Source organism: Euphorbia lathyris, chromosome 2 (assembly GCF_963576675.1).
Source record: "Euphorbia lathyris chromosome 2, ddEupLath1.1, whole genome shotgun sequence".
Taxonomy (NCBI): domain Eukaryota; kingdom Viridiplantae; phylum Streptophyta; class Magnoliopsida; order Malpighiales; family Euphorbiaceae; genus Euphorbia; species Euphorbia lathyris.
In genome coordinates, this window is record NC_088911.1 from 56,881,604 (window position 1) to 56,953,692 (window position 72,089).

General features: G+C 37.6%; 4 protein-coding genes and 1 pseudogene across 10 annotated transcripts; 2 read left to right on the forward strand and 3 right to left on the reverse strand.

Annotated features, from left to right (window-relative positions):
- Window positions 1-16,643: 16,643 nt before the first annotated feature.
- LOC136218299 (probable aspartic proteinase GIP1) lies at window positions 16,644-18,603 on the forward strand. Its single transcript, XM_066005096.1, has one exon. The coding sequence runs from the start codon at window positions 16,875-16,877 to the stop codon at window positions 18,138-18,140; it is 1,266 nt and encodes a 421-aa protein (XP_065861168.1). The 5' UTR covers window positions 16,644-16,874; the 3' UTR covers window positions 18,141-18,603.
- A 506-nt stretch (window positions 18,604-19,109) lies between these two features.
- LOC136218300 (uncharacterized) lies at window positions 19,110-23,369 on the reverse strand (annotated as a pseudogene).
- Window positions 23,370-24,695: 1,326 nt separating this feature from the next.
- Window positions 24,696-29,260, reverse strand: LOC136218302 (uncharacterized). Of its 2 annotated transcripts, XR_010683719.1 has the most exons (7): window positions 29,098-29,260; window positions 28,802-29,005; window positions 27,813-28,121; window positions 27,455-27,616; window positions 25,487-25,562; window positions 25,021-25,104; window positions 24,886-24,938 (listed from the first exon to the last, which is right to left on the reverse strand). XR_010683719.1 is itself a non-coding variant. In XM_066005098.1 (6 exons), exons 1-6 carry the CDS (start codon window positions 29,125-29,127, stop codon window positions 24,831-24,833), a joined length of 897 nt encoding a protein of 298 aa, XP_065861170.1. In that variant the 5' UTR covers window positions 29,128-29,258; the 3' UTR covers window positions 24,696-24,830. The 2 variants fall into 2 exon arrangements, 1 of the variants encoding a protein (XP_065861170.1); XM_066005098.1 differs by lacking the exon at window positions 25,487-25,562 and having other exon boundaries at window positions 24,696-24,938; window positions 29,098-29,258.
- Window positions 29,261-29,568: 308 nt separating this feature from the next.
- LOC136218303 (uncharacterized) lies at window positions 29,569-32,911 on the reverse strand. 2 transcript variants are annotated; one of them, XM_066005099.1, is made up of 7 exons: window positions 32,627-32,909; window positions 32,255-32,325; window positions 32,009-32,117; window positions 31,373-31,455; window positions 30,702-30,860; window positions 30,111-30,209; window positions 29,569-29,919 (listed from the first exon to the last, which is right to left on the reverse strand). In XM_066005099.1, exons 1-7 carry the CDS (start codon window positions 32,697-32,699, stop codon window positions 29,767-29,769), a joined length of 747 nt encoding a protein of 248 aa, XP_065861171.1. In that variant the 5' UTR covers window positions 32,700-32,909; the 3' UTR covers window positions 29,569-29,766. The 2 variants fall into 2 exon arrangements, with proteins under 2 accessions (XP_065861171.1, XP_065861172.1); XM_066005100.1 differs by lacking the exon at window positions 32,255-32,325 and having other exon boundaries at window positions 32,627-32,911.
- A 256-nt stretch (window positions 32,912-33,167) lies between these two features.
- LOC136220482 (transcription factor LRL2-like) lies at window positions 33,168-35,233 on the forward strand. 5 transcript variants are annotated; one of them, XM_066008294.1, is made up of 8 exons: window positions 33,168-33,257; window positions 33,581-33,956; window positions 34,041-34,121; window positions 34,234-34,350; window positions 34,435-34,503; window positions 34,589-34,654; window positions 34,729-34,788; window positions 34,874-35,233. In XM_066008294.1, exons 2-8 carry the CDS (start codon window positions 33,600-33,602, stop codon window positions 35,000-35,002), a joined length of 879 nt encoding a protein of 292 aa, XP_065864366.1. In that variant the 5' UTR covers window positions 33,168-33,257; window positions 33,581-33,599; the 3' UTR covers window positions 35,003-35,233. The 5 variants fall into 5 exon arrangements, with proteins under 5 accessions (XP_065864366.1, XP_065864368.1, XP_065864365.1 ...); XM_066008296.1 differs by having other exon boundaries at window positions 33,179-33,257; window positions 33,584-33,956; XM_066008293.1 differs by having other exon boundaries at window positions 33,184-33,339.
- The last annotated feature ends 36,856 nt before the right edge of the window (window positions 35,234-72,089 follow it).

The following is a 72,089-nucleotide window of genomic DNA, read 5'->3' on the forward strand; positions in this document are numbered from 1 at the left end:
ATTTGTTGTAGGCAAGACTTGGATTGAATCTCCAAAATCCCGTCAACATTATCCAGATATCTGTAGAAGTCAAATCGCTTCCAGGACGGTGCGAAGTGGTGTCCCGTGGTGGAAAACCAAACCAATTATGAAGTTCAGGGTATCCAAAAGTGAATATCGTCCCTTCACATCGAAAACTGAGACGAACACGCCTCTTGTTGACGAACCGAACGGTAGATAGAAACTCTAGAACCCAATTCCCAATTATAGGAAACTTCATGGAAGCAAACTTGGTTCATCCCAAATTTGTTAGATAGCGATTCATATCATCGCTTATCCCGAGTTCTTCGTTCAGGAACTCGTCCAGATATAGCATGCCACAAAATTGTGCATATCTAAACTGCAAATATCGTTTCCCCTCATCATGATTGTAGATTGGAAACCATGCTCATTAGCGCCAGTCAGAAGCGAAGAGATATCAACTCTCTTGCTTCGAGCAGAAGCGTTCTTCCTAGCATTTTCTAGAGATTTGGCATGTTTGTGAATAAGATTGTGTCTGTAGGATTTTAGAATTGAAGAAAGAAATTCAGAAATCTGAAAGATGAAATGAAATGGAATAATTCTGAACCTACAGGAGTATATAGGTTTCATAAGTGAAAGGTTGTGTCTGTAAAAAATAAAAGATGTCAAACTGATACCTTTTGGATTTAACTGACTGAATTTTTGAAATGAGATGTCTGTAATCTCTTACAGTTATTTCAAAATGTTAAAATACTGAAAATCTTAACTGAGATTTCTGAAATCTTCTACTGAGAATTCCCTAGTTCTAAAACATGGACAATCGCAATTGAGATTACGGGAATCTCAACAGAGATTTCTAAATACATATTTTTCAAAAAAAAAACACTTAACACTTTATGAATATAGATTTCAAAACATGACTAAATTTGATTTTTATTTTACAAAACTTATTTGTACACAAAAATCAGAAGTAAAAAAATTAAAAAAAAATGAAAATAAAAATAAAAATAAATTAAACTAAAAATAAATAAAAATTATGAACGAAAGATAAAAAAAACTAAAAATTAAACACATGAAAACTAAATAAATTAATTTTCATAGAACAAAAGATATCTTATTGAAAATTATGCGTGTCATGGTCGAGAAATTGGAATATCGATCGCGACACATCTTGCCCATTGGCAAGGAATGCTTTGCATTGGTCCTCTCTAGTTATATAGAGAACTTTAAAATCTCAGTTGAGAATTAAAAATTCTCAGTAAGTTCAGAAATTTATAAAACGTCAAATAGAAATCACTGTAGAGATTTGTTTAAAAATCTCTATACAATCAGAAACTTAAATTATGTGTGATTTTAATTCAATTGAGATTTCTTTAAATCTAAAGACACTTTCCTCATTAAATACAAATATTTAAGATACATAGCATATTTTCAATATCTTTCAATGAATTTTTTTTTTATTTCTAATCTAATCATCATTTCTAAACTAAAGATGAATATAAAAATTAAACTAAAATAAAAATGTAAAAATTAGAATATGAAATATTAAAAACTAAAAATGTGATAAACCTTAAGAATTCTCAAGGAGAATCAAAATTATGGACAGAGTCAATTACCTAGACCGGTTCTAAATAATGGTTCTGTTTACTTACCTGAGAATGATTTCAAGCAGGAATAAAAGAAAGTAGAAATGTACCCCCAACTTGAAATTATTATTATATTTTTTTTTCTTTTTTTAGCATTTTTTTAAGCGCTTTTTTTAGCGTTTTCTCAATTTAAGGATCTAATGATTTCGGTTGAATGTCCGAACTTCTGGTTCTGGCCTCGAACAAAAAACTACGCACATGAACTGAAACTTTCAAAACTATTGTAAAAATCAACAATTCCTTCCTGGGGGATAAGATAATTTCAAGGACTGTATTCCTCACTCCACGTTCTGATGTATCCGTCTGAGAAAAATTTCCATGGTGATTGCTTAGAGAGATAAATGTAGGTGTTTAAGAAAATGGTATAATAAAAGAAGAAATTATTTGGATGTAATGTAGGATTTGAATAATTTTTTACAAAGAGATGTGATATTTTGGTGAAGGGTTAGTGTATAGAAAAGAGGTAAATGTGTTTGGAAAGAGGTAAATTTTCTGGAAAAATCATTTGTCACGTCTGACATCCTGTTTCATAAAATTTTCTTTCCCTTCTGATGTATCTGCGAGCCGAATTTCTTTTCTGTAGACTCCTTTTGTGAATTTCATTGATAATCAAATCTCCAGGTTATCTTTGAAAAAAACTTGAATTTTTTTTATCTGCAAACATCTAATTGCAAACGTTAAATAACAACGAGGATTTAGTCCTAGTGACCATCCTCAAAAAAAAAACAAAAAAAACTATAAAATAAATAAATACATATACTATAAACCAAGGTTCAGAATAAAACACGAAAAATATAAATTTTTGTTAAAAATTTGGCGTTCCCCGGCAACGGCGCCAAAAACTTGTTGAGCGATTTCCGCAAATGCACGGTATTCGCTTGTAGTAATAAAAGATATCGAACCCACAGGGAACGCTTTTTAACTAAAAACTTATTTAATTCAGTTTTATTCGCGTCTTTAGGTTTAACAAAAGAAAATCGTTTAATTGATTGTATTGGTTCGGATAAATTAGGATTAGATAAGAATATTATATTGAACTTAGAGAACAATTCCGTCTTGAGATTTTGATTACAAGACAGATACTTCCGTAATTGGAATAAATAGAAGGTATAAAACTTATTTTCATTAAGCGAAGCAAACAACTATAACTTTGGTAAGATTATAGACATGTAATAATATAGGAATTTATTCAATTAAATGGCTTTGAACCGTAGAAATCTCTCTGGATCGGAGCAGATTTCTACCTTAATCAAATTAGTATTTTATATCCGATAAGCCGCGCTAGCGATCATATCATCCGTAAAATCTAATTCTTTCAAGTGTTCAACAAAGTTTCTATATGAATAAGATAGTATAAAACGTTTTAATAAAAACACCAATTTATCACTTTGAAAATCATTTTGTCAGAACAATATCAAAATAATCAACAGGAAGAATGTATTGAATAAAATAAATATATCATTAATGAAATGTGAATCTTCACAAGTTAACAGAGAAGTAGAAACATGGATAGCATTTTAACGAAAACTTTGAGATCCGGGTTGTCAATCTTTCCCTCAAACTCCGTAGGCTTGTCAGACCTCTTTGCGCTTCAGCCGTTAGTTCTTCTCGCTGAATCTTCGGAATAGAGGCTGGTCAGTCCACTACCAGAATGAAAACTTATCTCTGATCAACCTTTGAAACTAAACTAATATTACTATGTTTATAACTAATCTAATAACGACTTGTGTACAACAAGTTTGTTTACACAAAAATGTAATCTAACTTTCTGACTCATTTCTGAGTCAGAGTTTCTTCAACATAACAACTCTCATAACCCTTAATCCATCTAATCCAACATTGATTTCTTGAAATGGATCACTTATTTATAGTTGGTGAAAGGTTGTAATTGAAGGGTCGTGTCCGCTGGTGAAGGGTCGCTTTTATCCAAACGAACAGACGCGTTTCTTGGATTTAAACATGTGAAAACTGTGCAGAATTCTTCGCTATCTCATATGAGATTCTAAAAATCTCAGTCACGATAGGGGGTGAAAGGGCGAGCTGAAAACTTTGAATTTCGACGACTGGTGTTCGTATGTCGCGACTGAGATTCTGAAAATCTCAGTCGCGACAGGGGCTTTCTTCCCCGTCTTTCGGCTGCTTCTTGGCTCCTCGTATCGGTGTGCTGATTTCTTCGTCTTTTGGCTCCTAACTTAGGGTTTTTCCTTTGTTTTTGACCTGTTTTCGTTCCTATTTAGATTTTACCAAATATTTAGGTACCTTGATAAAAGAAACATATTCGGACGTAAAAGTACTCTAAATAGATATAAACAGCACGATTTCAATGTAAATTTAACGTATTTATATATGATATTTTAGGTATATTTTGGGCTTAACAGATGCAAACAAGGTTTGCAAACTACAGAGATCCATTTATGGACTCAAGCAAGCATCTAGAAGCTGGAACAAGCATTTTGACGAAACCATAAAACAATTTGGTTTCGAACAAAATTGCGAAGAAGCTTGCATTTACAAGAAAGCAAGTGGGAGCTCAGTTGCATTTCTAATATTATATGTGGACGATATATTATTAATGGGAAATGATATAGCTCTGCTACATTCGGTAAAAGTATGGTTATCACGTAACTTCTTCATGAAAGACCTTGGTGAAGCAGCTTATATACTTGGTATAAAGATCTACAGAGATAGATCGAGAAGACTGTTTGGTCTTTCATAGGCTACATACATTGAAAAGGTGCTAAAGCAGTTTAGCATGCTTGAATCGAAATGAGGTAACTTACCCATGGTACATGGAGTAAAGTTAAGCAATCATCAATGTCCTAAAACCGAAGATGATAAGAAACGCATGGCTGTAATCCCGTACGCTAGCGCAATCGGTTCGATTATGTATGCTATGCTATGCACTAGACCTGACGTAGCGTTCGCGTTAAGTATAATGAGTCGTTATCAAGGTAATCCGGGAGACGAGCATTCGAATGCCGTCAAGAACATTCTTAAGTACTTGAGAAGGACTAAAGACATGTTCCTAGTGTACGGAGAAGGGGATCTGAAAATAGAAGGATTTTCAGACACCAGTCATCTCACAGATGAGAATGATTTTAGATCCCAATCAGGATACCTGTTTATCTTGAATGGGGGCGCGCTCAGTTGGAAGAGTTCCAAAAAGGGAAGCGTAGCTTTCTCTACGACCGAGTCAGAGTACATCACTGCTGCGGAAGCAGCAAAGGAAGCGGTTTGGATTAAGAAGTTCATTACTGAACTTGGTATGGTGCCTGACATTGTAAATCCCATTACACTGTACTGTGATAACAAAGGAGCCATTGCACAAGCAAAGGAACCACGGTCTCATAATGCATCCAAGCATTACCTAAAACGATACCACATTGTAAGAGAGATTGTGGCAAGAGGAGATGTGAGAATAGAAAGAGTACCTACTGAGGACAACGTTGCAGATCCGTTGACAAAGCCCTTAGCCCACAAAGTACATGATCGTCATCTAACTTCTACTGGAATAAGTTGTATAAACAATTGGCTTTAGTCCAAGTGGGAGTATGTTGGGGTTTAGTGTCCTATAGACAATTGTTCTAGGATATGAACTAAATATAAATGAAGTGTTCTTTATGTCATTTGTTTTAATAAGATATGGTTTCATAACTATATAAAGGCAACCTCTTTTAAAGAACTAAATAAGTCTAATAAAAGGAAATCCCTAAGTTTGTTTAAAGTGATTATAAAGTGTTCATACAAGCATGAAGTGAGACGAAACTTTATAATAAACTAATAAACTTAAAACCACCCCAAGTCAAGTAATATGTTTAGGATTGACATATCACTGTTGAGACTTGCATGTAACAATGTCTTCTGTCAAGACAGAGAGCTGATCTCACAAGCTTCAGATATACAGATAATCTGGACAGTTGCATGGATCCAATGAAAGGGAGTTCATTAGGATTGGGGACCCGACTTGAGATAACAGGATGGGTAGATTCATCCTTGTCACCTGTTCATCTCATTGGTATTAATAGGTATAAGTAATCCTAAGACTCAAAGGAATGTTAATTAGTGATTCTGGATTACGGAATGTGATGCTTTGATCCTGTTGTAACACGATCCATAATAGAGATGACTCTGGGGTGTGAACGGCAGACGTTGGGTGTCACAGGAAGTAATTGCAGGATAGTTATACATTGGATTGAGCATTTTTCACTCCCGATAAATGGGAGATACGTCCAAGGATCGCTTGTGGAAGACTTGACTCTAAATCCTTGCAAGGTGATAACTTAAGACTTGAAATACAGATTTCACTTAACCTATCTAATTGGAGTTGACTCGGCCTGTACAAGTAAAACGAACGTCTCGCTATATGTGACTTGACATTATCCATAGTCATAAGATTCAGTTCAAGGATGTAGTTGATAAAGGATCGAATTATACTGTAACTAATACGGAAAGGTCAACGATAGAATCAACTTGTCTTCTTATAGCTCTAGGGGAATGTTTCGGATTTGCTAATCACATTTCGCGCACTCATTCCGTTATGCAAAGATTAAATATAATTCTGAGAAAATTAATTTAATAGTTGCATACGGCTAGAAGCAATAAGAACCTAATGGGTCACACATAAGACTTGGAGCCCAAAAGAGAAACAGATGTTAATTAATTAATGGAAGCCCAACTGAGTCCACTAAGGCCCAGTAAATGAGGGGGGAGAATTTCATGTATGAAATTACATGAATAATTAATTTAATTCTTAAACAATTTTAATTAGATTATAATTGTGAATTAAATTAATTATAGGATAATTCAATTAGGAGGTTTATTTTGATTATATTACTTCTAATTATTATCCTACTAAATAAGTTATTATTATCTTTATATTTAAATATAATTATAGATAATAATAATAAAAGTATTATTCCGAATAGAACTCTTATTAATTAACCTAATTCTATCTAACTAGGGTTTAGATACAAGAGGTTATTTATACCCCCCTACTAAGTGAATTTCGGCCAACCCTTGTGCAACCGAAGAGAGAGAATTTCGACACCCCTTGTTGAGGACGAAATAATCCACCGCTTCCTACCGATTCAATTAATTTCATCTTTTTCTCTTTATCCTTGATCTTGTGTTGATTAATTAGAGACAATCTACTTTGGTTGTTTTACACGGTTGAGTTCTAACTTGATTTTGAATTGTGTTTTATTTTGTGCTCGGGAACTCGGAGTAAGAGTTGTGGGCACTACGATTGCAACGGTAGATAGAACTCCAAAAGGTATTTCCTTCTATCCCTATTTATATGAAATAACGATTAACGGATCTTGGGTTAATGGAAATAGGTTAAAATTTTTATATTTCCGCTGCCAAACGTTTGCCTATTTTCCTTCAATTCATACCTAGCGGCGAATCTAGGTATAACTTTAAGTTTGCGGGTCTTTCGTTCCCTACATACGCTGACCAAGCGTGAGGTGGAAGATCACTGGACCTTCCAAAAGTTGAAAGGCTATTCCCCTTTTGACTATAAGATGTCGAATGTCCATAATTGGGGCTAGGTCAAGAACAAAACGCCCAACCTCCCAATAATACGCAAGATCAAATGATAACTTCCCTGCTTAAGGATATCCTAACATGTCTTCCCGATAATGAGGCTTTTTGTAGGGATTTGGGCCACCAAGTGGCTCAATTAAATCGTCAACAACAAGAGAGACCACTAGGGTCTCTCCCGACCAACACCGAGCAAAACCCACAGTCCAAAAATAGAGAGTCCAGTCAAGCAGTGACTCTACGAAATGGTAAGAGCTTGGATCCATCGGGTTCCAACACAGACGTCCTACAATAGCCATGGACATGAGAAAGTCGAGCTACTCCGACAATAAATGTAGCACCGGTTTGCATATCCCAAACCAATGTTTATATGTATCATATCCGTTTTTATTTTTCGTTTTTATTTTTATTTTCTATTTTCTATTTTCATTTTCACTTTTCATCTTTACTTTGTTCATCGTTTTTCCTCCCCTCATCAAATAACAAACAAAAATTAAAAAATGAAGAAAAATAAAATCCCAACAAAAATCTAAATGTCTTATATGCATTTTAATCTTTATTTTCATCCCTCACATCTTGGTCCACGTGCAGCTTGACATAAGCCACGCTCCGCATGAACCATGTACTAGTTCTGGTACCCAAAATAAATTCATTCCACGTGGAGCTTGACATAAGCCACGCTCCGCGTGAATGACTCAACAAAACAAAAAATAAATCAACAGAAAAATTAAAAGTTTGATGGCTGCCACGTTAGTCACATAGAGCGTGACATGTCACACGCTCCTGTTGGCCACTAGGAGTTGTGAATTGCAACTCCCCATGATAGCCTTCCCACCTCCCTCAAATCCCATCAATCACACTCTCCTTCTTCCCTAAACCACCTTTTCCACTTCCACACTCCACCTTTTCCACTTCCCCATTTCTCTCTCTTTCACAACACACTTACATCCCTATTAACTATCCTAATCATTCATATTAACCCATCATTAATTTCCATCAAAATATTCAAATCCCATAAATTCACAGCACATAAATAAATTGACATACATTACATTAATCACAACATTCAATACCCAATCATAAAACAAAAAAAATAAAAAATCCCAAAAGCCTTCAAAATTCAAAAATCAAACTTCCAAAAACCATAGAAATATGGCCGCACTTAACTCAGGTCACGCGGAGCATGACATAAGTCAAGCTCCGTGTGACAACGCTCCAATTCAAAAATTGGAGTAGTGCCAAGGTCACGTGGAGATTGACGTAGGTCAAGCTTCGCGTGACCACACTGTCTTGTGGACTTCTAGTCCCTTCCCACCTCTTTTTTCTACATAATCCACCACTATTCATCCTCTTCTCCACTCCCACTCTCTCCTCTTCCCCTATTCCTACCTTCACACTCCTTCCTCCATGTTTCAACTCCCGCCATGAGCGAAAGAAGAAAATGTGTCAAAGTCATCGCCCACGACACCGAATATGGATGGGAAACAACCCTCCGTTAACACTAACCAGAAATCTGACCTAGTCAGAGCCTATAGAAGATTGACGACCTTATAGAAGATTAAGCCCAAATTTCTGAGCCTTAGAGCTAGTTTCGGCTTTACAAGGGAACCACGAACTAGGAACCACAAAAGGATAAGTAGGGTTAATCGCCTCGAACAGAAGTGACTTAGATTAGGTTATTAATTGGTTGTCTAAACAGTTTATATTCATCATTATCGTATCATTCTATATCCCTTCGGGTAATTACATTATTGAAAGATCACTTAGGAGTAGGATAACTTAGATATAAGTAGTTTAACTTAATCAAAACAAAGCTTAAACCCCCCAAAGCCTAGATAACACCAGAAACTGAGTAGTTCGATATTTGCAGGAGTAAATCATGTGGATTCGATACCTGGACTTGTCCAGATTATTACTTGATAACGACGGGGTACACTTATCCCTTAATGAGTCTATCGGACAAACATCTGTTAGGCGCATCAGTGTGCAGGTTGAACGGGATCAAATTTGGCAAGAAATCGCATCTCGGGGACCCCCGGGAGTCACTCACCGAGCTGGATGCGGAGCTTGGATCCCATCACGTGGAGCATGGACCAGGTCAAGGAATGGGAATTTAGTCTTTCATTGGTGTGAAATCTGCAAAGAACGAAGGAAAACATATCACGCGGAGCGTGGCCTTTATTTTCAGCATCAAAATGTGAACAATTCGAAGACCTTTGTAATTTATGATTATGCCCCAAGTTTGGTTTGTGTATAAATATGAGTGCTTGCCACTCAAATCTTCCTTCAGTTTTTGTGTAATAAAACTCTACCACCTTGAGAGCCTGTGTTATCTTTCTCACTCCGTTGAAGTTACATTCCACCCTCGTCCACCAAGCTTAAGAGTTCCACCTCTGAATCCGAAGTGACGGTCTTGAGTCCGGTTAGCTAGTTCTAAGGGCTGATTCTTTTCCCTTTTTATCTTGTTAACTAGTTTGCACTCTTCCTATGTACTAGATTCAGTTGTATTATGTATTTACATCTTCCACAGTAATAATATATGATTTACAATTTTCAGTTTCACTATACGTGTTGATATTTATTACTTGCTTTGATACTTATAATTGATTATTGTGTAGGTCGCTTACGAACCCCAAAATCCATTAGGATTCACATAGGTGTTGCCTTACCGGAAGTGACAAACCGTAAACCGTAGGAATTGACAAGCCACAGAACTTACATGCCCTATTTTCTGAACCTAAGAATTAGAGTCGCCTTAAGAGGAAATTACGATCTATGAACCTCACGGAGTTGTTCGGCTTATAGATAATCATCTTTGCAACAGTAACTTGTTACTCATATATATTCTGAAATATTGTTTGTCATATATTGTAACTTATCGTCACCCGTATCATTCCCTAAGAGTTTGAACTACATAAAAACTGTCTCACCCATAGTTTAGGAGTAGTTTATAGTGTTACCAAACCAAATCTAAAGTATTCACCGCCTAGATAACGTATAGAACCGAGTAGTTTAATACTTGTGGGTATAAATCTCGTGGATTCGATACCTGGACTTAACCAAATTTATTACTTGATACGATGGGGTACACATCCCTCAGTTGTAGAGACCGGAAGCAATGGTCATCGCCTCAAGCGTATAATCACTGCTAGCTCAGTCTCGCATCAATTTCCTAGGCCTGCCACCTCTTTTTGGTGGACTCACCTGTAAAGAACAAGGTACAAATTCAGCATGGTGAAATTTATACTACAAGATACATTCAAATAACTAGCTATCAAGTCAAAGAGAAATACCTGAACATTGCTACCACTATGCCTAATAGCTACTCCGCATTTTCTTCTTTCCTATGGGGTTTCATCAGTGACCCCTACTTTGCAACCCTTAACATTATATGCTGCCTGATGATATTTCCCACACTTAATAATAGTACCCATCCTTGATATCCTATAATGATTAGTTGGCTCATCAGGCCCCATAATTCTTCTTTTACTTGGCCTGCCATTATGGTTTCCTACTATACCAGGCTCAATGTTAGGGAATCATGTCTTTCCCACTCCTCTTGTGATGGAACAAGCCTGAATACATGCTTGCACATAGCCATATATGTTTCTTTTAAAAAGAACATGTCCACATATTGCTCTAGCCTTTCTCTATTGGTAGTTATGGCTGCAACTGAATGTAATGCCAAAAATCTACCACAGTCTACATGTGCATTTCAGTGCCTTCAAATCAACAACAACACTCTTGTGATAAGAGACAGCTTCATACAATTTATCACCTACTAGTGTACATAAGCAATTCCTACTACAACAACAAAGCCTTAGTCCCAAAATGATTCGGGGTGGGCTAACATGAACCATCATATAAAACCGTGAAATCAAGTCGTGTCAGCGACACAAATTCGCTCCCTCCACTCCGTCCTATCCACTACCATATTTTCCTCAATTCCCAGTAAACTCATATCACTCTCTATCACCCTCCTCCAAGTTTTCTTAGGTCTTCCCCTACCCCTCACCACTACATCCCTTTGCCACTCTTCGGTTCTCCTAACCGGCGCATCAAGCGCTCTACGTCTCACATGGCCAAACCACCTTCGTCGGTTTTCTCTCATTTTATTCTTAATAGATGTGACCCCTACTTTTGTCCTAATTATTTCATTACGCACCCGGTCCTTTCTCGTATGACCATACATCCATCTCAACATACGTATCTCCGCCACCGACATCTTATGGATGTGGCAGTGTTTCACTGCCCAACACTCCGTACCATATAACAATGCTGGTCTAATTGCCGTCCGGTAAAATTTTTCCTTTAATCTATTAGGCATGCCGGGATCACAAAGGAAACCCGTAGCACTCTTCCACTTCGACCAACCAGCTTTAATCCTATGAGCAACATCTCCATCTACTTCTCCATCCGTTTGGATAATAGATCCTAAATACCGGAAGCAATCCGAGGCCTGAACAACTCTCCCATCTAAGGTGATTGTCCCTGCCTCCCTACTCCTATGGCCGCTAAACTTACACTCCAAATATTCTGTCTTACTTCGACTCAACTTAAAGCCTTTAGATTCTAGAGTTTGTCTCCATAGTTCCAACTTTCTCTCCACTCCTTCTTTCGTCTCATCAACCAACACAATATCATCTGCAAACAGCATGCACCATGGTATACCATCTTGAAGTGAACTTGTTAGTTCATCCATAACGATGGCAAAAAGAAATGGGCTTAGTGCGGAACCTTGATGCACTCCAATCGTAATAGGAAACTCTTCAGTCTTCCCAACACTAGTACGTACACTCGTGCATACTCCCTCATACATGTCCTTTATGATGTCAATATATTTCCGCGAAATGCCTTTCCTTATCAAGGCCCACCAAAGTACTTCCCTTGGTACCTTATCATATGCTTTCTCCAAGTCAATAAAAACCATATGCAAGTCTTTCTTCTTATTTCGATAGTGCTCCATTAATTGTCTTATTAGATGGATGGCTTCCATAGTTGATCTTCCCGGCATAAAGCCAAACTGGTTTTCCGAGATCTTCACTGTCCTCCTTAGCCTTTGTTCGATCACTCACTCCCAAAGTTTCATAGTGTGACTCATTAATTTGATTCCCCGATAGTTGGCACAATCTTGGACATCGCCTTTGTTCTTATACAAAGGGATTAAGATACTTTTCCTCCATTCTGATGGAATCTTATTGTTTCTCTAAATTTTGTTGAAGAACGTCGTCAACCATTCGATTCCTCTTTCTCCCAAACATCTCCAAACCTCAATAGGGATGCCATCAGGTCCTACTGCTTTCTTCAACTTCATCTTACTTAATGCCATTTTGACTTCACCCTTTTGAATTCTCCGTAGGCATTCATGATTTATCATATCGTGATGGATACTTATATCTCCAACATCTTGTTGGCGATCTCCATTAAATAAGTCATCAAAATAGGACCTCCATCGTTCCTTGATATCCTTATCTCCAACTAGGACTTTCTGGTCCACATCCTTCACACATTTAACTTTTTCGGGATCTCGCATCTTCCTATCTCTCATCCGAGCAATTCTATATATGTTTCTTTCCCCTTCTTTCGTATCCAATCTTGTATACAGATCCCGATTCACCTTTGCTCTAGCATCTCGTACGACCTTCTTTACTTCCCTTTTAGCCTCTTTGTATTTTTCGTAGTTCTCGTCACTCCTACATTTCCCCAATAGTTTATAGGATTCTCTCTTACTCTTTACTGCTTGTCGTACTTCTTCTGTCCACCAAGATGTGTCCTTACCCGGTGGCATGCTACCTTTAGATTCCCCTAGAACCTCCTTCACTACTTCCCTTATACTATGCTCCATCTTATTCCATATCTAAATCCATATTGCAAGTCCAAATATCTTTTTTGGTCATCTCATCCACAAATTTTTGTTGATTCTCCCCTTGTAATTTCCACCACTTAATCTTAGTCTCGACTTGTGGTGTTTGTTTTCTTATACATTTCCTACTTCGAAAATCTAGCACCACTACTCTATGTTGGGTTGTCGTACTCTCACCAGGGATCACCTTACAATCAATATAACTCTTTCTCCAAGCACTCCTTACTAAGAAGAAGTCAATTTGGCTCGCATTACCGCCACTCCGATAAGTCACTAAGTGGGATGTTCTCTTCATAAACCATGTGTTCATGATACTCAAGTCATAGGCTGATGCGAATTCCAAAATATCATTTCCTGCTTCATTCTTATCTCCAAAACCATACCCTCCATGAACACTCTCAAACCCATCTCGCCTAGAACCCACGTGTCCATTGAGATCACCCCCCAGTACCATTTTTTCATCCCTAGGAACCTGTTGCACCACTTCCTCTAAGTCATCCTAAAAAGCTTGTCTTATAGACACATCTAATCCTATTTGTGGCGCATATGCACTAATGACATTCACAACCTCATCCCCTATCACTAGCTTAACACTCATAATTCTATCGCTCTTCCTAGACACCGCTACTACATCATCAATATACTCCCTATCAATAAGAATACCTACTCCATTTCTACCCTTATCCTTTCCTGAGTACCAAAGCTTATAACCCCAAGGAGCAATCTCTCTAGCCTTGGCTCCAACCCACTTGGTTTCTTGTAGGCACAGTATATTTATTCTCCTCCTCTTCATAACATCTACAATTTCAGCTAATCTTCCTATCAAAGAACTTATGTTCCATGTCCCAAAACGTAACCTACTACCCTTACCCCTACCCCTACCATTACCGTGGACTAGCTTATTTACCCGCAACCCTTGCATATTTGACACCACCCCCGGGTCCTGGGGTGGCGCGTGCTTCGGGGCGACGACCTAGCAACCCTTGCACATTTATCACTACACCCGGGTCTAGGAAGTGCAGCGCGTCGCTGAGTAGGGAACGCCCCAACGATATTTATATTATGGTTCATGTCATAAGATGTGGCTAAGTTTTACGCTGGCCGCCACAAACCTACCGCAACCCTCCTCCTTTGTCCGGGCTTGGGACCGGCTGTAAAGGCCACCAAGTGACCCTCACAGGCGGAGTTATAAGCAATTCCTACTAAATTTTCTTAATTTTTTTTACATAGTTTGGTAGTTTAGACCAATTGCTCCTATGTAATTGCCCATACTAGAGTACTTGACATACTGCCTCTTCATCATGGCATTCCTAATCCATTCCAGTAAACTCGATATTGGCAAATCCCTAGTAGGCAAGATATATTTGTTAAAAGACTCACAAATGTTATTTTGGAGTGCACTTGATTTAGTTCTTGGGCTGAAGTGGCATCTTGCCCATGTCTTGGGTCATGTTCCATCGCCCAATGGAATGTATCCTGGTCAAATGCCTTAAACTTCTGCATCTCTTGTGCCAACAATTTCGACGTCCCTACTGCAGCTGCTTTCCAAGGAATAAATAATGTTCTCTGGAACAACATGCTTGTAGATTGTTGTCCTTAGAATAGACTCTAGCAAGTGCACTAGGTACAAGTAATATCTCGATAAGTAGAGTATCGTTCTCCTCAGGATTGATAAGAAATTCTAACAGAAAAACCTTATAGAATAGGGTGTTCAGAGTAACAGTAACTTCTTTCTTTTAGTTGGAAATGAGTTTCATATGATTTGATTAGAATAACCTAAAAGTGACTGATCTTTTAGAAAGTGCATTCAGAAAATAATGATTGATCACGATAAAAGAAGGAGAACAAGTTAAGCCTAGCATGAACATGGAGATTGCAGTTTGACTTTTACCTATTTATTCATGAATGCAGTATGATGTGGGTCAAGGTCTCTACTTTAGGCTCACTCATGTCAACTCTCGTGTGTTCTTGAGATTCTAAGATTTACTACACATTCAAGCGTCCCTAAATGTGTTTCTCTCTTGCATTAAACAATAAGCAACATTTCATGTATAGAAAACCCTTGATATAAAACCATTATATTTCTATTTCTGATTTTACATGTTCAATGATAGATAAGTGAATATGAAAGCAGTCTCCCATCATTCATAAACACTAAGATAGGAGTTAATGAAATATTCATGAAGGACATCATTAAACACACCATAGAATAAACCACATTCATTCATAAATAAGCTAAGAAAACTTACAACTCCAGCCCGTAGATGGCTTAGCTCGTTTGGTTGACTACTCACCCATAGTTATGAGTGAACAACCACAAAACATGCAATAACTCTTCATCAATGGAGTTAGGTCAAAAATCTCCGCTTTCTCCCGAGAGAGATGAAGTTTAGGAACATAAAATTATCCCAAAATGTACGTCCTTCTCTCCTCTTACTTGTTCGCTATTAATAAGGAGAGAAGAGAAAAACTAGAATAAAATCATTACAAAAGTAGATTGTTCTTAACACAAATACACTATTCTTCTTAAATTAAAGTTGGCTTTGGACACTTGAACACTCAAGGTCTGGAACTTTTCATCATGTTGCTGACTATCCCTGCTACCGCCTCCCTTTTCTGCCGTCCTCCGCTTTCTGCTTTTTACCCATCAGCCCGAAGGGTCTCCTTCACCTTTTCTCTTGCAAAACAGGCTGCATGACAACTGTTTCTTCTTGACTTTTAAAGATCTGCAAAATAAACCTTTTAGCCCACAATTTATACATCTAATTAGCCCAATCAGCCCATTTTGTATTGACTTACGGTATGGTTATTAGGGTCAAATATAAACTCATCATAGATGTAATAGTAACAGTCTCAAACACTATCAACTATATAAATGAATGGAAGGCATGCCAAAATAGAAACAACTTTGCTGGGTGGACGAGTTGTAGTAGGCTGGGAATTTGGGTGAAGCCTCCAATTGGTGCAGTTAAATACAATGTGGATGCAACATTATTTCAAGATGTGGTTAGGGGTAGTCCTTCGAAGTGATGATGGTAATTTTATGGTCGGTCTTAACGCCTAATTGGAGGGTATTTTTGAAGTCAATGTTACTGAAGTTGTAGCTCTCCATAGAGCTATTAGTTGGGTTCTGAAATTAAATGTGCACATAGTTTAATTCTTCTCATGTTTATCTTTCTAATTTTAAAGCTATTATATTTAAGAGTCGTATATCTTTAGTTTTTGGCAGAAGAGATATCTATGTGTCTTTTATTTCTCTAACAACAAATGAGATCCCTACTTATTGCCTAATATCCTCTTTCCTATGCTTTTAAATTTAGTACCCTTGTTATTTTTAGTTGATTTAATTCTTTTCCATATAACAATCTTTAATAAAATTTCCTTTCTTTAAAATAAATAAATAAATTAAGAGGGTCAACATGTCATTTAGAAAGTTGGTTTAATTCGTATTGATGAGAAATTGACGAACCAATCGTTTTAATAATTTACAGCAGTAATAAATGACATACTTCAAAAGTAGAGTAGAAGGAATTGCATTTGATGCTGCTATTAGTAGCTAATAAGTTGAATGAGTTAATGAAGAAGTTTTAAAGTTTGAAATTTTTGTACTGAGTTTTGGGAGGAATGATGGTATTTGCTTGTTGATTTCCCTTTTAATTAGAATTATTGCAAAATAGAAATCAATCAGAAATAGTTGCAGGTGTCGCTTTTGATAGGATAGGACAAAAGAATCAGCAGTTGAGAACCCAACCCTTCTTCTCCATCTGTGTCGGCGGCATTTATGAAATCTTCTCTTCCAAAACCATTCATTCATTCAAAAGAAGATGAAGGCAATCACCATTTCGCCCTTGTTCCTCTTCTTCTTCTTCTCTTACCTCTCTCCAGTCGTTACCCAAACAGCACTGTTCGCCCCTGTATTCAAAGATCCTGTTAGCCTCCTCTACACTGTCACCATTTCTTTACAAACTCCACCTCAACCCACCAAATTACACCTCGACCTATCTTCATCCTTCACCTGGCTCGACTGCTCCATAAACTACAACTCCACCACTTGTCAACACATCCCCTGCACCTCTCCTCTCTGCACTTCCTTCCACTCTTTCGCCTGTCCCAACGACACTTGCTCTGTTTACCCCGAGAATCCTATCACCCGCCAAGCCACTCTCGCCTCCGCATTCCTCGACTGCCTCGCACTCCCCACACCCTCATCTCCCTCTCAACTCCATCTCATTCCCGGCTTCCTTTTCTCCTGTTCAAACACCTTCCTCCTCACCGGACTCGCCGATCAGGTCACCGGTCTCGCAGCCTTTGGCCGCTCCAACCTTTCCCTTCCTGCACAAATTAGCAACTCTCTCTCCTCTCCGCGCTATTTTGCGCTTTGTCTACCCAGCTCCACCGAAAATCCCGGGGTCGCGTTGTTCGGAACGAGCGGACCCTACTACTTGTCTTCCCCGCCAGTTGATGTGTCGAAATCGTTGGCTTATACCGGGCTAATTTTGAATCCGGTGGGGAGCACCGTAATATCGTACAACCAGCAGCCATCCGATGAGTACTACATCAATTTGACATCGATTCAAGTGAACGGAAAAGATGTTCCGTTGAACATCTCACAACTGGTTATCAATGAGAACGGGTACGGCGGAACGAAGCTGAGCACCGACACTAGTTATACTATATTGGAAAGCTCAATTTACAAGGCGTTCGTAAATGCGTTTGTGAATGAATCAAGTGGATTCAATCTGAGTGTAGCGAGTGCAGTGAAGCCGTTTGATGTGTGCTATGAAGCGAGAAATATGTTTAGTACGCGTGTTGGACCAGGGGTACCCACCGTTGATCTAGTGATGGAGAAGGATGATGTATTTTGGAGGATATTCGGAGGAAATTCGATGGTGAGGATTGAAAGGGACGGTATAGATGTGTGGTGTTTGGGGTTTGTGGACGGTGGGATCAACTTGAGGACGCCGATCGTGATTGGTGGACATCAGATGGAGGATAATTTACTGCACTTTGACTTGAATTCAAATAGATTTGGATTTAGTTCCACTCTTCTGCTCCAAGGGACCACGTGTGCCAACTTCAACTCAACTTGATATTTTATACAATGGCTTTGTGTTCTTCCAAAGGGAAATAGTAAATGAAATTGGGATAATGCCTTAAAAGTTGTGTTCTTCTAAATATTTTTTTGGCGGTTAGCTGATTACATTAGTTGTTAGTTGTTAGCTGATTACATTAGCTGATTTGACTAGCTGTTTGTATAGACCTGTTTGGTAAAAATTAGCTGATTTATAATAGTGGTTTGTGCAAAAAGACGAATAAGGGCATTAATTTTGGCGCAGGAGAAGAGGGAGTCTATCTATTAGGGTTAAAGAAACCCATTAATTTTAATATTGCAAAACGTTAATTGAAAAAGCTCATTTTAAGAGCTTTTTCTAAATTAGCGTTTTCATCCCAAAACTTTCTCTCAAACCTCTCTCCACCAAACACTCAAATTAGCGGTTTCAGTGGTTAAACCTCTAAAGTTGGTCAAAACCGCTTTTTTTTTTTTCCCAAAACGCTCTTTATCAAACAGGGCCATTATCTAGGGGTGTAAATATTCTAGAGTCGAACTTCTCTAGGGGTGTAAACTCGATATGCTTAATATTCTAGAGTCCAACTCTGATGAAGCCGAACTTCAACCGAAATTTTACATTAAGAGCCCAATAACATATATACTTCATGTGATTTTGAAGGATTTATTAAGAAAAAATAATCACTTGGCATGACCAAATTCCAAGAATAGCAGCTGATGTTTGCAGTTTGAAAAAACAAACTCACCAATCAGTCTGAGAAACATACTAGTTTTTAATAGTTTGAACTTTATTCCATTGTCATTATTTATATTATTTCAAATTAAAAATTTATAAAATATAGTAATTTAAAAATAATTGAGGTCCGTTAGTTTTTAAACTCAAACCAAATTGAAAGAAATTCAGACTCAGGAGCCGAAAATTTATAATAACAAAATTAAAAATTTGTTTGAAAGTTGAGTAGACATATTATATGAGGACATAAGTGGAAAGTTAAACTAGAAGAAAGCCCTCCATAACATTAACAGCTTTCCCTCGCAGCAGCACTCTCTGGTTCTCTTCATCCAAATGAATATTCAGCTTTCCACCTCGACCTGATGCCTATTAAAAAAAACAGTGTGAACATGACATTAATTAATAAATTAAAAAATGATTCAGTGTAGAGAAAAAGGAGAGTATTGTACTGCATATGCCATAAAATCAAGCTTCCCCTTGAGCTTTTTGCTCCAGTAAGGTGCCAAAGCACAATGTGCACTCCCACAAACAGGATCCTGAACAACAATATTAGAGATATTAATTAACATAAGGGTAGTTTAGGATATTAGAAATGTAACAGGGGTACTTTAGTATTTTCTCCTCTTATTTTTGTTTGTATCCGTTACTCAAGATGCCTATATTAAGGCACTTCTGTTTCTCTGTAAATTAACTTTTCTTTAATCAATTTCATAATCCTTTTGTTTCCAATATGGTATCAGAGCAAAGAAAGATTGCTTCCGCTTTCTAATTTCGTTTTTTTTCTTCCGTTCTTTAGTTCTCTTTGTTTGTTGCAGTCATGATTTGTTTGCGATCTTTTCTCCTGGATGAAGATGACGTACATCCGTGCTGTAATTGGGGAAACAGGCAACAATGGACGGAATAACAATCGTGATGGGTCTGAGCATACAAATGTTAATCAAGAATCTGGAATTCCTCCAAACAACAATCAAGAAGGTAATTCTAGTCTTGAAAATAATGGTAGGAATTTTAATCGTGATGAAGGTAGGGTTCTTGATGTGTCTCAAAATCCCTCAAGTCCTTTCTACTTACATCCAAGTGAAAACCCTAGTTTTAGTTACTCAACAATTGACTAGCAAGAATTATTTTTCATGGAGTAGATCAATCAAGGGATCTTTATTGGCTAAAAATAAATTCTGTTTTTGTGATGGGTCTTTCCCTTTATCCTCCATACCTGAACAAAATAAGCCTGCTTGACATCGTTGCAATCAAATGGTGTTGTCTTGGATAAAGCATTCACTTACTTACGGAGTCTTTATTTTCTATAGGTTACACACAATGTCCTTATGATCATTCTTTACTTATTAAACACACTAATACTTCTATTACCTGCTTGTTAATATTACCTGCTTGTTAATATATGTGGATGATGTTATTCTTACTGGAAATGATCTTAATGAAATAAATAGTGTCAAACAATTCTTAGATACAACCTTTAAGATCAAAGATCTTGGAGAGTTAAATTTTTTTCTAGGTCTTGAAGTTCTGAGGACAGAAAAAGGCATTCTCCTTAACCAAAGGAAGTATGCGACTTGAACTAGTTGCTGATGCAGGACTCCTAGCCAGCAAGCCTTCTATTGTTCCAATGGATTCATCCACCAGATTGTCCAAAGATAAAGGAACTCCTCTGCCAGACAAAACATCTTACAGAAGAATGATAGGCAGATTGGTCTATCTCACCACAACAAGACCTGATATAAGTTATGCAGTAAATCAACTCAGTCAATTCCTTGCTTGCCCAACTGATTTGCACTTGCAAGCAGCTCTGAAGGTTCTCAAGTACATCAAACACACACCTGCTCAAGGCCTGTTCTTCCCAGCTAATGCATCATTAACAATAAGAGCCTTTAGTGACTCTGATTGGGCTGGTTGTCCGGATACTCGAAGGTCCATAACAGGGTACACAATATTCATTGGTGATTCCCTGGTCTCATGGAAAAGCAAGAAGCAGGCAGTTGTTTCAAGAAGTTCTACCGAGGCTGAATATAGAGCTTTAGCAGTAGCTTCTTCAGAGATTCAGTGGATTCAATATGTTTTGCAATTCTTACAACTCTCATCTCCTTCTGCTGCTGTTCTTTATTGTGACAACAAATCTGCTGTGTATTTGGCCCATAACTCCACATTTCATGAAAGGTCCAAACATATAGAGATTGACTGTCATTACATTCGTGAAAAGATTCAATCTGGCCTTCTACGTTTGATTCCTGTTACCACTCACCAGCAACTTGCTGATCTCCTAACAAAACCTCTTCCAGCAAAACACTTCAAGGAATTAGTTGCTCGTCTTGGTCTCATCAACATTTGTCAGCCAGATTGAGGGGGGGTATTAGAGATATTAATTAACATAAGGGTAGTTTAGGATATTAGAAATGTAACAGGGGTACTTTAGTATTTTCTCCTCTTATTTTTCTCCTCTTATTTTTGTTTGTATCCGTTACTCAAGATGCCTATATTAAGACATTTTTGTTTCTCTGTAAGTTAACTTTTCTTTAATCAATTTCATAATCCTCTTGTTTCCAATAAACAAAACCATTTTTCTGAATGATGATTTTTTCCTTGTCAATGGATAACATAACAGTGCTTTTCAAATTAAAGCTCAAAATTTATTTACCTCATTGACTCCAAATTTTGGGCAAAAGAATCGGCTATAAAAATCAAATCCAAAGTCGGGAGGAGCAAGTCCTGAAACAATTATTCCCCCTCCAGGGCATTTCACAACTTCATCAAACAGGGGCTTCAGTTCTGCAACATCTTTACTAGATTCTAGCACAACCTTGGAACACAACAACCAAACAATCATCACAATCCAAGCTACATGTTTACACGAGAGAGAAAAAAGAAAAGAAGGGGAAAATGACATATTACCAATGTTATCAGGCTCGGACCGGACCGGCCGGTCCGACCGGTCGAACGGGAACCGGCCAGGAAGCCGGTCCGAGCCTGGACGGTTTTTGCAATGCTAAAAAACCCGGAGAGACCCGGGGTCGGACCGGGACCCGACGGTCCGGCCGGGAACCGGTGTGACCCCGGGTCTGGAAGGAAAAAAGGAAAAAATGGCGGGCTGGTTGGGTGGTTCAATTGTTAGGCGGGGAAAAAATTTCATGGTTTGGGCGGGGCAAAATTCAATTTATTTTAGGGCTATAGATTTGAAAGGCGGGGAAAAAATCAATTGATTTTGGGCTTAAACAATAAAATTAATAGCAAAAGTGGACGAGCTACGGAACCTTTTTTCGGTCCGGCATTCGCGTCGCCCACATCGTGCGGGTGCGCCCCTAACCCGATGGTTAATTGAGTGCACCCCCCGCCCCTGCGCGTGAGAGAGCCTTTTCCCTAGTAATTGGTTAAAGGCTTGTGAAGCCCATTTATTTATAAACTAGTTAAGTTTCTCATTTCTTTCCTATGTGGGATATGAATACTTAATTTCATTTTATCTTCTTCCAAACCATTTCAAGTTGTTCACTTTGAACATCAATTTCTCATTCATCATTTTTCCGTTTTGAGTTTATAATATATTTTTAGAAAGATCTTATGGCATAGAATACATTGATATATTTCAATTTATTCTGAACTTAATTTATTCATTATATATTTAAGACTCAAATTAACAAAAAAAAATAACAAACAAAAAATTGTTTATAATTTATTTTGGATGTATATAATGTATAAAAATAATTTTAAATTAATTATATATATTTAATATATATAAATATTATTTATTTATTTATTACGTCATCCGGTTCGACCAATCCGAGCCATCCGGTCCGACCAAATGACCTGTGACCCAGTCATCAATCCGGTTTGATGTCCGGTCCGGTTCTAATAACATTGCATATTACAAACAAGTCATCTGCACAAGTGGTTCTTTTGATATCAATTATGGTAGCTCCATTCAAGGCTCTAGAAATTAATGCATAATCCACGGTTTTCAATTCTTCTAGTGGAATAATTGGGAAAATCAATTCAATGAAAAAATCATCTATTTCTAGAGCATCAGGAAGCTTGTTGGCTGTAAGGATGCCAGAATGCGTCTCAAATTCAATTATGTCAGAATTCACTAAAGCATTAGTGAAGAGCGCATTGTGAGGCTGCTAAAGTAACATGCCCACAAATCTTCACCTGCAAACAAAATTGTAGAATTGATCTTTCATTACTCTTCATAGAAAGAAAGAAATAAAAGCATAAATTAGCAAACCTCAGAAATCGGAGTGAACCATCGAAGACGGAATCTGGCATTGGATTCGGGGAGGGGAGTCAAGAAGCCGGTGGTGGGGATGTTGAACTCGGCGGCTACAGCTTGCATCCATTGATCATCTTTGAGTTCCTGGAGTAAACATACTACTCCAGGATTACCCTTGAAGGCTGAATCAGTGAAGGCATCCACCTGCCAGATATAAATTTGTTACTTGGTAAAAAAACTTATGGTTCAAGGAGAGAGAGAGAAGAGATTACCAGAAAGTATTTGACGGGCGTTTTCCCCATACTCTACACAGTGAATAAACGACCAAGACAACTTCAGTTTGCAAATAAGCTTACTTGTGCCGTTGGGTTGGGTGCACAACCTTTTCAATTTTAACTGGTTGGGTGCACAACCTTTTCAATTTTAACTGGATGAATAGATGTCGTTTGATCAACAAACTGTCGTCTTTATCAAAATGTTTATCGTCTACGTAAATCTCTTAACTCACTGTGCTTGGCGGATTTGTTCGAAGGGAAGGTAAATAAAATTGCCCCTTCTTTAAGTTTTTCTATACGTCGTTTGTATCTATGTGTTTTTTTCTGTCAAAACGGTATATTTAAACTATTGATCAATTTATTTTTTTATTTAAACTATAGTTCAGCCGTAACCTTAGCTAGATTGCTAAGCAATGATATGCAATAGAAGATAAGATCTTGCACAAAGTCTTAAATAATGGTTACACTCTATTGTTTGAAGGAAAGCTTTACAAAGGTTAACTTACAAAGCTATACTCAAGACACTCACTTGTCAAGAATCTCATTTGGATGGATGCTCACAAATGAGCCTTAAGGGGCTATTTATTGCCTACAAACCGACCTAAAACATTCTAGATACTTTACAACACTGAAAAGCCTAGAAAATTCTAAAGACATTTATGTGGGGACTATTTTGAGCGCCCCTAGAAAGTTCCGAACCATTCTGGCACACCCAGGGTCCGTCTGGCAGACTCTGGACCCTGGCTCCATGAACTGAGGTTAAATGGGCGAAGTTCCTCAAAGCTTCTAGACTTCTCGCGCAGCTCCTGGACTGCTCAGTTGTCCCACCATCTTGAGGTTCTCCATAGCCCAAACTAAGGTTCTATGGGCCTACTGCCTAGTCAGGCTTGCACACGGGCCCATAAATTTGCACCATGGTAATTTTTTATTTCCATAATATTTTTCTTGCACTTTCCAAATACCATGGTCCATAATGACAACACACAATAGGATACCATGGTCCATAATGACAACACACAATAGGGTGCTCTCTCTTGGCTCAATTGGCCCTAACAGGTACAATGTCCACCGGCTTGTCCTGTAACGTCCCGATGAACAGTAAAATAGCACTTTTTTCCCTGGACTGTTTTATCTTAACCCTTTGGACATTCTTCTGCGGTCCCGCAGATAAATTTTTGAGGCGCACGAGATAAAGATTTGTTACCGATATTGGTAACACCAATATTATTACATGCTCTCTAGTGCTCGTTTATCAATTTATCAAAATAATAAACAAACTATACCCACTAGAGCTGCTCTTAGAATCACATAGAAAATGCACAGTGTTGCAGTGAAAGAACATAAAAGAGGAGATGAGATCATAAAGCAGAAGCTACTTAATAGAACATTGATAAATGTCGACAGTTAAAATACAAAAACCAAGTAGAGAAACAGTCATCCCTTGGCTTTTATAAAACATTCAATTAATCAGTTGAAGCAACTTGAAATCTAAACCAAAAGAAAGCCTTCCATCACTGTAACAGCCTTCCCCCTTAGCAGCACTCTCTGGTTTGCCTCATCTAAATGAATGTCTAATATTCCACTCCTTGCGGATGCCTGACCAAACCAAACAAACCATAACTTTTATAATGTATGCAAAGAGAGATGGATGGATGGATGGATGGAGGAGACAGAATACCTGATATGCCATAAGATTAGACTTCCCCAGCTTTTTGCTCCAATAGGTAGCTAATGCACAATGTGCACTCCCGCAGACAGGATCCTGAACCATTCAAACATTTATCAATTCTATTTATCTTACCATTCACACAATGCCTATACCCTCCAAGATCTAGTGATTAACAGTTGCATACAGTGGCGAGAAAGCCAGGCAAGCAACTAAAGAAAGCAGAGGGAAGGAATTTGATGTTCAAACAATTCTCTCAGTCAATGAACCAATTAACCTAAAAGTTCAAGCTGATAAGAAAAATTAAGGAATAACTTTTATTGTTATTTCTGATACACCATTTCATGCAGATGCCCACTGGGTTTGAATCGTGTACAACATAGGTTCTACCGTGTGGTGAAATTCAACAATGAATTTGAGCCCTCGACCACTTGGGTTTTCATATCATATAAACAGTCTAATTCACTCCAAAAGATACCTCAGTAATGATGGTCTTAAGGCATTCACAATTTGGTCCAGATCCTCCCGCTTCGTGACAAGGTTAAATGCAGCTCCTACGCCATGAAAATAGCCAGCTTTACATATTCTGTGCAAGTATCCCATACTTTACATATCATAATTGATGAGCAATTTAAGATGTTGGCAAATAATCCCTAACGAAATAAGAATTTGAGTTGACCCATCTTTAAATTCTTTGACCTGCATTCGTTGAGCTTCACAAGTTCCCAAACCAAGAAGACTAGTAACTTCATAACCAAATTTAGCTAAACAATGCAATATGACTTCATTAGTAATGGAGTCCATAAATATAACTGTCTGACCCCTCCTCATCTAAACACGATAGCCTTGTAATACTTTTCAGTGCACCTGATGGTGGGTCTTTTGTCTTCAAAAGAATTTGAGTTTGAAATTTCAGCAACTATAATTTTTTTCTCTGCTTGTTTTTTCCTTGAAATTTTTAGTTATTTACGTTATTTTTGTTGCCATTGAGTTCTCTATGTATTTGCTTCATCCTGTTCGTGATAAAATCCTTATTAGCTCAAAAAACTCACAACGACACAACAAGGTCAATCCTAGACCAAACAACAAACCCAACCTAATCAGTTCAACTTATACATCAACTTAACTTCAACACTAGTAATGATACGTTTAACAATAGCACCTTTATCAAAAGAAATGCTGGAAAAGACATACCGGTTCCTAGCAAACCAGATAAAATAGAGAGAAGCCATTGTCGTTTTTTATAAAATCCTTTCTCAAATTTATATTGATTTTTGTGTATGCTTTCTTTTCAATTTCATTTCAAAGAAGCCAGCAAAGACGTATACATCCAAAACATGCAGCTCATAGAAAATGGTAAGGAAATGATTGGACACCTAGTGGAGAAAATCATACGGAACTGGAATTTCCAAAAGGAGGTGTTCTATCAGCGAACTGACTTGAACCAAAAATGTTGATCAAGAAGAAGATTACCGGCTTCAAAAGCATTAAGAGCAACATAAAGAAGAAGATAATAATGAAGAATTTGAACATGAATTATAGAAGTGCACCTACTTGAATTGGAGGTGCAACTGTACAGGGATGAGCTAGAAGAGCATAATTTTGAGGCACAAAAAGCACTCGACATCGAAAAACTTTTGAGTTTTGGCAGTCTCCTCAAACGTTTTAGAGCATAAAAGCACCTGACTCTGAAGCTCAGGGATTGGAAAAAGAACTTCAAACAACTTATTGTAAAGAAAAGTACCCAAGATTAGGTGCAATGGAGGAATAAAAGGTTACCTGTTTAGATGAGGAGAACAAGAACATTCTGGCAACAAATATACTTGGTTTTGCTAACAAGCAGTCAGGCAATTATATTTGTTGACTCCTTTACCAATGTATTCATGTTGCACAATTGGTTAACTAGATTTGATTGTGAAGTTACTAGGCTTCTTGGTTTGAAAACTTGTGAAGCTCAACATACATGAGTCAAAAAATTTAAAGATGGATCAAACTAGATTCTTATTTCAACCGACCGTCTTACCCAAGGGATTATTCTCCAAAATTTTAAATTGGCCATCAATTTGGATCTTGCTATAAAATCTAGGCATCCTACAAAAACCTGATTATCAGGCACACTTGCACAAAAAAAATTCAATCTGGGTTTTTTCACTGTGGAGGAGCTGCCTTCAACTTGGCTCAAAGCCATTATCTAATACTATACTCTTAAGACCAACATTTATCCCTTTTCCGTGATATATATTCTAGTGAATTTTCAGAAATATATGCTCATAGATAGGTTGCACAAGCTTGATAGTTAATGCCAGGGGTTTCTTTCAGTTACATTCATTGAATACCAAATTAAAGGAAAAAAGTTCTTTCAACTGAAAGGAATGCATGCAACAGAATCAGCATCTGCAATTTGAATACCATTAGAATAACAAGGAAAAAATGCCAACAAATTTACCTCATTAATCCCAAATTTGGGACAGAAGAATCGACTATAAAAATCAAATCGAGACTCAGATGGAGCAACCCCAGAAACAATTATCCCCCTTCCAGGATATTTAACTATCTCATCAAACAAGGGCTGTAAATCTGTAACAGCTTTAGCTGATGGAACCACTACCTGCAGAAATTGCAAACTTCCTAAAATAAGTCCATATAAAATACACAAATAACTTTCGAATGCTAAGTCCACCATACACATGACAATTAGTAATGTGATATTTCATGGCATTAATGAATCGTGATTAGTATATATTACTCTTTCAAGCAGTTAAAATCTAGTTTAACTCAGAAAAAGTAGGGACAGGAGATATTACAAGGAGGTCATCTGAAGTAGTAGTCCTGATATCAATTATGGAAGCACCATTCAAGGCTTTAGAGATAGTTGCAAAATCAACAGAGTTGACCTCATCAGTTGAGACAGAAGGGAAATTCAATTCAATAAGGAAGCAATCTATTTCTTTGCTATTTTGATTGCTTGAAACATCAGTTCCGCTTATTTGAGGAACCTTCTTTGCAGTTAGAATCCCGGATAGTGTGTCAAACTCAATACTGTCAGCATGTACCAAACCATTAGAAAAAAGTGTGTGAGCAGCTGCTAGTGTTGCATGTCCACAAAGATTAACCTGCAAAAGAGAATTTCTTTTGAATAAATCTGACCGATCAAGAATATGCAGATAGAAAATTAAAATAACTTCAAACCAGATTAAAAAAAGAAAGACAATAAAATGCAATGTGTACTACTGGTTAGAGAAACACAACAATCAGTTAGTGTAAAAGGAATTAATTAAACCAGTTTGATATGTCTATCAAAAAGAAATGAACTAACACTATAAACAGCATCGACTAAAGCATCTCATCCAACTGATTCAAACATGAGGAAGAGAGCACAAAATAACAAGAACTGGAACTGAATTGAACAATCTCACTGAAGGTGTAAGTATGATGAACAAAAAGAGAAGATGAGAAAGGACAACTCAGCGAAAGAATTGAAAATTTGTCTATCTATTCAACTATCCAAACCTGGGTTAGGCAAACTAAGTCTTACTTTGTTTTTATCACCATAAAGTAATTTTTACTTTGTCAAAAACAAAGTAACCATCATGGTAAAAAAAACAAATTGTAAAAAACAAAGTAAACGTAGAAGACACCAGCCAATATACTAAACGCCTCGTTTAGCTTCTAGTTAGCAAAACACATCGTTTTGCTATTATCGCTAATCCTATTACAAAATAAGTACAAAACCAGAGAAACATGAAGACAAAACCCAAAAACCATCAGGAATGGAAAGAGGAAATAGTCGTACCTCAGCAACAGGAGTGAACCATCTTAGACGGAATCTGGGATTTGAGTTAACAGTGTCGGAGCTAGTAATCGGAATTAAGTAGCAGGTTTCAGAGATGTTGAACTCAGCAGCCACATCTTGCAGCCATTCCTCATCTTTATCTTCCTCCAATAAACATACAGCTGCTGGGTTGCCCTTGAATGGAGAGTCCGTGAACGCATCCACCTGATTACAACTCAAAATAAAACCACATTCGACAGATATATTTTACCACAGAGAGAAAAGAGAAAAGAGAAAAATAGTGAGGAAATAAATACCACAAAATATTTAACTTGTTGCTTTCCCATACTGTACAGATGGAACAATAACGGAGAAGCTAATAAGAATGGAATACAATACACATCTCAAAATTTAGAAGGTTACAGGTGCAAATTATAATAAAGCAGACTCCAAAAAGAGTTGACCATGGAGGCCAAAGTCAAATTCTGTTTTTCCTCCATTATTTTTGCCCCTGCTAAATTCCTAATCTGATCTTCTTTATGTTATTTTGGGCTTTGACAGATGCCATAGTTAGCTTTTGATTGGGCCTTAACCCAGCCACATCCCCACCCCCCACCCCCCCTTTTTTCTTTAAACCATAGTTTATCAACGGAGAATTCTTTCATGACTGACTCTGGTTTGATTCTTCAGTTAGGCATTCATGATAGTAACATTGCATTTTTGCATAATATTTTATAAGATCAGGAAGAAGTTAAATTCCTATCCACCGGTCACAACATACACTGTCATTGAAACCACAATCAACCTTTGATTAAAATTGATTGAGAACATGATGTACAATCAGATAATACAGCTTCTCAGAAACCCGAGATCAATAATGTCTTACAAATAGATTAAATGTTACATGAAGGTACAATTTTTTACATCCTAATTATGGAGTTGGGAGAGTCCTATTTATTTATAGACATGAACTCTACCCAGTTAAATCACCATACACCTTCCTTGGTCATTTTCAGAAAATCTGACAGAGTGATAGTTGGGAGCTCAACTCCATCCATTTTCTTCCTTTTTATCCTGGTTGTCTTTATCGACTCCGCTCCCTGGGGCTCCGATACAGTCACTGATGCCAAGTTGTAAAACTGCAGACAGATGTTCTTAATCAGCGGTAACATTCCAACTCAGATAACGAGAAAAAAATAAATTAAGAGCAACCAAGTAATAGGTGATGTGAAATGAAGCTTTTTTTTCCCTCACTAAGAAATCCTTCTGGCTAGCAAACAACCCGTTCTGGTTTTGCAGTGCCTCATTCAAGTAAAGAGGCTAAAATTACCTCACACACACCATGTAGCAACAATCTATGAAAAGGATCTTGAACTTGTAATGCAAGAACTTCGTCATCGCTCTGCTGAATAAAGTCCCGAATGCATACCTGCAAAGGAAGAGTTTACTGGCTACATTAGAAGAGGCAAATTATACATGGAAGTCTCACATAGCACCAAAGCAATTCTCCATAGGTAATGGTAATTTCATAACAAGTGATACATACAACAAATAATAATAAAAGCGCCTGACAAGAGACTGGTGGCTATCAATCATAAAACTAGTCAATGAACCCAAGGTACAGGGTGAATAGAAACTTCCAACTTCAATTTAGACGAGCATAAACTTCAATCTCGAATATAATAAGATCTATCATAAAAACATATATCATCATTTACTATAACACAGCAAATCATTCAGCAACAAATGACAAGTCTCCTGGGTAGCTCAGGCAAACCTTAGTCCTGCCAAATCCTCCTACACTAATTGCACACTTGGAATAAGAGAAAAAACCTTACAAATATAACTTTGCTCTTGGGATTTGAGAGTACGATGCAGATGCCATTCATCATTTACAAACAAGTTCAAAACCAACACATACCTCATAGCCCTGAATAAGATCAGTAAGAAAGCTACGGCGAAGTGCCTCTCTTGTTCTGCAATCTATCCTACGCCATGCATTTAAGACTGCCACCTTATGAGCATCAACATGGCCCCTCCTCTTTATGGATGCACAGTTTAGGCCATCAATCAAATGAGCCTACCACGAAGAAATAAAAATGAAAGTAAAAAATATTGCCAACGAACATACTGGAATTGTGTTTCAAACATATGATACCACCAAAGATGATCTACCAACTAATAAGTTATATAAGAGAAAAATGCGTGCCTAGGAACAATAACAAAAGGCATTTTAAAAGCTTATAAAAAATCAAAGTCATATAACTGTATAAAAAAAAAGGGCGGCCCGGTGCACTACGCGTCCCCGCTAAGCGAGGGTCCGGAGAGGGGTCCCACCACAAGGGTGTACTGGGGGCAAGCCTTCCCCTGCCAATTTATTTGGCAAGAGGCTGCTCCTAAGATTCGAACCCGTGACCTCTTGGTCACACGACAACAACGTTTACCGTTGCGCCAAGGCTCGCCCTCAAAGTCATATAACTGTATAACCGCTCCAAAATGTTTTTAAAAAATGCCTAAAAAGGATAATATTTACTTCAAATTTGGAGAAATTACAAAGAAAAAAACATGCTTTGATGAATAAAAGCTAAAGACCTGTTTGTCCATGTCTATATTCCTAATCTTCTCCCACTCTCCCATATTAGTCATGCAAAATGGTGACAGTGGTGCCTCATCACCTGTAAAAAGAACCCACAATCAGTGTCTGTTATTCCGACACATGATCGAGATATAAACCTAAGAGATAATAGCAAGTAGGGTATACATGAGAACACTGCAACATAAAAGTACCATCAATTTTCTAATCATTGGTGGGAAAATTCTCTATACATTTATCATGTTTGCCTATAAACTGATACCTCAGCTTATTTAATGATGAAACCATTTTGTCTAGAGAAAAGCGTACCAAATCCAAGCACTTAAAAATTACAAGTATGAAAATGCCACCAATTTGAAGTTCAACTAGGACGAGCACATTTTTGTAGAATATGTTCATATTCAGGTAGCATCATCTGTCAGCTTTTGTCAAAATACTACTGTAATTGCAAAATAGTTTTGTACATTGCATTGTGTATGTGCCTTCGTCCAACGCAATTATAACACTCAGCTGGTAGACTGAGATCAAAGAAATGTTACACCCGAGCTTCCAGCTTCAAGATATATCACAGCCAAAGCATATTTCATCAACATAAAAATTAGAATGAAGTACTTAGAAATATCATTAGTAATTACCCCAAGGAGGTGGAGCAAACAAGCCTCGGATTTCTTCTGCATTCAAGCGAGGAACCAGTTCCATCAACAAACGATCATTTATCCATCTACGAGATCTCCTGTTGCTGACCTGATATAAGAAAAATTAAGCAAACAATGAGACCAGTTGCCCAGAATCAGTAAAAAAAAAGAAGCATAACTTGATGGTGACAAGTCATAAGATATCCTAATTTTGAAACTTCAATAATAATAACGGAAGTAAATTACTTTCCCAGTCAAGCTCTCAAGGAATTCAATCTTCTTCTCAATTGATTGACCCCAGGACTTCGCATTCTCAGCTGCCAGAATTAACATCTTTCAAAAAAGTATAAAGGCTAGCAATTTTAATATAGGAGAGAAGGCAGAGAAACGAGGAACAAATTAGAAAGCGAAATGCAATCCAAGTATGTTACAGCCATGATAAAATGGTAAACCAAATCCCGAATCTGGCTGAAAACATTTCATTGTACAAAACAAGTAGTTAAAATCCAAGCTCTACACCCTCGTAATTACAAGATTAAGCTATTAGAGGAGATGATACGATGAATACAACAAGGCATCACGTTTTTTTTTTCGTAGTAAAAGGAAGGGTTTGGTTACCTTTTGGAGTGCCACGAAAAGGAGATGAAAGAAGACCTTCTTCCACGAGCTGCATAACTTCAGGAGTAGCCATGATTAACTAATTAAACCACCGAACAATATTCAGATCTGTATGTTTTTAGGATAATTGTGGACACAGTAACGCAAGGAATGAGATATGAAGAAGAAGAAGAAGAGAAAAGGAGCAAATTAAATCGGTTATTTAAGCTAATCGACGAACGAAATAGAGGATCAGAATATGCCCCGTGTTTGGTGCGACAAGGTCATTTCTCTCCCTTGCACGTATTTAGCTGCTTCATCTGCACTTTTCGGACGATAATACCCTTGATCCAATAGTCAAAGGTTCTGCTGAGATTCAACGTACAATCAACCGTAGCTGAAACTCATACAGATTAAAAACGACGATCTGGATGTGCCGTTTCAATTTCGTAGGGACGAAGTTGATCCATGTCCGAGTTTATGGGCTTGGACTTATCGGCCCATATATCTGGGGACCAAATAATAGGGGTAAAAACGGAAATAAAGGTTTTCTTGCAGCAGACATGTATGCAAAAACGGTCTGTTCTGTTGCATTCGAATATGGAGTAGTACGTACGAATCCCAGTGCGAGTGCAGAGAAGAGAGAATAGTGGTAATCAACAAAGCCTAACCTAAAAAGCAATTTCGTTTCTTAGTTTCTTATCTTTTTGTTCCTTTCCCTGGAAGCTTTGGAGGTGATTCTCATTATGTGTTCAATCTCTTCTCTATACCATGCTTTTCAATCATAATTTCTTGCTTCTTTAATTTGACAGACACTGTATTAGCATATTTCTAAACCCATTTGCTTGTTTGAAGTTATAATTTCAACTTTTGATTCTCATTTTTCTCTTGTCAGAAATTTTTATGTATTTTGCTTTCGTTCATTTATTATCTTCCTCGATTGATGATCTTGTAACAATGATTTTGATTATGCAGCAGTTTCAGATTTGGAAATATGGAAGGGCAAAATGAGTACGATCACTCTCTCGAGCTGATGTTACTAAATCATGGGGGAAATGTTAATGGAGATGACCGCAACCAGGCTAATGCTTTGCCTCTACCACCGACCTTTTCCGATTATTATGAATTTCTCACAGAAAATTCATCTCTTATTCAAAAAGCTCCTACTCATGTTTTCGACAGCATCTCTGCTCCTGTCAGCGATCCCTGTTTCATTCAACAACCTATGTCTCAATTCCAAACAGAACTACTGATGTACCATAATCAAGGACCTGCTCTTGACATGGATGCTTGGAAATTGAATCCCCATTTATACATGTTCAACTCCAACAACCACCAAGCTTTATCACTGGTTTGATTTGCCTCGGTTATGTTTTTTCAGATTCAATATCTTCATCAATAAATTGAAGTGCTTTTTTTTTTTTTTCTTTTGAAGCAGCTAAAATGCTTAGAACAATATGATGAGATAGACCCCCAGAACAAATTCAGCAGTTCACGAGATCAGACCCAAACCCAGGTTAGCTTTCTTAAAGTTAATACGAGTTGTTGCTCAAGAAATCATTCAAGCATAAATCTGTTTGGGAATTTAACTTCTCACAACACAATTTTGTGCAAAAATCTTGGTACAGAGTCATTCTTCATTGACACAAGAAGCAAGTGGAGCAACTGGTAATGTTTCGCGCAGTCGTCCAAGAAGGAAAGTGGATGCATCTGTTTTTCGACAAAGAGTTTCTTCAACTGATCGTGTAAGGGATGTTCTAAATTGTAATGACACACACACTGACCTCATTTATTCTATAAATAATCCTGAAATTCTTGTACAAATTCAGAAACGCAGAGAAAAAATTGCTGAAAGGGTGAAGGCGCTGCAGGAGGAACTTCTTCCCCAATCCGTAGAGGTACATACCCCAAGGAGTTTTTACTGCTTATTTTTCATGTTCATGAAACCATAGTTGATTGTCCTAGTAATTTTTTTTGGGGCAGGGAAGTCAATCAGCTGTTATGGATGAAATTATTGAGTATGTCAAGTACCTGCAACTGCAGATGAAGGTCAATTTCTCCTCATGCATTCATTCAAAATTTGGAGTATTTTGTTCCTAAATCATGTCAAATAAACTGTGCAGGAATTAAGTAGGACCAAATTGGGGGTCGACTTCCCTTCTTGTCCTCCAATTTTCAACGAGGTATAGTATAGTATAGTATAGTATAAACATTGTAATCTCAGACTTTGATGTTGTCTGATATAATTTGGTTTGCAATTATGGACAGACAATGAACGAACCTGTGGAGGAGACATTAGCAAAGCTGCTGAAAGTGGATAAATGTGCTGCAATTAAGTTTTTGGAGAGCAAGGGGCTTTATGTAATGCCCATGGATTTCGCTGACAGTTTACAGTAGTAAACCATATACAAGTTCAACAGGTTTTATCATCTTCCTTTTTTTCTGTTTTTGTTCCTACTGGATATACACTATCAATGCTTCTGTTTATCCGGACAATATCAACTTTGAAATGCCAGTTTTGATTGGTATGATTTTCATTAAAAACTTTGGAGTTTGGAACATTGGAGAGCTGCCTGTTAATTTTCTTGATCACTATATTATATTATTAACCAAAATTCAGCATTTGTAATAATGATTGTGATACTTCTCTTGATGAATTTCCTGGTATATGCTTATACAGACACAGATATCAGCATTTAATTGTCAAAATCGAGATTGGTTTCAAATCTTAATATTATAAAAAACAAAAAACTTAAAATAGGAGTCCAAAAATAAAAATCTAATTTATAAAAAAAAGTCATATAAACTGCATACTTAAAATTTAAATTCAAATCTAATGCAATCCAAAAAAAACCAATCCACAAATCATTCATCATCATCAATGGCATTATAGAATTAATGTGTTGATGATGTTAGAACTTGGTTGAAGATGTAATTATAAATGCTCCATCGTAGAAAAGAAAGAAGAAAGATCTATAAAAATATAGAATTAATCAGTCGATTTATTATGCAAAAGGTCCTTGTATTTGAAAAGTCACGACAACTCAAAAGTTTTAGTGTAATCTCAATTTGAATTATTAATTTTTTTATTCAATTAGTTTAATCTCTATTGTTGTATGTGAAGCAACCAAAAGTCATACATGAATCTTGCCTTTAATTGAAGTGTGCAGATTCCAAAACTCTTAATTGGTGTCAGTTTTTTTCTCCTAATGATTTTTTTAATTTTTTTTATTCATTTAGTTTAATCCCTATTGGTTGTATGTGGGTTCACCAAAAGCCATTCATGAATCCTCTTTTTAATGAACTGTACAGATTCCAAGACTCTTAATTGCTACCAGTTTTTTTTTCTCTTAATGCATGAATTGGTAGAATCGAGTGACTCGGACGATTCAGCCGATTCACCACCAAATCGTCTGATTCACTACTGATTGTTGATGATTTCGATTTTTACCTATATAGTGGGCTCGAAATGGAGCCGATTCGACTTGAATCGTACAATTCAAATAGCGAATCATACTATTCTAACAACAGTGGCATTAAATAAAATGATATTGAAGTTGACCACCTTCTTTTAACATAATGATTCAGAAGATTTATGGCACTTCTAAGTTATAAACAACAAACAACTATCGATACAAAAGTCTTGTTTATGTACTTCATGTGGAGAAGATGGCAAATTTACATTTTTTTTACTCTGTTAGATATCGAAAATGAAATTAATATGAAGGTAAAATAGATGATATGAAAGATATGATAATAATGTAAAAGAATACGTTGACATGTCAATTTATGAAGAGAGCTCTTTTTGTTAAGGAAAACTTACGGAACACTAAAAAATAATTTAAGATTTGTTAGTACATTCAAAATATATAATGATTTTTCAAAATTTTGGAATACGACAAAATATTATTTTATCTCCATTCAATATAGTATTTTTTAAACTCTGAAATTTATCTTTTTTAGAAAGAAATTCTATAAAAGAAAACTAAAGAGTGTTTAGTTACCTACTTTTCACCTTATAGTTGAAACGTAGCTTTTTACAAAAACAAAAACAATGAATCTTTGTTTTTTGGAAAGCAGCTTTTCGTAACAGCAAACATCAGTAAACTAAATGTGTCCTAATTTTTTGATGCATTATGCAACATTCGAGATTGCTATATAGTTATAAGAAAACTCTGCATATTTTTTCAATTGGTAGGCAAATAATAAAGAAACAATTTTGCATAATTAATGCATTTACTGCTGATGAGGAGTGTGAAATGACCCATTAGATCCAAACCGATCAACTCAAGATTAGCAAGATCCATTAGGCCCGTAAACCCACCACCATCTTATAAATACCCCTACAAAGAGAAGGTACAGGATGTTGGTCCCGTGTAATTAGTTCCAAGAGGGGGTTAGAAACTAATATAACTTTTTCGTTTTAATTATGCTGACTTAATATAATTCTTTGAGTTTCACAACTCAGTTTTGGTCAGCACGGCCGAGTGAGGCGTAAAACGGCTTTAGTCAGATACTGACTAGAACTGTTTTACTTGCGAGTTGGGAAATGACACTTTTATGGTCAGCTTCCAACTCAGCACTCTGATTTACTCAGTGTCAGCTTAAACAATTTATATACTGAGTAAATATAACAAGCAACACATACAGATATATATTGAGAGAGAGTTAGAAATTACTCAGCACAACTTATCCTGGTTCGGCCTCTCCGCCTACGTCCAGTCCCCAGAATCCCTCCGGGCTTTTTCAATCCAATACTAAGCTCTTTAAAGGTAGGGCACAAACCGTTTACAAGGCAGTTGAATATGCAAGAGTATCTTCCTCTATTCGTCTACTCAACTCCTACTAAGTGCTATAACCGAACACCTAGATTTCTCTACCACTGAGTACTTAAAACCGAGTACTCAACACTGTTGAAACACCTTTCCACAAGATTTTGATTTGACAAAATCATCCATGATTAAGAGGCAATTAAATTTAAATGCTTTGATTTAATTGTACTAATGTGTTTGTTCAATATTGAGTGCAAGAATATATATATATAAAGTAAAGACAGGACAAAAGTCAGCACAAGCAAAGCTGAGCAAAACGGAAACTCAATGTAAGCGGAGTGGAGTAGAACTCAGAAGCAAAACGAAGCTGACTAAAGTTAAAGATTTCTTCAGAAGCGGTTAAACAGAACGGAGCTAACCAAGAAGGAACTCAGCTCAGAAGTTGAACATCCAAAGATAAAGCTGAGTGACAGTCAGGACAACATGAAGGATCCGTTCACTAAAGGACAAAGTCTGCTAATCTTCTGCACCAATAATTGGAACCTCGAAGACACACAAAAGACTAATTCCAAGAGACATGGGTCATTGGATTATTGGTAAAAGACAACTGGCACAAAAAGACAAGCCAAACGCAAGAAGACAAACCTGACGCCTGAAGAAAACAGAGAAAGGGAATGGCGGAACAGTCTGAAGCTGACCATAAATTGTTCCCCAAAAGAGCTGTTTTGGTGTTAACGGTAACAACAATTCAAAGGATCCAAATCTGCAATTTCCTTCTATAAAAGGACAATGAAGAACCTTGGATCATCACTGAAGCATCAAGAGAAAAATACAAAGAGAGAAAATCTTGAAAGCACTCAAATACAAAAAGATCTTACACCAATTTTTCTATTCTCTGTGTAAATACTAGATTGATTGTTGTGTAATCATCTAAAGTGTTCTTTAGTATAAAAAGAACAAGTTTCGTGATCAATAGGAATATTGAGAGTGTTAAGCTGAGTGCCTGGTTGTAAGCATTTAGTGGTAGAGAAATCTAGGTGCTGGGTTGTAGCACTTAGTAGGAGTTGAGTAGACGAATAGAGGAAGGTACTCTTGCATATTCAACTGCCTTGTAATTGGTTTGTGCTCTACCGTTAAAGAGCTCAATATTGGATTCAAAAAGCCCGGAGGACTCTGGGGACTGGACGTAGGCAGAGAGGCCGAACCAGGATAAGTGATACTGAGTAATCTCTGAACTCTCTCTTATATTGTATGTGTTGTTTGCTATATTTACTCAGCATATAAATTGCCTAAGCTGACCTTGAGTAAATAAGTCGTGCTGAGTTAGAAGCTGACCTCCAAGAGTGTCAATTCTTAACTCACAAGAAAACAACTTTAGTCAACATCTGACTAAAGCTGTCTTGAAATATATCTCACCAAGCTGACCAAAAGCTGAGTTAATAAACTCTCAAAATAACTTCTAGTCAGCTTAATTAAAACGCGAAAAAGTTATATTAGTTCCTAACCCCCCCTCCCTTGGAACTAATTACCAGGGACCAACAAGTGGTATCAGAGCCTAAGCTCACTACTCAAAGATTTGACAATCTTGAGCTGATCCCTAAAAATGGGTGAGAATAGCACTCGGTTCCTTCCAGGAAACCAAACAACAGATATACTCCCTGAGGGACTATCAATCACTAGACCTCCCCTATTCTTTGGGTCAAATTATACATTCTGGAAGAATAGGATGAAAAACTTTATTCAAGCCACAAAGATGAGTGCATGGCTTGCAATTGTTCAAGGTCCACATGTGCCATACAAAACTGTTAACGATGAGAAAATTGTTAAAAGTGAGGCTGAGTGGATAGAGGATGACCTCAGAAAATTACAAAATAATGCTTCGGCTATAAACATGCTTCACTGTGCGTTAGATGTTGTAGAATACAATAAGATTTCAGGTTGCGAGTCAGCACAGGAGATTTGGAAGAAGCTTGAAGTAACCTATGAAGGCACAAGCAAAGTTAAGGAGTCTAAAGTCAATCAACATATGAGACTCTATGAGCTGTTTGAGATGAATGAGAATGAAGACATCTCAGAAATGAACGCAAGGTTCACAAATATTATAAACGAGCTAAAAATGCTTGGAAAGAACTTCACTGAAGAGGAACAGGTGAAGAAAATTCTGAGAAGTCTGCCTAAGAGTTGGTAAGCAAAGAAAACAGCCGTAGAAGAAGCTCAAGACTTGACTACCTATAAATATGATGAGCTGATCGGATCCCTGCTGACCCATGAAATCTCTATGAAAAACTTTGAAGCTAAAGAGAAAGAAAAATCAGAAGATAAGAAACAAAAGTCACTTGTCATGAAAGCTGACTCGACTGAAGCTGAGTCAACTGATGACGAGGAAATAGCCATGTTCACCAGAAAGATGAAGAAGCTGTTCAGAAGGAATGATAGAAACGACAAAAGGTCATTTAGAAGAAATGACAAGTATAAAGCCGAGTCAAGTGACAAGTACAAGAAGGACATCTCGAAGTCTGTCACATGCTTTGAGCGTCATCAAACTGGGCACATCAAGTCAAGCTGTCCCAACCTCAAAAAGGAGAAGAAGGGAAGCAAAAAGGCTATGGTAGCCACATGGAGTGACAGTGATGTGTCAACATCATCCGAAGCTGAGCAAAATGAAACAGCCAACATATGTTTCATGGCAGATGATGGAGCTGACCAATCCCAATCTGAGCAAGCTGACCTCTCTGAAGATTCCGAGCAGGAGGAAAACAACAATGAGGTAACATCCTTACTTTTGCTTAGAAATGAAATGGTAAATGCCCTGAGTGACTTATATACACTAACTAAGAAGTGTAACAAAAAGATTAAGGCACTCAGCAGGCGCTGTGATGAGATTGAAGAGGTCAAACTGAGTGACCTCCGATATCTTCTCCAGGACAACTCTGACTTGCATGCCAACATGCGAATCTTACATAAGTTTGTCACGGAGGTTCAATCTGAGTCAAAAAAACTTAGAAAGGATATCACAATGTTACAGAGTCAAGGGAAGGGCTCAAATAGAAATAAACCCCATGCTGAGTACGCAAATACTACTTAGCATAAGCACTTTACTCAATGTGAGTGTTGTGGAAAAAGGGGACACACAAAGGATGTGTGTTGGCATAACAAGCGGATTGTCCAATGTGACTTCTGCGGAAGAAAAGGGCATACCACAAAAGTATGTTGGCATGCCCAACACAATAATGCTGACCATACTCAGTTCAACCCACAAAGGGTACCTTTTTGTGATTTCTGTGGTAAGCCAGGCCACACCATAAAAGTATGCCGTCACAAGTTAAAATATGATTTTGCACCTGTTTATACTAACAAGAAAGGACCCAAAAGGAATTGGGTACCTAAAAATGAATAGTTTAAACTGCAGGTCAGCTTGACATGCGTGGAGAAGTCAAAACTATGGTATATAGACAGCGCATGCTCAAGGCATATGACAGGTGATGAAACTCAGTTCATCACACTAGAGCTTAAACGAGGTGGAAGTGTAAGCTTTGGAGACAACAAGAAGGGTAAGATAGTCGGCTCAGGTACTATCGAAGGTAACCCAACTATTAAGTCTGTCTCCTTAGTTAAAGGTCTCAAATACAATCTGCTGAGTGTAGCTCAGCTTTGCAAGAGCGGCAGAAAGGTTGTATTTGATGATACTAAGTGTCAAATACTCGAGGGAAATACAAATGAATTGATTCTAACTGCCCCTCGTGTAGAAAATGTATACATGTTAAACCTAGAAAAACAGTTTTCTAAAAACATATGCTTGGTGTCTAAAGAGGACAACTCCTGGCTATGGCATAGAAGACTTGGGCATGTCAGCATGGACCTTCTTGCCAAATTAGCTAGAAAGCAATTAGTTGAGGGATTACCCAAATTAAAGTTTGAAAAAGATCAACTGTGTAAAGCTTGTCAGCAAGGCAAACAAACTAAAAAGTCATTTCATAGCAAAAATATTGTCTCAACCAAAAGACCATTGGAATTACTACACTTGGATCTTTTCGGACCTATCCAGCCACTCAGTTTGGGAGGTAAGAAACTTTCCTTGGTTATTGTAGATGATTTCTCTCGGTACACTTGGATCATCTTGCTGAGCAGCAAGGATGAAACTTTTGAGATGTTTACCACACTGATTAAAAAACTTGAAAATGACAAAGACCTAAGAGTAGCTCACATTAGAAGCGACAATGGTGGAGAATTCAAAAACCAACAGTTTGATGAATTCTGTGAAACCAGTGGTATTGACCACAACTTCTCTGCTCCTAGAACACCTCAACAAAATGGGGTCGTTGAAAGGAAAAATAGAACTATTGTCGAAATAGCTAGGACAATGCTGAGTGAAAATAGGCTTCCAAAGTACTTCTTGTTGAAACACATTTCCACAAGATTTTGATTTGACAAAATCATCCATGATTAAGAGGCAATTAAATTTAAATATTTTGATTTAATTGTACTAATGTGTTTGTTTAATATTGAGTGCAAAAATATATATATAAAGTAAGACAGGACAGAAGTCAGCATAAGTAAAGCTGAGTAGAACGGAAGCAAAGCTGAGTGGAAAACAACTCAGCATGACAGAATGGAAGCTGAGTGAAGTAGAACTCAGAAGTAAAACGAAGCTGACTAAAGTTAAAGATTTCTTCAGAAGCGGTTACAAAGAACGGAGCTGACCAAGTATGCACTCAGCTTAGAAGTCGAACATCCGAAGACTACGAAGAAAGCTGAATGACAGTCAGGACAGCATAAAGGATCCGTTCACTAAAGGACAAAGTCTGCCAACCTTCTGCACCAATAATTGAAACCTCGAAGACACCTAAAAGACTAATTCCAAGAGTCATGGGACGTTGGATTATTGGTAAAAGACAACTGGCACAAAAAGACAAGCCAGACGCAAGAAGACAAACCTGACGCCTGAAGAAAACAGTGAAAGAGAATGGCAGTGCAGCTGCCCAGAAATTGTTCCCCAAAAGAGCCGTTTTGGTGTTAACGGTAACAACAATTCAAAGGATCCAAATCTGCAATTTCCTTCTATAAAAGGACAATGAAGAACCTTGGATCATTACCGAAGCATTAAGAGAAAAATACAAAGAGAGAAAATTCTGAAAGCACTCAAATACAAAAAGATCTTACACCCACTTTTCTATTCTCTGTGTAAATGCTAGATTTATTGTTGTATAATCATCTAAAGTGTTCTTTAGCACAAAAAGAACAAGTCTGTGATCAATAGGAATATTGAGAGTGTTAAGCTGAGTGCTTGGTTGTAAGCATTCAGTGGTAGAGAAATCTAGGTGCTGGGTTGTAGCACTTAGTAGGAGTTGAGTAGACGAATAGAGGAAGGTACTCTTGCATATTCAATTGCCTTGTAATTGGTTTGTGCTCTACCGTTAAAGAGCTCAGTATTGGATTCAAAAAGCCCAGAGGACTCTGGGGACTGGACGTAGGCAGAGAGGCCGAACCAGGATAAGTGATACTGAGTAATCTCTGAACTCTCTTTTATATTGTATGTGTTGTTTGCTATATTTACTCAGCATATAAATTGCCTAAGCTGACCTTGAGTGAATAAGTGGTGCTGAGTTAAGAAGCTGACCTCCAAGAGTGTCAATTCTCAACTTACAAGAAAACAACTTTAGTCAACATCTGACTAAAGCTGTCTTCAAACATATCTCACCAAGCTGACCAAAAAGCTGAGTTAATAAACTCTCAAAATAACTTCCAGTCAGCTTAATTAAAACGAGAAAAAGTTATATTAGTTCCTAACCCCCCCCCCTTGGAACTAATTACCAGGGACCAACACTTCTGGGGTGAAGCTGTTCACACGGCATGTTACATACTGAATAGGGCTCTAGTTAGACCTATACTTAAGAAAACCCCATATGAGCTTTGGAAAGGACGAAAGCCCAACATTGGATACTTTCGTGCCTTTGGGTGTAAATGCTTTATACTCAATACAAAAGACAACCTTGCTAAATTTGATGCTAAAGCTGACGAGGCGATCTTTTTAGGGTACTCAACAAACAGTAAAGCATATAGAGTATTTAACAAAAGAACTCAGGTTGTAGAAGAGTCTGTGCATGTTGAGTACGATGAAACTGACCCTACAGGTAAGCCAGCTCAGCCTGAAGAAGATGAACCAAGCTCAGCTTCCGCTGATCAACCAGAAGCCTCTGTGTCATCTATACAGGAGCTGACCCAAGGTAAGCAAGAAATTGAAATATCATTTGCTGACCAATCTATTCCTGTAGAGATTGTAGAAACACCTCTTCCAAACGACTCAACATTGCCCAAAGAAATAAAGATCCCAAGAGGACATACAGAACATGCCATTCTTGATGCTGCCAACAACAAGTTGATGACCAGAGATCAGCTTAGAAAATACCTTAGCAATGTTGCCTTCGTCTCAATGCTTGAGCCAAAGAATTTTACTGATGCTGAGCAAGATGAATATTGGATAAATGCCATGCAAGAAGAACTTGATCAATTCACCAGAAATGAGGTATGGGATCTAGTACCTAGACCTAGGAATCAAAAGCCCATAGGAACCAAGTGGGTCTTTAGAAATAAACTAGATGAGCATGGAAATGTGATTAGAAACAAAGCTCGACTTGTAGCCCAAGGCTATAGTCAGCAAGAAGGTATAGACTATGGAGAAACATTTGCACATGTTGCTAGGCTAGAAGCTATACGTATATTGTGTGCCTATGTTAGTTTCATGAATTTTAAACTATACCAAATGGATGTGAAAAGTGCATTTCTTAATGGCCTTATAAACGAAGAGGTATATGTTAATCAACCTCCTGGGTTTGAAGACTCAAAGTTTGCAAACCACGTTTATAAACTCAAAAAGGCCTTATATGGCCTGAAACAAGCTCCAAGGGCTTGGTATGAGAGGTTGACCAATTTCCTGCTAACCAGGAACTATGTCAGAGGAAAAGCTGACACAACCTTGTTTATTAAGAAAAAGGGTAAACATACCCTACTTGCACAGATATACGTAGATGATATAATATTTGGTGGTACTAACGAGTCCTTGTGCAAAGAATTTAGCCACCAGATGCAAACTGAGTTTGAAATGTCAATGATGGGTGAACTCAACTTCTTCCTTGGACTTCAAATCAAGCAAGGTAAGAATGGCATCTTTATAAGTCAGTCTAAGTACACCAAGGAAATGTTAAAGAAATTCAGCATGGTAGATTGCAAACCAATATCAACCCCCATGGGTACTGATATTGTCCTATGCAAGGATGAGAAGAGTAAGTCAGTTGATAGTAAACTCTATCAAGGTATGATAGGTTCTTTACTCTATCTCACTGCTAGTAGACCGGATATTCAATACTCAGTATGCTATTGTGCTAGATATCAAGCTGACCCCAGGGGATCTCATCTAACTGCTGTGAAAAGAATTTTTAGATACTTGCAAAGCTCAGTTGATGCAGGTCTATGGTATCCAACCTCAAATGACTTCACACTCATTGGATATACTGATGCTGACTATGGACGAGATAAGCTAGAACAGAAGAGTACTTCGGGAGGATGTCATTTCCTTGGAAGTTGTCTAGTATCTTGGTTCAGCAAGAAGCAATCATCTGTAGCTCTGTCTACAACTGAAGCTGAGTACGTGGCTGCTGGAAGCTGTGTTGCACAAGTCCTATGGATAAAGCAACAGCTTGAGGATTATGGAGTCAAAACAAAGACAATAGAGATCAAATGCGACAACAAAAGTGCCATTGATCTATCTAAGAATCCAGTCCAACACAGCAGGATGAAGCATGTTAGCATAAGGCATCACTTCATCAGAGACCATGTACTAAAAGATGAGATCAAGCTGACCTATGTGCCAACAAATGATCAGCTTGCAGATATCTTCACTAAGCCCTTAGCACGAGAACAATTCAATATACTGAGGGAAGCCATTGGTATGTCAAATCCACTCTAAATAATTCTGTATGATTGAATGACTGCTATACTGAGTGGAAATTTGAATGAATGTGCAAATGCCATGCTAAGTAAATTAACAATAAATATCTACTCTCTATTAAGTTTAAAAATAGAAAAATAACCTCATGCTAAATAGACATAAACATTGAGTGGTTATACTGAGTAGATACAAATGTTGAGTAAATATCATATGCTGAGTAGATAGACATATTGAGTCATCATCTTATGCTGAGTAGAAGCACATACTGAGTGCTCAAACGTATGCTGAGTTATTTAGAGATAGACAAAACATGGGCACTCAACATCACGAATGCTTCGAATTCTAGAAAAATCAAAAAGAAACCCACTCGCGTAAAATGAACCTACACGTGTAACCTCTGGCACCTTGGAAAGACGCACATTAATGGAAAATCCCATGCGCCGAAGATGTCATAAATGACAGAATCTTTGTCGGTTGAACGTCCCTAGGTAAAACGGCTAGTTAATGAATAAGGGCCGCCGTAAATCTATATAAAAAGTGGAAGAATCCCCACTCTTCACTCTTTACGCTTGTAATCTCCTGCAATCAAACTTCTCTCTCTCCTTAAAACCTCAAAACCTTCAACAATGGCTTCCGGCAAAGACAAAACCCCTAAAACTCAAACCTCAAACAAACCCACTCAGGCTGACCACGCGGGTCCTTCGATGCAAATAGAAAGGAAAATGATAAAAGTACACAAAAAGGTCAACAATCTGGAGGTTCTGAAATGCAGATGGTTCTCTCCAGGATTCGTCACCTCTGAGAAGCCCTTTTGTGACTGGATCGAGAAGAACAAGTGGACTGGTCTCTTCTCTCTCTCGGGAACAACCTACCCTAGGTTAGTACGGGAATTCTACTCAAATCTATATGTTGATGAAGATGACTCTGATTATTTGGAGACCACGGTTAAAGGTCAAAAAATCATTGTCACCCCTTCATATCTAGCCACCTTACTAGATTTACCAGACGAAGGAATTGAGCTTAGAACAACAAAGGAGAAAGTGCCAAAAGACACGACTGAGAAGCTCAAGGGGTTCTGTAAACCCAAGGATCATAAGGGTGAAATACCCAGCACCTGTATGGGTAAAGAACAAAAGATGGTCCACTACATGCTGACCAACTTTATCTTCCCTAAACTCAGCTCAGCTTCATCCGGCTCCAACTTCGAGCAGTGCTTCATCTAGCACATGCTGACCTACACTCCACTCAATCTTCCCGTCTTCCTAGTTGGAGCTCTTCAACGAGGTGGTAAGAAACTCCGCTTGGGATCTCTAATCACAAAAATTCTCGAAGACAAGCAGATCGAGACGAAAAATGAAATAAGTAGCTTGGGGAGTGAAATCACTGCAGTTCTGCTGGATGGACTGTTATACAATCAACCCTTGAAAGGATATGAAGGATCTGGAGATGCTGAGGAAGATGAAGAAGCTGAGCAACCAGATGCTGAGCTTGAACATGAACCTGAAAAAGAAGTGGAGACTCATACTGAGTCTCCTAAGATAGCTCAGCCTGAGCAGAAGAAGAAGAAGAGGAAGGCTCTTGAAACCTGCTCTAAAGACATCCATGCTGTCCCCAAAAATGTGAGACTTGTGTCTCAGGAAAAAGCTAAAGCTGACAAGGCTAAAGAGCAAGCTAAGTTAGCAGAGAAGAGAAAAAGGCAAGAAGAGCCTCAGGATGAAGAGGAAACCCCTGAATCCCCTTTGATGAAAAGGAAGAAGGTTAACACCTTACAAATAGTTGAAACTGCACCACTCGATGAGGCTATCTCTACAGGTCATGGAACTAACCTAAACGAAGCAGATGAGAAAGGAACTGAGCAATAAGCTGTAGATGAAACTCATGCTGAGGAAGAAGTTAATACTGAGCAGGAAGAACATACCAATGTTGAGAAATCTCAAGATGATGCTGAGCAGGGAAAAAGAGAAAGTAATGATGTTGAGGGTCATATTGAGCAACTTGTAGAAGAGGAGACAGTTGCTACTGAGTCCAGCGATGAAATTCCAGCTGACCCTTCATCCCCAAAAGCTCCGACATGACGAAAACTTAAGAAGAAGGCGCAAAAGCAAATTGATCTCATGGACGACTTTCCTATTGATGAGCTTGAAACTGATCTCTCCATAATCCAGTTCCAGTACTTCTCGAATGAGACTGAGTCACCACCAGAAAAATCCTGTAGAAAAACAAGCCTCTGTTACTCAGGATGAGGAACAAGCCAAAAACCCTGAAGATCCAATCCAAGCTGCTCCAAGTGGCACACCTCCTGTTTCAACTTCACCTCTCCAAGCTGAGCAGATTAACTTGTCTAATCAAACTCCACCTTCAACCCAACATATTGATGACTCAGCTCCAGAAATCCATCAAAGTCCAATTCCCAATCAAGGTACTCAATCTGGCAAAGAACCACCTCCTCCACCACCATCAAGCTCAATACCAGCCTCTGAGCCTAATGCTGATCAATTTGCATACTTGAATGCTACTGAGTCAGGACGCCGTGTCATTGCTTCTGCTCAGTCCTTGCTTCAAGATTTAACCACTCCTCAAGCTGATGCACACCAATCCACTCAAGCTGAGTCCTCTCAACTATCAGGTATTGCTCAGCTTCTAAATGAACTCCGAGGCCTTAAGGATCTGATCAGTGTTATTACTGCGGTTCAAACTCAGCAACCAAATCAAGGCCATATAGCCAAACTGACTGAAATGATGCTGACAATGGCAACCCATATGAATTCGCTTGAAGGCAAAATTCATCAACTGTCAGAAGTCAATCCAGGGTATGCCACTTCCACTGAGCTTCAAAGCTATTTTGCTAAGCTATCAGCGGAACTGACCACCTCTAGCACAACTGCTAATCCTGAGTCTGCTACCTCTGCTGAGTTGCAAGACTACTTTACCAAGCTAAATGCTGAGCTGATCAAATCGAGTACACCCGGCAATGCTGAGTTTGCCACCTCTGCCGAACTTCAACAATGCTTCACCAAGCTTAATGATGAGCTGACCAGTACACGTGACTTAGTATCCTCCTCTTCTCAGTGTACTATTGACCAACTAAGTGAAGCTGTTAGACTCCTCAACATAGACAGAGCACAGATGGATGTTGATCCAGTCTCCAACAGTGAACTCATGAGCTTTTCACAAGCTATAATGAAGGCAATGCGCATCAGTAATGCCCAGCGGATGTTTATGATTCTGCCTTGCTCAAAATGTACCATTAATCATTTGGTCAGCTCACCGCCTCGCTCACCTAGCTCAGCAAATCCCATGAATGCCTCCTTAGCATGATCAGCAGCTCCCTTCGGGTTCCTAGGTATGTCCAGGATGATAGTGTACCAGTAATTGATGGCTTGGGTGAAAGCACTAAGAAGCTTCAGCGCTACTCCCATTATCTCTCATCTGCAGCTCGAAATGAAACCTTCCTCTACAAACCCGATGATGGCAAAACGGGGGAGACAAGTCAAAAAGGAACTCAGTCTGCAGGTAATGCTTCAGGGAATAAAGAGAAAGGCAAAGGAATTGCTCAAGATGATCACTCGGCTCAGAAAAAGAAGAAGTAGAACTAGATATAGTCTAGTGAATGTTGTTTGTTTAGAACTTGCATAGAAACATTTATATGTTCTGCCTTATTGGTTAGCTTTATATTTTCTTATAAAATCTATGGCAAGTACAATTTCCTCAAACTGGTCGATCAAATTGAACAAACAAATTAAGAAGTAAAGAATACTCAGTTATAATAACACCTAGGTAATAAACTGAGTAAAAACATACTTAAATGATCAGATCTTGAAAAATCCAACATTTAACTAAATCAGCATACACAAGTGTCTTAAAACTAATCAAACATTGGAAAGTTTAGAATTAAGTTAAGACAACATATGCACCCCTTACGGGGGAGTCATTTCAAAAATATCAATCATGGGGTAACTTATAACTGAGTTCCGTAATTACGTATTTTGCCAACATCAAAATGGGGGAGTTTGTTGAAACACCTTTCCACAAGATTTTGATTTGACAAAATCATCCATGATTAAGAGGCAATTAAATTTAAATGCTTTGATTTAATTGTACTAATGTGTTTGTTCAATATTGAGTGCAAGAATATATATATAAAGTAAAGACAGGACAAAAGTCAGCACAAGCAAAGTTGAGCAAAACGGAAACTCAATGTAAGCGGAGTGGAGTAGAACTCAGAAGCAAAAAGAAGCTGACTAAAGTTAAAGATTTCTTTAGAAGCGGTTAAATAGAACGGAGCTGACCAAGAAGGAACTCAGCTCAGAAGTTGAACATCCAAAGATAAAGTTGAGTGACAGTCAGGACAGCATGAAGGATCCGTTCACTAAAGGACAAAGTCTCCCAATCTTCTGCACCAATAATTGGAACCTCGAAGACACACAAAAGACTAATTCCAAGAGACATGGGTCATTGGATTATTGGTAAAAGACAACTGGCACAAAAAGACAAGCCAAACGCAAGAAGACAAACCTGACGCCTGAAGAAAACAGAGAAAGGGAATGGCGGAACAGTCTGAAGCTGACCATAAATTGTTCCCCAAAAGAGCTGTTTTGGTGTTAACGGTAACAACAATTCAAAGGATCCAAATCTGCAATTTCCTTCTATAAAAGGACAATGAAGAACCTTGGATCATCACTGAAGCATCAAGAGAAAAATACAAAGAGAGAAAATCTTGAAAGCACTCAAATACAAAAAGATCTTACACCAATTTTTCTATTCTCTGTGTAAATACTAGATTGATTGTTGTGTAATCATCTAAAGTGTTCTTTAGTATAAAAAGAACAAGTTTCGTGATCAATAGGAATATTGAGAGTGTTAAGCTGAGTGCCTGGTTGTAAGCATTTAGTGGTAGAGAAATCTAGGTGCTGGGTTGTAGCACTTAGTAGGAGTTGAGTAGACGAATAGAGGAAGGTACTCTTGCATATTCAACTGCCTTGTAATTGGTTTGTGCTCTACCGTTAAAGAGCTCAATATTGGATTCAAAAAGCCCGGAGGACTCTGGGGACTGGACGTAGGCAGAGAGGCCGAACCAGGATAAGTGATACTGAGTAATCTCTGAACTCTCTCTTATATTGTATGTGTTGTTTGCTATATTTACTCAGCATATAAATTGCCTAAGCTGACCTTGAGTAAATAAGTGGTGCTGAGTTAGAAGCTGACCTCCAAGAGTGTCAATTCTTAACTCACAAGAAAACAACTTTAGTCAACATCTGACTAAAGCTGTCTTGAAATATATCTCACCAAGCTGACCAAAAGCTGAGTTAATAAACTCTCAAAATAACTTCCAGTCAGCTTAATTAAAACGCGAAAAAGTTATATTAGTTCCTAACCCCCCCTGGAACTAATTACCAGGGACCAACAAGCACAACTCTCTCAATTTTACAATTGATACAAACTTGTTCTTTTTCAGACAAAGAACACTTTAGATGATTACACAAATCACTCTAGCTTTTACACAGAGATAGAAATTTGGTGTAAGATCTTTTTCTTGTTTTGATGTGCTTTGTATGTATATCTTTTTCACTTGTGTTTCGGCAAAGGATCCAAGAAGTGTACTTGTCCTTTTATAGTTGAATTCTGAAGACACAATCATTTGAATTCGGATCCATACGTTGAATTCAAACGGCTCTTTCTTCCGACATTGTTCTGGTCAGCTTCAGATTTGCAGGCCAATCCTGTCGTCTGAATTCTGTAGGCGCCAGGCTTGTCTTTTTCTCGCAGGTTTGTCTTGTAGTGCAGTTTCTTCATTTAGCCAGCGGACATTTGACCCATGCATCTCAAAATTAACTCTTTGCGTAATTTCAAGGTTTCTATTATTGGTGCAGACAGTTGTCGGATCTTGTCTTTTAGCAAACGGATCATTCGTGCTGTCTTAAAATCATTCAGCATGACTTTGATAGCCGTTGTCTTTGATTGTTCCCAATTCCCATACTGAGTTGCCTTTCACTCAGCTTCCACGGTCAGCTTCATTCTGCAAGATATAGTTCGAAAGAAAACTTTTCTTCTTTTATGTTGGGTTGCTTTTCACTCAGCTTCTACGGTCAGCTTCGTTCTGTAAGCTTCGGTCCTGAAGAAGACTTTCCTTCTTTCGTACTGAGTCATTCTTTACTCAGCCCGTGCTATGTTATTATGCTGACTACGTTCTGTCTTAATTTGATTCATGTTCTTAAATATTTTTATTCTTAACATTGAACAAACGCATTAGTACAATTAAATCAAAGCACTTAAATTTAATTGTCTTAATCATGGATTAACTTAAATAATTTTGTCAAATCAAAATCATGTTGGAAAGGTGTTTCAACACAGGATCCTCTTACTCTCTCACTCTATCTCTTTCTACATTCTCTTTCTAACCCTTATACTCCTACTAACTTGCACCAGAGTCTACACACGGGGTAATCCCCAGTGCAGGTCTGGCGACCAAAACGACAGTAACATAGTGAGGCTTGAAATCTCATATCCTCATTATTTTGTGCGGTGAGCATGGAGTAACATATGATTCCATACTCACTTTTCAGTTAACCTATCTCTTCTGTTGATCACGGATCGAGATACATCAAATTTCAAGATCGCAAAAATCTCTTACTTGAAGAATTTTGAAAATTCAAGAGCTAGGATCAAAGCTCTCCACATAAGTTCCAGATGATGGAGTTTTAGCATGATTTTCAATGCTTCAAAACATCTAAAACAAATAAAACACCGATCCTCACGTATCTACTATATGCAATTTTAACTAAGGTTAGAAAAATTAATATTTTTCATCAAGGATTGAGAGCATTCCCTTTAAACGAGATTGAGGAGTTGAAAGGTGAACCCCCTCTACTTCGTCACTTGCGGAATAGGAATTGATGCTATCTAGATACAAGAATCAAAACTAATTTGATTTTGCTCTTCAAAAATAAAAACAGAGATGAGAGCTTTTTCTTTTTCGACTTGATGTGTGAAAAACGAAATTCATAGTTGTGTGGGGAGAGGGTTGGCCAAATTTTACAATAAGATAGGGAGAGTGGGTGGTTTCTTTTCCTTAAAATACTCATTCATTATACTTAATATCTTTTTTTTTGGTAGGAATACTTAATATCTTTTTAATTATTTTGTTAAGTTATTTAATTAATTTTAGATAATTTAATTATCTAGTTAATCTTAATTAACAAAACATGAACATAATCTAATAATGATTTATATACATATTACTATGTATTAAATTAATTCATGCAAATTAATATCCAACATTAATTTACTTAAACTATGTGGACCATTAATTTAAGTGTCTTTTAATCAAATCCAATTTGATTAAACATATACTTACTTAGAAATAATAATATCCAAATTATTATCTAACTTTAAATGAAAGCATTATATTAAAATTTATACATATAAAATCTAATGTTATAAAGTTCTAACTATAATATAATATTAATTTCTTTTATATATATATATATATATATATATATATATATATATATTCTGAATTTACATTTCCAATTTAATCTAATTAGATTGAAACTAAAACTCTAGATTGAATTTACCCTTATTCATTTTCCCATTTGGGCCAAACTGAAATTGAATTCAATCCAATTGAATTCGCTTGTTCATCTGGGAACCATTCTTAAGCAAAACCTTGATTTTGTAGTAGTTCCATTCCACGAGCGACCCAGATAGGTATTTTCTAAATGTGGTGGTTAGACTGAACTTCCGGTTCGTCTAATCCTATCATCAGTAGGTTTTATCCTACCTATATGACTATCCAACTCAGATATTTATTTCGTGTTCAACGACTGAGAACCTAATAGTAACCTCATAGTAATCCCTTGCAAAATGATATCATGTTGAACATGAGGCACGTTACAGTTATCCTTATATAGTGTTTAGATATTCCTTGATCTCTTAGTGAACTGCTCAGTTCGAATAAGCAATATCCAATGCTTCATTTGGGTATGGTCACACTCTTCTCAGTTCCACTAATCAAGTGACCGGTGATATCTGCTCTTCCTTTGGGTGAGTAGCAATCCCCGCACTTCACTCATGGTCCCTTAACATGATTGAGTACAAACTTGGCTAATCCATACTTAGCACCAAGTTACTGGCCCGTTAGGCGATAATAAAAGTACACTACGCCATTTCTCCTTTCACATGACACAAAATATATGACAGATATTTGTTTTCGTGTCGTCTGAATGTTTTTCGCGACACTACTTTCAAGTTATGTCATCTGAATGCTTATGCGAAAAGAACCTCAAAGCACATGGGGCCTTATGATGACACACGTCTGTCAACTAAAGAAAACGCATTTTTAATTGAAAGTTGTTTAACCATCAGATGACACTTGTTATATATGACTGTCATGGTTGTTTGAAAACAAAAAAAACGGCAAATGAAATTAAGTTACGCGGCCAACCAAAACGCATCTCCAATGTAAGGCGCTCAAAACGTTTGACTAATATTTCAGCTCATATATAAACCCAAACCTAGAGAGTAAATTAGGTTTTTTCTCCAACTCGATGATCCAGGCTTCAGCTCTCCCATTCCTCTCTTTGGCTATCTCCATGGTAGCTTTCTACATGCAAATCTCTATTTCTGATCGATCGAAACACAGAAATGGTAAGCCATATTTACTCTGTTCCTCGATATATTAGGGTTTCATTGTTCCGTAATCTATCTTTTCCTCATCAAACCTGTAATAGTCATTAGATTTACTCTTGCGGATGTGGATTTCAGCTGTTGGAATAAGGATGTATTAATTGTCAGACTTACCAATGAAAATGTTAGATCTTTCGCTTAGATACACTGATTTCTTTGTATTAATTGTAAGATTCGCTAATAAAAAAGGGTGGGTCTTTATCTTACCTACATTGATTTTTCCATTTCAATTCATGTTACAGGTGGGCAATATGCTTTATGATGCTATTGTGGGTGATGCTGAGATAGGTATATCTTGCACTTTTTATTTGCAAATATTATTAACATTAGGGATTATGAACTGATCTGAGTCTCTTTTTATTTGAAAATAATATTTGGAGGGATATTAAGAATACTTATGTACATGGGAAGATTGATTGAAGAATATAACATGAGAAGATTTCTTTAACTTATTCAGTATATGTGATTGATTGTTATCTTATTCGAGAAATGTGTTCTGTTTATAGTTATGAAGCATGTTCTGTATGCTCTTATACTTTAGATGTTCAGTGAGTATGTTGTATTGGAATTGTGGCTAGTTGTTGGTCTATTTGTTGTGGGTAGCATAACATGTCAAACATTGTATAAATGTCCAATAGTTATAACAGAATCCCTATTAACATGCTCTTATTTATTAAAGTGAAACCCTTGGCTACTTGAAGTGAAACAATTGCATAGATGTTCAATACTTTACGAAATGGACGCTAGGGAACTATTTACAAACTGTTTAAGTCACTCTATGACTTAAAACAAATATGGGCAATTTATAAACTATGGTTTTATCTACCTTATAGTCTTACATCCCAGTTGCATAGCAATTTCTAATGTTGATTGAATGGTTAAGTGATTTCTTTGGATGGACTTCGCAAGGTCAGAATCAATGCATAAATGTTCGATAGTTGTTTTGAACATACTCTAACTTATTGTTGTTGGTCTATTAGCATGCTCTTATTGCTTGATTTATAGTTGAAACATTGCATAGTGAAACCCTTATAATAGTTGAAACAAGTTCCTTGTTGATTGATTTATTCACATTTTAGAATGTTGTATGTGGCTAGTTGTTGTTGGTATATTGCATATGGGTAGCATAACATGCCAAACAAAATTCCTATTAGCATGCTCTTATTCATTGAAGTGAAACCTTTGGCTACTTGAAGTGAAACAGTTGTCTTATTGATTGATTTATTTAGATTTTAGAATGTTGTATTGAAATTGTGGCTAGTTGTTATTGGTCTATTGCCTATGGGTAGCATAATATGCCAAACACTGCATATATGTTCAATAGTTTAATAGAATCTGTATTAGCATGCTCTTATTTATTAAAGTGAAACCCTTGGCTACTTGAAGTGAAACAATTGCATAGATGTTCAATACTTTACGAAATGGACCCTATGGAACTATTTACAAGCTGTTTAAGTCACTCTATGGCTTAAAACAAACATGGGCAATTTAAAAACTATGGCTTTATCTACATTGTAGTCTTACATCCCAGTTGCATAGCAATTTCTAATGTTGATTGAATGGCTAAGTACTTTCTTTGGATGGACTTCGTAAGGTCAGAATCAATACATAAATGTTCAACAGTTGTTTCGAACATGCTCTAACTTATTGTTGTTAGTCTATTAACATGCTTTTATTGATTGATTTATTTACATTTTAGAATGTTGTATAGTTGTCATATGGAAGAAATACTTTAGATTTCATGTTTCAATTTCTAGGTTCAATACTTATGTAGAAGAAGTTCGCACATATCAATTTGATGGATAATCTGATTGGGGTAGGGGATTAAATGAAATAGCAAAGCTTAAGGGCATCATTCTCAAAAGTTTATGTGGGTTGTTTCAGAAGTAGATCAATTTCTATTTCAAAACATAACAAATTATATAGTAAACGAAATCTACAAAAAAACCTCTTTCCAAGTTAGACAAATAAGTTAGGCCTAGAAGACTTGTATGTTGTCTTCAATTTCCTAGTTGGTGGCCTAACCTTCTCGAAAACTAAGGGGAACTTAATATTCGAGTTGTGCCTAACCTTCTTACACATCATGCCTCCCTAAGCTTGCATGCTCTTCAATCCATCTCTTGGCAATTGAATTAAATATTGCCCTGTTGCTGATGTATTGCTTAGCAATATGATCTTGCCCTGTAAATGACTCCTCACTGAGGGGCTCTACCAGCAGCCCATATATATGTCATAGCAGCTAAAAAATGCATAGATAAGTTAGATAAGTGACATGGATGATAAATAAAAAACCATTGGGAAATCTAACCATGGCATCCGGATAGGAAGGGCAAACAAGGAGCTGGGGAAGAGATATCATCCCCAAAGGACTAACATTAGGATGATAAATCCTAGTCTTGAAGTGAAACTGAGAATAGGAATAATTTGATCAGTTTACATGCATAGTATTATACATAACATTATAATGTATTAATATGCTTTATGTTATTACAGTTGGTGGTGTGCGGGGGAACCCGAGACAGAAGCACATTTCGATTTGGTATACACCTCCTTCATAACGGGTGTATTGAGGACCTTTTATCATGAAAGACCATCTTAACCGGTCTCCATTTAGAGGACCTGTGTAGCAGTAAAGCATGAATTACTTGAAGAATAAGAAGAAGAATAACACACAACTTGCTGGGTGAAAGAAAAATGAGATACCTCGACAACTGAGGAGCCACCTAGGTTTCTCCTGCCCAACTCCAACTTCATGTGTATGTGGAGGAGTTCACTTTCGGATTGCATTGTATTCTTAGGGTATAAGAGTTTATGGACTTCTTTAAGTTTAGGGTATACCCCAAATTGAAGAAGTCGTTCTATTTATAGTGGTTATAGGATGGAAAGTGAAAGGTCAATGGGAAGGGGAAAGGGTGGAGTCTGATGCTGCGTTAATTGCATTGGTATTGTGGCTAATCAATGATTTTTTTTTGCATTGTAGGTAACAAGACAATTGGGTAATACTTTTTGGGGAATAGAGATGAAGCATTTGTATTTCATATCGAGTTAATTGCTATTGATTTTATTGTTCACTATATTCAACAATTGAATTGAATTTGATGTGTGTGTGTGTGTGTGTGTGTGTGTGTGTATATATATATATATATATATATATATATATATATATATATATAGAATTTGATGTTCATTGAGTACTATTATTTCATTATTCAGGTACATACATAATTTGCTTCTAAATGAAACCCAGAAATTTACAAATGAAAAACCAGGCAAAGAAGAAAGGAAGCCAATTCAAATTTAAAAAAAATGTCATATAAAGAAATATAGGAAGACAAATAAATGAAACGAATCTGTCATCTGAAAAAAATCTCCTGACATAATTGATTAGGCTCTATGTCATTTGTAAAATGCTACAATGACGGAAATCATTACGCAAATTGTCATCACATTTATCAATATCCCAATTTTCCATAAATTTCTTGGCATTTTTAATTATTAGGTTGTCATTGAAGGGTAACATAGGTGATGGTAATAATAAATAAGTTGTCATCAGAATACGCGTAAGATGACATCCTACCAATAGACTGATGTCATGTGAGGTTGATTCAAATGATAGAATGCAACCATCGTCTGAAGGGCCATCAGACGACAACGAGCCCCGTGACAATTGTATTTTCTTCCAGACGACGGTTTCGAACCGTCATCTAAAGGGCTTATCGGCGTAGTGATATGTAGTGTCTCATTCAAGTCCCTTAGTGATTTTGGGTTTAAGGATTCATCTATGATCGTTACATGAGAACCACTTGTCACTTTAGATCTCTTGATTCTATTCGAGCTGACCCCTCTCCTCCAAAGGCTAAGAAATTGAGAAGACTTAAGAAAAAGGCTCAGAAGTCGCCAATTATTGATCTTTTGGGTGATTCTCCTCTGCGGGATCCCATTACCGATCTATCGGATATGCAATTCCAATTCTTTTCAAATCCCACTGAACCCTCTCCACAGGAACTTCAGAAAAAGCAAGCCTCTGTTACTCATCCTGAGGAACAAGCCAAGTCTCCGGAACATCCAATCTTTGCCGAGCAAGAGCTCGATGTCCAAGCTGCTCAAAGTGAAAAGCATGCTAAGGAAAATCCTGCTCAAACTGAGTTGACTCCTCCTGCACCAACTCAAACCAATATTGAGCATATCACTATCTCTGTCGATCCACCTCCTGCCAATCCAATATCGCAGAATGTTGAGCAGCCTGTTTCCACTGCTAATCAAGCTCTTAATCAAGCTGGCCCTTCTAAGTCCACCGGAATTCCGGCAACTGAGAACATTCCTGAGGCAACATATACCTATCTTCATGCTACTGAGTCCGGGCGTCCATTATTGACTCCGCTCAAACTATTCTCCAGGATTTGAACACTTCTCACGCCGATGTTGCTGGGTATGCAAATGTTGAGTCCCCACAAATCTCGTCTATCACTCAGCTCCTCAATGAGATCAAGGGTCTCAAATATTTAGTAAGTGTAATGACCACAGTCCAAACACAACAACCCAAGCAAGAATCCATCGTCAAGTTGGCCGAATTGCAGTTAATGATGGTGAATCACATGGATTCCCTTCAAGGCCAAATTAATGCTCTTTCTGCAGTCAACACAGGCTATGCTACCTCTGCTGAGTTGAATCAACATTTTACCAAGTTGAACTCTGAGTTGACCGGCACTCGCGAGCTAATCTCCTCAACTTCTCAATGTTCGGTCGAACAAATTAGCGAAGCTGTCCGTCTACTCAACTTGAGTAAAGAGGAAATGGAAACTGGTCAACTCAAGACCAACGAACTGTTGCAATACTCTCGAGCCACCTACAAACATGTGCACCACACAAATGCCCAACGTCAGTTTTATGATTCGGCTTTGCTTAAGATGTATCATCAAGCTTATGCTATGCTGACTGACACTATCACATGGGTAGGCAAATCTCAAGAATACATATTGAGTTTGCTCAGTGCCTCTATCCGAATTCCTCGTGATACATTGGATGATGGTATTCCAGTTTTTTATGGTCTAAGGGAAAGCACGAAAAGGCTCAAAGCGTATTTAGTCAGATTAACTCATGCCTCTCTCAATGACACTTTCGTTCCTCCTCCGCCCGATGGTGGCAAAACGGGGGAGCCAAGCTGATCGAACTCAGCATGCAGGAGAAGCGTCTGGTAGTCAGCAGCAAAAGGGAAAAGGCAAAATCAATACTGCCCATGTCCAAGTCAATAGGAAGAAATAGTTTGCTAGCTTTCATTCTTGACTTGTATCTGTTTTGTGTATTTTGTCTTGCTAACTATCTATGAAATTATGCATCTATTATTTCAAATTGATTGATCTTATGTGATGCTTAATTACGTACTGTGCTAATCTGTCTTAATTGAACAAACAAACAAAAGAAAAAGGAATATACTCAGTACACATTAGACTTGATACAATTGCTCTGAAAAAGGTTTCACATAACTCTGATATCAAACTAAACCATATATCAAAACTGAGTCAAAACATATCCCACATATTGACCTCTTCTGAAAACTGACCTAGGCTCATCTGAATTAGATCTTGGAAGGTCTAGAACTGAACTAAGTCAGTATAAGCATGCCTTAACTTTACTCGATTAAATCTTAGAAGGTTTAGAGTTAAGTCAAGTAGATAGATACAACCCTTACGGGGGAGTAATTTCAGAAGCATAAAAAGAATTTCAATCATGGGGAATCTCAATGCTGAGTTCCTTCAATTAAATATTTTGCCAACATCAAAATGGGGGAGTTTGTTGAAACACCTTTCCACATGATTTTGATTTGACAAAATTATTTAAGTTAATCCATGATTAAGGAACAATTAAATTTAAGTGCTTTGATTTAATTGTACTAATATGTTTGTTCAATGTTGAGTATAAATATAAATACAAAAAGGAATAAAAAGTAAGACATGACGAAGTCAGTATAAGTTCACAGCAGAAGCTGAGTAGAGTGGAACTTTACGTAAGTGAAGATAAGTCATCTTCAGAACAGAAGCTTAAAGATCAAGAAGCTGAGTGGAACGAAAACTCAGTATCAAAAGTAGAAAAGTCTTTCGAGAACTATGTCTTGCAGAACGAAGCTGGCCAAGAAAGCTGGGTAAAAGAGAACTCAGTATATGCATTAGCAAGCAATCACAAACAACGGCTATCAAGATCAAGCTGAGTGATCTTCAGGACAGCATGAATGATCCGTTTGCTAAAAGACAAGCTCCGACAACTGTCTGCACCAATAATAGAAACCTTGGAATTACGCAAAATCCAATTTCGAGATGAATGGGTCAACTGTTCGTTAGCTAAAAGACGAACTGACACAAGAAGACGAAATCTGCAAGAAGAAGACAAACCTGACACCTGCGGAATTCAGACGACAGGATTGGCCTGCAAAACTGAAGCTGACCAGAACTTGTCTAAAAAAGGAGCCGTTTGGATCAACGGACAAATCCAAAGATCAAACCATTCCTGCTTCAGACCTCAACTATATAAGGACATGATCATTCTTGGATCATTAGCCGATTAATAACAAGAACAAAAAAGAGTATACATACAAAGCACACAAAAGCCAAATAGAGATCTTACACCAAACTTCTATTCTTGTGTAAAAGCTAGATTGATTTTCTGTAATCATCTAAAGTGTTCTTCATTCGAAAAGAACAATTCGTATCAATTGTAAAATTGAGAGTGTTGTGCTGAGTGCTCGTTGTTGAGTGCTTAGTGATAGAGAAATCTAGGTGTTTGGTTATAGCACTTAGTAGGAGTTGAGTAGACGAATAGAGGAAGGTACTCATGCATATTCAACTGCCTTGTAAACGGTTTGTGCTCTACCTTTAAAGAGCTCAGTATTGGATTTAAAAAGCACGGAGGGATTCTGGGGACTGGACGTAGGCGGAGAGGCCGAACCAGGATAAGTCGTACTGAGTAATCTCTAACTCTCTCTCAATATATATATATATATATCTGTATGTGTTGCTTGTCATAGTTACTCAGCATATAAATTGTTTAAACTGACACTGAGTAAATAAGAGTGCTGAGTTGGAAGCTGACCACAACAGTGTCAATTTCCAACTCATACGTAAAACAGTTCTAGTCAACATCTGACTAAAACTGTCTTACACTATAATCGGCCGAGCTGACCAAAGCTGAGTTAACTAACTCAAGAAAATATATTAAGTTAGCTAAATTAAAACGAAAAAGTTATATTAGTTCCTAACCCCCCCCCCTGTAACTAATCACACGGGACCAACAGTCTCCTCATGAAGTTGTACTACCTGATTCCAAAGAAATTGAGGAGAAATTACAAGAAAAACTTGAAATAGATGAGGCGACTAAAGAAATCACTCAAGAGGTGGACAAAGTAGAAGAAAACATTGGGAGCAAGTCACCTGAGAAGATCCAATCTCTATGGCGTACATGAGTACATCAAACACCTGAAGATGAACGACCAAGTCAGCTCGAGGAGATCGTCGATAATGATAAAAAAACCGAAGAACAACAATCACCGGTACGGAGGTCAACACGAAAATGGAGACCAAATCCTAAGTATACTAATGCGGCAGTGATTGAAGAATCAGTTAAGGAGACTGAGATGTATGAAGAAGCATCCTCAAGTAAGGAGTGGAAAAAGGCTATGCAGGAAGAAATGGATGCCTTGAAGCAGAACGAGACTTGGGATTTAATTCCCAAACCCAAAGGTGTGAAGCCTATTTCCTGCAAATGGGTTTATAAAGTAAAGCAGCGCCCTGACGGATCAATTGAGAGATACAAAGCTCGATTGGTGGCTCAAGGATTCTCACAGAAGTATGGTCTGGACTATGATGAGACATTTAGTCCAGTTGCGAAGATCACCACAGTACGTGTTTTACTAGCACTTGCAGCCAGTAAAGATTGGAAGTTGTGGCAGATGGATGTGAAGAATGCTTTCTTACATGGCGAATTGGATTGAGAGATATACATGGACCAGCCTCAAGGGTTCGAGAGCAAGGCTCAAGCAAACTATGTCTGCAAGTTGAAGAAAGTGTTGTATGGATTAAAGCAAGCACCAAGAGCATGGTACGGGAAAATAGCAGAGTTCCTAATTCAAAATGGCTACATGATGGCACCAGCTGATTCAAGTTTGTTTGTGAAAGTCCAAGGTGAGAAGTTGGCTATAGTATTAGTTTATGTTGATGATCTTATCATCACAGGTGATGCTGCTGATGAGATAAATCAAGTTAGAGCCAACTTATCGGTACGGTTTCAAATGAAATCACTAGGAGAGTTAAATCACTTCCTTGGTCTTGAAGTTGAGTCCACGAATGAAGGACTTTTCTTGTGTCAGTACAAGTATACTAAAGATCTTTTGGAGAAGTTTGGGATGCTCGAATGCAAGCCTATTACAACTCCAGTAGAAGTACACGTAAAGTTATGTTCCGCCAAAGGAAAGGACTTGGAGGATGCTACCATGTACATACAACTAGTTGGAAGCCTGATCTATCTCACTCTAACGAGGCCAGACATATCATATGCAGTAAGTATGGTAAGTCGATTTATGTAGAACCCGAAGAAGCCTCATTTAGAAGCTATCCGGAGAATTCTTCGATATGTTCGAGGTACTATCGACTATGGTATCCTGTACAAGAAAGGAGGAAAGAGTGAGGTACGTGGATACTGTGATGCCGATTATGCTAGAGATCACGACACAAGGCATTCAACTACAGGTTATGTGTTTAGTCTTGGATCATGACCTATATCTTGGTGCAGCAAAAGACAGCCTACAGTTTCATTATCAAGTACCGAAGCAGAGTACAGGGCAGCAGCTACTGCAGCTCAAGAATGTACATGGTTGATACAACTCATGAAGGATCTTCATCAGCTAGTCGATTACTCGGTACAGTTATATTGTGATAATCAGTCAGCGATACACTTGACTGAAAATCCAATGTTCCATGCCAGAACGAAACATGTCGAGGTGCATTATCATTTCATACGAGAAAAAGTCTTACGTGGAGACATCTCGATGCAGTATGTGAAGACCGAAGATCAAGTGGCTGACATATTTACGAAAGGACTTAACGGTGTAAAATTCGAACAGTTCAAAAGGCAACTTGGAATGACAAGTAAGAACGAGATATTAAGTCGGTGCTGAGGGGGAGTATTAAAATAATATAAAATTTAAAAAAAAAACCGACTTAAAAAGAATTATCTAGAATTTTATAGACTTTTGATAATTATTGATGATTTTTTTGGTCATCCACCGACCAAAACTTTGTGTGGTGGAAATTAGTTCTAATCTAGTATAAATATATGCATAGCTTATGAGATTTGTATCCTGGAAAAAGAGAATAAGCATGGGCTATAAAGTTGTGAGTTGGTGAGCCATAGTGTGATGTATTAGGTTTCTACTAAAAAATTAATAAAAGTTGTTTTTGTCCAAATAATAATTTTATTCAATTAATTTAGTCCTCTATTCTCAACACAAGATGAAAATGAGAATATATGAAGTTGAGCAAGTTAAAAGACATGCATTACAAGAATATAATAATGATCCTTGTAGCTCATCTGATTCAGGTTTACCAATTCTAAGGATAAGTAGTAGTGATTTTACTGGTCTTGAAGTCAATTTGATTACTGGCTCCATTAAAAACTTCAAGTTACATCAAGTTATTCAAATTCTTCGAGAAGAAGGTGCTCAAGTTACAAGCTTTTCTTCCACTCTCAAATCCGATCATCTTTCAATATACACAATTATATCTCAGGTTTATACTTCAATCTCTTTATTAATTGGATTACATATGTGAAATTGGTTATGTATAATATGAATTTTGTGACTGTCTTTGCAGCCAATGTGTTCTAGAATCGGAATAGAGACCGAGAAAATTGTTGAGAGATTACAAGACTTGATTTGTAGTTAGAAGTTCTGCTTTTAATTTGCCCGCCTCTTTTAATGTATCAGAAAATGTGTCTATAAAGCATTTTAAGCTTTTGAATTAATTAATGATTGATTCACAATAAGTAAGTGATTATTGTGTTATTATGTCTTTTTAAGATGTTTTCAATACTGAAAGAGTTTCCATTGATTAAAGGGTAAATTCAATTGATTTTAACTAAAGGGTACATTAACTAAAGGTAAATTCAATTGATTTGGAGAGATTGTTTCTTTTTTAAGAGAGAAATTCAATTCATTTTAGAGAGAAATTAACAAAGAGGAGAGGGATAAGAGAGAGAAAGAAGAACAAAAATAAAAAATGAAAGAGATGGAGAAGATGGTGTATTTGATTTTTAATTTTTATTTTAGGGTTTATTTGTGATAATTAGATAATAAGGGGGTTAATTTATAAAATAAATAAATATAAAGACCAAATTAACTCTTTTCCTTTTGACTTTTAACACTGTTAGTCAATTTGGTATGTGTTTGCTTACGGAATGGAGTACATGGTACCATTTTGCAAACTTTTAAACGACATGGGTGTTGTTCGAAAACAGGTGTAACCACAATGTTTATTTTTGTACTTTTCCCTTATTTTTATATACCAATTTCTTTATCAAATGGAGCATAATCGTGATGGATTCAGTCAATATTACTCTTTCATTCCAGATTCACAAAATACAAAAACTCTAAACTCTCAAATATCTCCAATCCAACCTATTCCATGTAGTTATCAACATGAGTCGAATATATCATATTCCCCGAACCCGCCAATGTACTTCAATCCGGAATATCACTACCCGCCCATGAACAAGCTAAGTAACTATAACCATCTATTGTATCTTCCACAACCTTATATGCAACAAGATTCACCTAATATCGGGTCTATTGCCGATCCAGAAGCGTTTCCAACTGATGTTATTGAAGACGGTCAAAAAGATGTGGTGAGGGCAGAGAAAGGGAAAGCAACGAATATGAAGTGGACGGAGACCCGAGAAAAAACTTCTATGTCAAAGTAAGTTGATAATACTTTAGATGAAGTTATAGGCAATTCTAAAAAAAAATATTATTGGAAGAGGATAACAAATATTATTGAGGCTCAGTTTCGCCATCAAGATATCCATTTTCTTATTTAACTCGGCCATGGAGAGATTGGGAGCCTCATTCTCTAGGGCATGGATGTATTGTCTTGATGGGATAGTAAACTTTTGAGCTTGCCACTCGACTCTTTCTTGCCAATTCATTGATCAGAGAATGCTGAGAAAAAGTGAAGTTCTAGCACAAAAGTTGATAAGTAAAAGTATACAGTTATGAACAAATACAAAAGATATGAACAAGTATAGAAGGTATAAAGAATTATATATAAACAGGTATAAATGATATAAACAAAGGATATTCACAAAGGAATGTCTAAACTAACAAATCGACCTTTGGTTCGATATTGCAGAAGAAATAAATCCCCGGCAACGGCGCCAAAAACTTGATGATTGGCGATTGTCGGGTATTTATAGATTTAATCTACTTTCCCCAGCAACGGCGCCAAAAACTTGATTATTGGCGGTTGTCGAGTATTTATAGATTTAATCTACTTTTCCCGGCAACGGCACCAAAAACTTGATGCGCCTCCCGCTGGAGGCTCACTAAGGGATAAGTGTACCCCGTCGTTATCAAGTAATAAAATCTGGACAAGTCCAAGTATCGAATCCACAGGATTTATTCCTGCGGTATCGAGCTACTTGGTCTCAGGTGTTATCTAGGCTATGGGGGGTTTGAATTGGGTTTTGATTAAATTAACCTACTCCTAGTTAAGTTACCCCTACTCCTATCTAAATTATTCTACTTCTAAGTGATCTTTTACCAATGTAATTGCCCGAAGGGACATGAGGTGATACGATAATAATGAAAATAGATTATTTAGACAACGGATTTAAAACCTAATTTAAGTCACTTGTGTCCGAGGCGATTAACCCCACCTATCCTCTTGAGGTGCCTAGTTCGTGATTCCCTTGTAAGGCCGAAACTAGCTCTAAGGCTCAACAATTTGGGCTTAATCTTCTATAGGGTTGTCAATCCTATAGGCACTTACTAGGTCAGATTCAGCTCGCAATATTTGCCAACTTAATATTGGGATTATCGAATGAGTTAACCCAATCAGACAAAGCGTAAGACAAAGATTTAAGCAATTAAACAAACAAAACTATAATATATATTAAAGATGAAGAGTATTGTCATGGAGATACAATGAGCCTAGGATTCATAACATGGATCACAGGCTAGACAGAATATAAAAAGAGAAGAAAAATCCCTTTCAGGGAACCTCTCTACTAATGCAGGCGTCTTCCTAGGACTTAAGGATGGAACTTGAGCAATCCTCGATGAACGGAGCTTCGGAGGTGTCTTCAATGGAGGTTGAAGAGATGGAGGAGGTGGAGAGGATTTCTCAAGGTGGAAGCTAGCGTTTTTACAAAATTACAAAAGATAAAAGATATTTTGCAATTGAAACTAATGGTCCTATTTATAGTCGCGGTTCGGGCCCTCTTTTTGACCTAATTCGTTTCCTTTTGCATGTGGGAAGACGTGGGGTCGATCGTGGCATCGTGGGGTCGGGAATCAGTCTTTTGACTGATTCCCGCAGTCCAGCTTGCCGAGCTGGCCTCCAGGGGCCAGCTCGCCGATCTAGCTCCAAAAAGGCCATTTCGACGAGCGGGAATGCCCAGAATGCCTTGCGCGACTGCTGGATGTCCCGAAACGCAATTTTCGCTCGAACTCGTTCCTGTTTTAACCTGCACATGCACGTAAACTCCAAATGCCATTAGTTTCGATGCTAAATTGACCCGCCAATCGCTCATTTTGAGTAAACACTCCGTTTGATGCGACTTTTGGCGGATCAAATAGCTATAAAAGATAATGGAAATTTAACATACATGCTAATTTGGCCATGTTTGCCTAAAATAATCAGAAAACGAGTCTAAACAACAAAAAGTAAGTAGAACATATATAATTTCTAACTAACTCACACAAAAGCATATAAATGCGAGAATTGCTCGCTTATTCATAAAATAACGCTAAAAACCGTCCTAAAACCGCACCCAAAGATAGGGTTTTTGACCCCTATCACTTCTCTCTTGACATTTGGTTCCATTGAGTGCCAATACGAAACACATGTACTTTGAAGGAAAAATAGTAAAACTGGATCAATACATGAGATATTCTTCTCTTAATCGAGACTTTCAAATTTGGACACCCTTCTGATCGGCTCCTCTTGCAAAGTCGAGAAGCTCGAAGTCAGTAAGCTCAAGTTCGGGACCCACTCAAAATGGGCCTTTCTCAAATTCGGGTACCCAAGGGCAAGAGCTCTCTACTCGGCTCCCCGCTCAAGCCTACCGCACACTACAAACTATTAGAGGTCAGTTTGCAATAAATCAATCGAGATCCTCCGAGTATATGAAACTCGATTCACGCCCTCCTAGTCTACTGCATCTGGACATATGCAATTTGATCTGCACCCTTCGGATCCGCACACTCTAAACCCTTCCTAGTACATCAAAGATGATCATTCCCTCTCTAGGCGTTCTTAAGTTGATCTATAATCTTCGAATACACAAAACATGTCTGCACCGAGTAATCAATATCAGTTCGCAGCTATTTTGACCTGCATCCTCCAAACTTGTTAAAGTCAAACCACACAAAGCGGACGAAAATACCATATCAATCAGACAAGTACAGAACATTAAAGAAGTGCATAATAGCTTAGAAATATATTGAAGTTGATGAGACATATCCACAGTCAATCGAATTCAGGCAATCACCTTGGAGTTCACAGTGAAATCTTACGGTCGAGCTCTATAATCTTACCATCACAACTATAACTTTTTTCCTTTTTTACTCCCTAAGCTTATTCGAAAAGGCCACCGGTTCGCTTATTGGACACCAATGGCATCTTCTTAGTCGGTACCCCTTGCTCAATAACGTGCACCAATACAACCTATTAGGAAGAAGTTGGAAGTGGGACTGATGTGACCAGTTGAACTCCTCCTATTAGGGTCAAAGTATGTGTAGACATGGTCGAAGAGGTGTCATGGGCAACCTTTTGATGAGCACCTAATTGGAAACTAGTCATTAAACCCTCAACTGTCTAGCCTGCTAAAAAACTTCCTCTACATGATCTAAGAGGGGGGGGGGGGGATGTCAGAAATGGAACTAGAAGATGAAGATAAGGAAGAAGACACTACAATTACAAAAAGGGAATTACTAGTAGAGGGAAGCGTTGTTTGGGGGAACTGAGTCACCTTATTTTTCAGAGTATGGGTTCGACCCAAAATGACCTAGAGGATGAATTGTTAGACTCAGCCTATGAGGGTTAAGGAGTCCCCCAATTGTGGCTGAAGATGAATAAATGTTAGGATTCACCGATTCTACGAAAGCGGCTTTCACTGCACCAGATCAGGCTAACATGGTATTTTCATACAGAAGACATGTTAGTACCTGCACAAACAAGAAACGAGACCAACAAAGATCAAGTAAAAAAGGAAGTTACTTCCAAACAATTCATCATATTCAAAGCCGAGCCCTCAAGATACACATTCCCTTCAGTATCTCTAAGAAGGAAGGGGATGTATTCATGAATGTGTATAAATAAATCCTAACAGGTGAAGGACAACTCAAGCAAGTAGGAAATCCTTAATTTTCTTTTCATCGTTCGTAAGATCTTTTTCTAGTTTCCATGAATCCTTCTTAATGGGATTGGAGTTCCATGGTGTTCGATAGGGGAACCCATCTAGGTACATCATGCCTTCAATGGCCTTTCCCTCCTTATCTCGCATAATCGGAACCCATAACCAATATGGTTTAAAATATTTTACGCTAGTAGACTTATTTTGGATGAAGGGACTTCTCTCAAATGGCTATTTGTTGAACCATCTGGTGTCATCCATTGACGATTGAAGAACGGGGTCTAGACGGTTCAGAAAAAACATCGTTCATGATAACGTCTAGATCCTTACAAATCTTGACTATAGATAGGAGATCGAGCCAACCATGCAATGTAAGTTGGTTGGGGGGAAGCTCAAATTCATTTAGAATATTTATGATGTCGTCGACTAGGGAAACCTCACCCATTGCTCTATGAAGATTTTGTAAAACCCCAAGTGACTTTTTAGGGAACGGAAATAATGTTATCACCAGGGAGCATCGGCTCTAGATGGGAGAACTCATAGTACTTAGCAGTAAAGTTGGCCAACAAAAGCTTATTTATAATGGAAACTTGCTCAACGTTCTTAAGTTTATACTCCCCGGGTTTCTGAGGTTTGCTGGTACCAGCTTGGTCAGATTTATTAGACTTATTAAGGGTCATATAAGCAGGAAGTTAAAAGAAGAAAGAGGAATTTGGGCAAACTTACTAGATTGGTGGAAACAGAAAATGAGAGCACAAAAAAATCACAAAGAATAATAGGAGAATAATAGTGCAGTTAAAGCATATAAAGATTTTGAAGGCAAGTAGTTATAGGCGGTTCTATGCAATCAAAATAGCGGTGGTGCAATAGTTGCACTAATTAAATAGGATTAATGATGGGGTTCAAGGCCCGAAGAATGTTAGCCAATCCCCAAAGGAGAAAGAATGAGAGTAAGCGACACATGGAGTTGAGTGTGCAAATTGAAGAGGCGTGATTCCTCGTAACCAACTACTCCATACAAGCATTAGAGGGTGACTTCATGCATTTCATCAAACCCTTGAAGAGGAACATAAATGATAACACTTACCTAAGATTCTCCAAGCCCTAAAGGACTCATATACATACTGAAGGAAAGGGGACATATGATACCCTAAGAAATATTCTCTGCGTATTCCTAGAGAACATCCCTGACACGTGGATCGATACCCTCTTTACGATCGGGATATATTACAAGGATCGTCTGATCTGAACAAAAGAATATTCCTTAAAGATACTTAAAGTACAATTTGGCCATATGGATCAATATCCACTGTTCGGTCCAAAATCAGTATAATAAAGGAAGGAAAGCCCTTAGATCTTGTAAGGCAGTTACACAAAGGACATCTATCATATGGTAGGGCTTGCCGCCCAACGTCATAACGGTTTAGGATCCTCATGATCAATTGTAGGACGACACCTGTCTGGTGAGTTAGTAAGACACACATTTCTCAAGATTACAATAACTACCCTTGATTCTATTAGATGCACAGAAAAAATGAGGTATTCCAAAGAGGTATGTTATATCATAGTCACCAATATTGTTACCGTCTTCAACCCTTCTAAAACTTTTACTAACTTAAGAATCGGAACGGGTTCACTGGACTCCGATCCTCTTTGACTTATTGTTACTCTCTTTCAAGCCATTCATGAGATTCCTAGAAGACATATGCGTATTGACTGATGACATTGTATAATAATAATAATTGGGTAAAGTCATATATGTTAGCATAATTAATTGGAGGTAGAATAAATTAAGTTTGACTTGTGAAGTTAGAGAAATTAGAACGAAGAAGAAGAGGAAATGGAGGAAGAAGAAGAAGAAGAATGAAGAAGGAGAAGAGAGGAAGAAGATGAAGTCAGCCCAAAAAGTCAGCAAAAAAAGTCAAAATTTTTCTTTCCCAAATTGCCCCTGTGATTTAACAAAATTTCTCCTGTCTCCTTTATTTGTGTAACGGTGTCAACCACGAGGTCCTGTTTGCCAAAAAAAATACCACATATACACATAACAAATCGACCAAACCATAGGGTAGTTATTTGTAATTAACCCATAAATATAAACATTTGAATTAAAATGTTATGACGTGTGGGACCCATTGAAGTAAGATAAAAGTATCTAACCACTAGATGAGCTTTTATAAGGAGAGTGTTTTAATATGGAGTGTGTTTTGTAATAGTGTTATTTAATGATGTGTCAATGGTTTGAGTACGCGACCATTAGGGGTGCTCGAAGCGGAGCTAAAGAAGTCTTTTTTTTTTATCAGGGTGGAGCTAAACAAGTCACTCTGTAATTCTTATACTTTTCAGCAATGGACGCCTATAACTTCTCTCTTGACATTTGGTTCCATTGAGTGCCAATACGAAACACATGTACTTTGAAGGAAAAATAGTAAAAATGGATCAATACAGGAGATATTATTCTCTTAATCGAGACTTTTAAATTTGGACACCCCTCTGATCGGCTCCTCTTGCAAAGTCGAGAAGCTCGAAATCAGTAAGCTTAAGTTCGGGACCCTCTCAAAATGGGCCTTTCTCAAATTCGGGTACCCAAGGGCAAGAGCTCTCTACTCGGCTCCCTGCTCAAGCCTACCGCATACTGCAAACTATTAGAGGTCAGTTTGCAATAAATCAATCGAGATCCTCCGAGTAAATGAAAGTCGATTCACGCCCTCCTAGTCTATTGCATCCGGACATATGCAATTTGATCTGCACCCTTCGGATTCGCACACTTTAAACCCTTCCTAGTACATCAAAGATGACCATTCCCTCTCTAAGCATTCTTAAGTTAATATGTAGTCTCCGAATACACACAGCATGTCTGCACTGGGTAATCAATATCAGTTCGCAGCTATTTTGACCCGCATCCTCCAAACTTGTTAAAGTCAAACCACGAACGAAAATACCATATCAATCGGACAAGTAAAGAACATTGAAGAAGTGCATAATAGCTTAGAAATACATTGAAGCTGATGAGACATATCCATAATCAATCGAATTCAGGCAATCACCTTAGAGTTCACAGTGAAATCTTACGGTCGAGCTCTATAATCTTACCGTCACAACTGTAACTTTTTTCCTTTTTTACTCCCTAAGCTTATTGAAAAAAGGCCACTGGTTCGCTTATTGGACACCAATGGCATCTTCTTAGTCGGTACCCCTTGCTCAATAACATGCACCAATACAACCTGTTAGGAAGAAGTTTGAAGTGGGGCTGATGTGACTGGTTGAACTCCTCCCATTAGGGTCAAAGCATGTGTAGACATGGTCGAAGAGGTGTCCTGGGCAACCTTTTGATGAGCACCTAATTGGAAACTAGTCATTAAACCCTCAACTGTCTAGCCTTCTAAAAAACTTCCTCTACATGATCTAAGAGAGGGGGATGTCAGAAACGGAACTAGAAGATGAAGATAAGGAAGAAGACACTACAATT

What these genes read in the sequence shown, in the direction of transcription:
- LOC136218299 (XM_066005096.1), top strand. Translation starts at nt 16,875, where the DNA reads ATGAAGGCAATCACCATTTCGCCCTTGTTCCTCTTCTTCTTCTTCTCT.
- LOC136218302 (XM_066005098.1), bottom strand. Translation starts at nt 29,127, where the DNA reads ATGGGAAAGCAACAAGTTAAATATTTTGTG. An exon ending in CTACTTCAGATGACCTCCTT is followed by an intron (nt 27,617 to 27,812) that starts GTAATATCTCCT and finishes CAATTTCTGCAG; the next exon opens with GTAGTGGTTCCATCAGCTAA. An exon ending in CTAATCTTATGGCATATCAG is followed by an intron (nt 24,939 to 25,020) that starts GTATTCTGTCTC and finishes TGGTTTGGTCAG; the next exon opens with GCATCCGCAAGGAGTGGAAT.
- LOC136218303 (XM_066005099.1), bottom strand. Translation starts at nt 32,699, where the DNA reads ATGGCTACTCCTGAAGTTATGCAGCTCGTGGAAGAAGGTCTTCTTTCA. An exon ending in GTTTGCTCCACCTCCTTGGG is followed by an intron (nt 31,456 to 32,008) that starts GTAATTACTAAT and finishes TTCTTTTTACAG; the next exon opens with GTGATGAGGCACCACTGTCA. An exon ending in ATCTTATTCAGGGCTATGAG is followed by an intron (nt 30,210 to 30,701) that starts GTATGTGTTGGT and finishes CTTCCTTTGCAG; the next exon opens with GTATGCATTCGGGACTTTAT.
- LOC136220482 (XM_066008294.1), top strand. Translation starts at nt 33,600, where the DNA reads ATGGAAGGGCAAAATGAGTACGATCACTCTCTCGAGCTGATGTTACTA. An exon ending in ACCACCAAGCTTTATCACTG is followed by an intron (nt 33,957 to 34,040) that starts GTTTGATTTGCC and finishes TTTCTTTTGAAG; the next exon opens with CAGCTAAAATGCTTAGAACA. An exon ending in GAGTTTCTTCAACTGATCGT is followed by an intron (nt 34,351 to 34,434) that starts GTAAGGGATGTT and finishes GTACAAATTCAG; the next exon opens with AAACGCAGAGAAAAAATTGC.